Here is a 67,680-nt window from a genome sequence, read left to right as displayed (position 1 = left end):
AGAAAGATCCGTTAATCATCGACATAAATAACCCGTCTCATGAAGATATTCCGAATTATAGTTATGTCCAAGAGACATAATTGGGGGACGCTCCAATGTTAAAACCAATTCCAGAGAATAGGGAGATCTCCATGAATTACACTAGTATACATGAGACGTTGAATCGAGATTCTATTATCCTTGATTATGTGTTTGCATATTCTATTGCTCAAGGAATTATAAAACACAATTATATCAAACCTCACTCCATTGAGGAATATCAACGAAGAGCAGACTGGCCTAAATGGAAAGATGCGATCCAGGTTGAATTGGATTCACTAATAAAGAGACAGGTATTTGGGCCTATAACTCTGACACCCTCAAATATAAAGCATATTGGCCATAAATGAGTCTTTGTTAGAAAGCGTAATGAGAAAAATGAGGTCGTTAGATACAAAGCCCGCCTTGTGGCGCAAGGTTTCTCACAACGCCCTGGAATTGACTACGATGAGACATATTCTCCCGTAATGGACGTTATAACGTTCCGCTACCTTGTCAGTTTGGTAGTTTCCGAAAAACTTGACATGCAGCTTATGGATGTGGTTACAGCATATCTCTATGGGGATCTAGATTCAGATATATATATATATATATATATATATGAAGGTTCCAGATGGACTTCAATTACCCAAGTCAAGTGGCTCTAAACCACGGAGAGCGTTTTCAATAAGATTGAGACGCTCACTATATGGATTGAAACAATCCAGAAGGATATGGTATAACCGTCTAAGTGACTACTTGATTGGGAAGGGATATGTCAACAATGAAATATGCCCATGCGTGTTTATAAAGAGGACAAGTTCTGGATATGCAATTGTAGCAGTTTATGTTGATGACATGAACCTAATTGGAACTCTAGATGAGTTAAAGGAAACTGCTAAGTACTTGAAATCTGAATTTGAGATGAAAGATCTTGGGAAAACACGGTTTTGCCTCGGACTAGAACTCGAGCACCGTAGTGATGGGATTATGATCCATCAGTCAGCATATACTCAAAAATTATTAAGGCGCTTTAATGAAGATAAAGCAAAGCCTGTGAGTACTCCCATGATCAGTCGTAGTCTTGAGCCTGAAAAAGATCCGTTTCGTCCAAAGGATGAGGACGAAGACTTATTAGAGGCTGAAGTGCCCTATCTAAGTGCACTAGGCGCATTATTGTACTTAGCTCAATGCACAAGAACGGACATCTCATTCGCAGTGAACTTGTTAGCTCGACACAGTTCTGCGCCAACACGCCGCCATTGGATTGGCATAAAGACAATCTTTCGATACTGAGAGGTACGATTGATATGAGCTTGTTCTATCCCTACAGAGAGAAAAGAAATAACGGAAGTGTGGGATCAGACTCCACAAGGAAAAAAGCCACCTTCCGTGCTCCTCCTCCCTTCCATCAAAATGACAACGATGTCTTGATGGGTTTTGCTGATGCAGGGTATCTCTCTGATTCTCACAAAGGTCGCTCCCAAACGGGTTATGTCTTTACCATGGGAAGCACTGCGATATCTTGGAGGTCTATAGAGCAGACCCTTATTGCTACTTCCTCAAATCATGCAGAGATTATCGCTCTACAGGAAGCCGTGCGAGAATGCATATGGCTAAGGTCTGTAGTTAGACACATTCAAGGAACTTGTGGTTTGAAGTCTACCACAGATGAACCTACATGCATTTATGAAGATAATGCAGCTTGTATTGAGCAAATGAAGTTAGGTTTCATCAAGGGCGACAACACCAAGCATATATCGCCTGAGTTCTTTTACAATTAGCAACAACAAACACTTCTAAATATTGAAGTGAATCAAATCCGTTCAGAGGATAATGTAGCGAACTTGTTTACCAAGTCGTTACCTAAATCTACCTTCGAGAAACATGTAAAGAGCATCGGATTAAGAAAGTTATCCGAACTCTCATAATTGTAGAAATCAGGGGGAGACCTTGACATCAGGGGGAGGTATGATGTCTACATGTTCGATCTCGAAAAGTGAATAATGTGTTGGTGCTCTTTTTGCCCTTCGACCAGGATTATTTTTGTCCCACATGATTTTTGTTACTTGGCAAGATTTTTAGTAAGGCAACGATCAAAACATCATCACCGAGTTTGAGCGGCACAAGGGGGAGTGTGGAAGGATGTCGAATACTCCACATTCAGCACGTTGTGCTCTTTTTCTCCTTCGACCAAGGTTGTTTTTTCCCACAGGGTTTTTATTACTTGACAAGATTTTTGACGAGGCAACTTAGAAGCTCATAGCAGAAGCAACACTATTGACATGGAATATCCAAGGGGGAGTTTTGTAAATGATAATGACTATTCATGCAATAGGTATTGCTTAATGTATGCGATTGATAGACTAGTAATGTATGCGATTGACATACTTGTAATGTGGGATTGATTAATATAGCTATTATATATTGTCTTTTGTATACATGATGTAACCCTATATAAACCTTATGGTGAGATGAATACAATATAATTATCAAATTCTCTAAACAGGCTACAGGATACTCTCAATTTTCAAGTAATAGTGCCAATCTTTGCAAACAAAAATTATAGTTTGCAAAAAGATGGGAAATAATTGGTTAAGAACCTAGTTTAGGTGCTAGCTAGCTTCAAGAATCAAAGCAAATGGCGATATAAATAGATGGATGATTGGAGTCCATCGCTTATCTCATTTGTTTGCTGCTATAAATCAATGAGTTACAAATAGAATAAGCGATGGACCCCAACACCGACCTATTTAGCCATGAAAATTTTGAGCATCACAAAAGGTAGAGGAAGAGACTAGAGAGGAAACTCTGTTAGCCAAGAGTTTTGACATAAGTAAAAGAGACCCTTTTCTTTCGGCCACGTAAAACGGTACCATTGCATTGGACGGTTGACATTGCTTCCTTTCAATTCATGCATCTAGGACCGTTAGATGAAGGATCGACCTGTCAGATATGGGCCTCAACTTGAGCTAATCCAGGGGATACCCAACCAAATTATGGGCCTGTAGCTAAAAATTTGAGAGTGGGCTTCTTTTGTTCAGACTTATCTGATATCTACAAGCCTCACTGTCCTTACTTACAAAACCCTAAACCCTAACACAACCCACAAGTTACCCAAAACCCTCAAATATCAGCTTCGATCTGTTCCTCTATTTTCCTAGCGCCTTATTGAGAAAGAGAGAATAGGGAAGAAAAGGGTTCGATTGAAAAGTTTAACTAAACTTTTAAACGCCTGTGTTTTGAGTGCTTCATCAATGGCGCTTTACCTGCTCTGAAGTATATGGCCGGAGTACGTACTCTCTGTACCTGACTCACGGCCGGTCTCGATCAGGTTGGGCAGAGCACTGAGGCGGTTCAGGGCTCTGTTTCGGATATAAACCGATTCAGGAAGGGGGTTTAGCTTATAGCTTTTTGCACATTTGACACATCCGATGATGCCTTAAAGGCTTAAACCAATGCATCGAAGTCTCTCTAGGTAGAGAAATTAGAGCTTAATTGCCTTTAGCTTTCTGTCTTAGTTCTCTTTTTAGTGAATTTATATCTTTCATCATGTACATGTGGCTTTTGATTAGGCTAGCTGTATTCTTTGAATTCGTTTCTATTTGATCCTTGGTTTTTTGTTTTGTTTTTGACAAGATCAATTTCATTCTTAGTTGTTTGGTTAGGAACAAAGTTGCTTGTTGATTTATATTATGGAATACAGTAAGGAACTAATCCAGAATTCTTAAGAAATTATGAGACAATTCTGATCCAAGACTTGAAGTTTTAGTGATAGACTTGAAAATGAGATTATTACTTGAAATTTATTACAATTGCCCGCCTGTGCTAGGATAAACTGTGTATACGATTTCCTTTCTTTTCAATGGTTTTGAACAAAAAACATAACAGTAGACAACCTATCATCCTCATGTTGGCCTTGCCTTACTGTCTTGATACATTAATGGTTAAGGGGATGCCACCCAAGACTCAATCACATAAGGTTGTTAGTTCAATTAACTTTTGTTAATTTTGTTGGATCAACTTGAAGTGTCTGTCCTTATCAGTTCTGCTTAAATCTCAGGGGCTATGAGTTATGAACTGAGGAACTTTTTGGAACTTAACCTTCCAAAAGTTAAGGACGGTGAGTAGCTGAACCAAAGATCAGGTCTCACATTTTTTGAAGTCACCAAAATTCCTTGCCAAAGTAATCAGTCTGTTCATGAGCTGCTTTGTGGAATTCGGCCACATTTTGACAGGTTTCTCAAGCACTTAAAGGTTTTAATTACTCCAAAAATTTCCTTATAAATGTCTATTACACTGTCTTCAGCGATGTTCTAATTTTCAGTTTGTTGGTTTAAGATATAGAAAGACAAATATGATCCTTTAATTTCTGTTCTTTCAATTTGTTGTTTATTCTTCGCTTTTCTCACACTAGCTTAGCGACATAGAGACAGCTCATCGAGGTCTGGGAAATAGTTTCAGCAGAGCCGCGGTCAAGTATAATAGTACTGACAATATGGTGATTCAAGCAATCGCCACTCACGATAACCTTGATAAGGATGTCAATAGCTTATCCATGAGATTCCGGTATGAAACTGGCAATCATGCATATACAGAATTCATAACAATGTTTGACAATTGTATTTATGTCACGCCCCTGATTTTTAACACAAATAAAAATCGATATACAATCTCATAATTATATATGCGTGAACGTTTGGCCATCAATACAAAATACATAGAAACTTTTTCCCTTTTAACCTAAGTACATATTGATGCTCTGAACCCACTATGTCAATATTGACCCGCTCCATAGAGTCATATATTACAATGCTTACGAATTAAATTGTCAACAACAAAATAAAACGTAAATGCTCCTCAGAGCTAACTACATAACGGAAGTCCTTATCAACGGTAAAGTCACAAAAATGGCTTCCTACCGTAAAACTGCAATGGCGCTACCTAAGATCCTAACCTGCAGGATTAACCCCTACACCGTTTGAATAGTGTTCCGGATTGTCACACAACAAACCCGGTAAGCTTTTGCAAGCCCATATGAGTAACTCAAAACAGTTAACACAACTCACACCAGAAATAAGGAAAACAATTCATGCTTTGATTCCTTAAAACATGAAATAAATGAGAATAACTCACACTTTAATTTCCTTTCAAATCGAAATAAAAGAAAGCAACTCACACATTGTTTCCTTGTAAAACGAAACATAGAAAACAACTCACTCCTTGGTTCCTATCAATTGTACCAAAATCATACCATAGAAAACAACGCACACTTAAATTCTATCAATAAAACATAGAAAGCAACTCACTCCTTGATTTCTATCAGTTGTACCAAAATCGTACCATAGAAAGCAACTCACACCTTGATTTCTATCAAATTGTTAGTAAGGAAAACAACTTGCACCTCGTCCCCTTAAAAACCGTTAATAAGGAAGCAACTCACACCTTGTTCCCTAAAAGCACATAATGTCATGAGTTATCAATAACCAGTTCCCGTTACCCCATGAATTATCTATATGGCAGACAGATTAGAGCTCTAACTGAAACATAACCACTCGTCCGGCCAAAGACATGATTACCTGATATTCTGCCCAAGGTCATAGACCTTCGTTCCTCGGGCCGCACAGTCCCTTGGAGCAAAACATTAAAAGAGTCACACTGGACCCAAAATGTTACACAAATCGCAATGCTTTTGAAAACAATCGAAATCAACATTTCCATAATCATTGTTTTCTGAAAAGCCATAACACAAAACAATAAAAAGTATCATTTCATGCATATTGTTTTCGTACACAAATCTCAATGCTTTTCAAAACAAATCGAAATCAATCATTTGTTTTCCAAAAACCACAACCCAAAACAATAAAAAAACATCATTTCATGCATATTTATATATATGTAGCCATCCGCTCAAAAATGCCTACTAATATCAACTATAGTTTGCAGTTACTAAATAACTCTAAAAAATAAAGGTATTCCGTTCATTAATGAACCTTGTGATATTACTCACCTCAAAACTCCCGCTGCATCTTTAATACAAAACAAAGAAGCCAAACCACCCAAAATAGATGTCCAAAGAATACCTCGTCACATACCTAAGGAATTATAGCTCTGATTCAGTTAACGAATCACAATTTAATAAAGTTCGAATCCCCAAATCGAACCAAAATCTCAAGGTAACGCCAAATTTAGGCGAAACCACTTCCGAGACCTCCCAAAGTCTTCGGAACACTTCCACGATCGATGTGTCCAGACCACAAGTCGATCGGACGCTCAGATCCTCACAGATCGAATAAATTCACCGATATGAAACGGTAAAAATCATAACAAATCCATTCGAACTCCAAAATTTTCATATTATATATCGAAACACTCGTATCAACGAGTAGAATATATATAATACTAGAAACAGTCCCCTAGATGGCCAGAAAACAGCCGGAACGCCGCCACAGGAGGTGGCGCACCGCCGCCGGCCAAAACTCATTATTTCCCAAAACTCCCAACATAAAAAAGTTTCATCTAAGCATGCTTGTGAATTTTCATAACTAGCTCGAAGTCATAAAACAAGCATAAATGATCGAAAACTACCTCACAAGCTTTGAATTTTTGCTCAATCCGAGTTGAACCATGTTTCATGTGAATCGATACAAACAACCACCAAGGATCGATCAAGGAGGTTGCTTTGAGCTCAACCAAGAAGACTTGAAGCCTCACCGACGTCGGAGATTGGAGAACCGATCGGGTCCGAATACACCAAACTTCGCCGCCTTCTAGCGCCGTCAACGCCGCTAGAGGACACCACAGGGAGGAGCAGTCGGGAACGACGAACATATCTGGAAAGTTTTCGTCGCCAGAGACCGTCGGAGCTCGCCGGAAAACCCGGGTCGGGTCAGATGAAAAACTTCGGTACTGAAGGTGCAGCCGAGAGAGAAGAGAGAGAATGGGAAAATTTCCAGAAAAGGAAATAGGATTTATGATTTCAATTTTCTGGTTTTCTCTATTTATATCAAAACGGAAACTTCTTCCGATAGCCATAACTTTTTCATACAAGCTCCGATTTCTACGTTCCACATATCCACGAACTCGTATCAACACGCTCTACAACTTTCATGAAGAAAGTTTTCGGAGAATCTCAACGTATCAAAAGTCAACCTTTGCGCCACCCCTAAAGTCATATTTTCCGAATAAAAATTCGTCCGAAACACTTCCGCTCCATCCACGAGTCACAAAACCGTCCAATAACCACAATTTAGATTCCGGAAAATTCTAGGAAAATAAATACGAATTTTCGGGGTATCACAATTTATGATGAGAAATTTCTGCCAAAAGAAAAAATAGTAATAATAATTTTATATGCTTGTTCCTGCTTTTCACTTTCTCCACAGAGAACGGTACTAATGGCATTTTCCTGAACTGAGGAAGATTTTCAATGACAATTATCTCTATATGAGAGTTGCAAAATGTATAGGAGACTAGCCAACTTTATCTGAAACCAAACTTGCAGAAATAACAGAAATGATTGGAGATGATGGCAAGGCATGCAGAGAGATGCATATGTATTACTTTCATATTTGTGTTTTGAATAATTTCTTATGTTATCTATGGACTGTGCATTTTTTTTTTAGTTGAATACGTCATTCTTTAATAGATCAACAAGCAGTACAATAATGTTGCCTCTAGAGCCGTCAGAAAGAGTCATTACATAGAACACACTACAAAAGCATACCCCTAGCGTTGTGCATTGATTCTTATATGTTGAACCATACATATGAGAGAAAATGTTATTGACTGAAGCTAAGACAAACATAAAGTGGATACATTTGATTGATCTGAATAAGAAATTCAAGCTGAATCCAGAGGGTCTGTGCAGGTAACAACCTGCCGATCATTTTCGATCTTCATTCTCCGTAGCTTGAATGAAAATGAGTGCGGTGGTATGCCCTGAACCGGCTTGTCAGTGACCCGAATGAAGTTGTAGGTCCATGCCCCTAGTAGGGTTCCTATCACAGGTCCTACCACATAGACCCAAATTCCCTTGTAGTATGCACTAGCAAGTGCTGGTCCTAATGTTCTGGCTGGGTTCATGGATCCACCTGATATTGGTCTGATTATATTCACTAGGTTAGTTGTTCGGTGGGTTATAATAAGATAAATATGATGAATTTTAAGGCCGGATTTGCTTACCCAGCAAAAATTGATGTTATGCATACTGCAGAGCCAACTGCGATACCTGCTAGCTCTCCTATCTGTTGTGAACACGGAAATGTTAAAGAATAACTGAAAGTCCGTGGCAAAGAAATTAGGGAGAAAGATGCTGTACAGCTTTAGTATCTGTGGCGACGGCAGAAGTGATGAACATCATGGAAAATGTCATGACTATCTCTGTGATTAGAGCTTGAAAATCTGATCCAGAAGGTGATGTAGTTCCCACATGCTTAATGGGATGCAATAGTATAGACAGAGTAAAAGAGGCAGCTACTGATCCTGTTAGCTGTGCTGCTGCATAAATTGGTACCTGAAAGAAAATAGCGACTCGTACGTAAGCATGCACACTTCAAGCAGAACTAAAAGCGATCATTCTTTCAGAACCTTTGTAAGAGTCTTAGAGAATCCAAAAATGCAGTGTTCTGCGGCTTCTGCCTAGCCCAAAGTTAAGCTCTAATAAATCGATACCAAAATGAAAGACAATTAAATTACATTAAGTATTGTACTTGGTGTTTTTTTTTTTTTTGTCATCTTTGTTTGTGTGGAGGGAAATTATCACATATGTTCTTGATGCCCCTGGACTGACCACACAAGCACTTCTTGTGGGTGTCATGGTCTCCACTCTCCAGATGTGTGTATTGCATATATGACATTAATTGGACAGTCCACAACGTACACAAATTTAATCCAAACAAAAATTAAGAAACCAAAAAAAAATAGTACCAACCATTCATGTGAAGCATAGGGATCTCAGAATGAAAAGAAAGCTAGCTGTACCTGTTTCCATGGAAAATGCCTGACGGCAGCAAAGGCTAGAGTGACAGCCGGGTTCATGTGTGCACCGGAGATGTGCCCAACAGCATAGATCATGGCCGTTACTATGAGCCCCCCAACTATGGAAGCTCCAAGCTTTGAGACCTTGTGTTCATCGCTCGCTGCAAGAGCAGCTGAACCACATGTCACAAACACCAACAGAAACGTTGCTATAGTCTCTGCCACCACCTATGTATTGTTGAGTTTGTACGTGTTACTTTTACAGGAATAGACTAGAGATTGTAGAAAATAACTACAATCTCAAGATAAAACTACACAACTTACCTTTTTCAAAAAGCCAGGAGGGTAATGTCGTTCAAATACTGATATTGAACTTTGGGATTTTGGGTTTGCCGCCAAGTCTAACTCGTTTGTGTCATTTCTGTGTTCTGTAGGCACTTTTGTCGCCATTGCTACTCAATTGATTACAGAGAACCTGCAATATTCTGGAATGATATGATGGAAAGGAATGAAGAATACAAGTATATATACACAGTGAAGTTCCACTGTTCCAGCTACTTAGCGGGCGGCTATCTCACCAACATGGTAGTTCAGATTTCAATTTCAAACGTCTAAATTTTGGAGGGCTTCGAAAGCTGGGATTGTGTTTGATGATAGTGGCGAAATCTGTTCACATAAAAGAAAAGGTTCCAACCTTTTTGGTGGCAAAGTGGCGAGGAGTGGTCTTGGTTAGACACTTTATAAAGAAAAGAAATTGAAAGTGATAGAATAGAATGTACTTAATTAGTTCTAAATTGGTTAATTAGGTACTACTTTAATTGCTTGAAAAATATCTCGGGGTAGTCTTGCTTTGTTTAGTTTGTAATGGCTAGGGAGTATCGGTTTGCCAATGGTAGCTAGGCCAGGAAGTGATCAACTCTGGTGATGATAACTAAAACGTACTAAACAATGGTAACATAAAAACCCAACTTACCTTTTAAACTTAGGCTTTGGCTTACTAGCATACATAAACAAAACTACTCAACGTACTCTTTACTCTTGCAAAGAGAATCTTTGCCGTCAATCTTACCTGCGCATTGTCGTCATCAGTACTCCTCTTTTGGATCGATCATTAGGTCAAGTTTGAACGAGAATTAAAATGAATTGGGCATTGGCTTAAATCATGGACAGGTCAAAGATATCAATCTTATCTCCAGATCCTAGCTAGAAGAGATAAATGAGCCCATTCTTATCTCTGGCCTATCATTTATTGGTCGATCCAGCGGGCGGCTCTGCATCTCCCGCGTCTCCGCGGGACTATATGAAAATAATAAGCAAGGTAAGATTGCATGGGACCAGACTTTTTACCCACTAATTAGGCTTATGCACTCAACGCGAGGGAATCGCAAAATGGACTTAGCCAACCTAAGATGGGTGAGTTGAGTTTTACTGAAGCACTCGTGCTGCGAAAATACTCGGTTGAGCAGTGAGAAAGAAGGGTGTTTGATCAATTGTATTTTCAGAACTGTTGCGAGTATAAAAAATGGAAGATAGATTAGAACTGTATTATAACTTCGTCCAAAGAGTTACACACGCAGGAGATCCCAACTTATACATAGGCCCTATTTTTTTTTTTTTTGGTCACTTTTTGTTTCCAAAGACCTTGCTTAACCTAGAGTCTTAGACTATGAAGTCAGCAGTTTATCAGAAAAGACATCAATCATCAAACCTCGTGATCGAGGTTGTGTATAGTTAGTTCTCATACTATAAATAATAGGTGTGTAGAAAAGATCCAATGATTGTACAACACCTTTAGATCAGTAACACCTATATTTCACAAAATCCAAACAGAAAAATCTAAGTGATCAATAAGATAGGGGGATATATTAGTGAGTAATAACACGTGTTGTTCCTAGTTTGGCGGAGCAAAAGGGCTCTAGATCATGAAATTATATATATATATATATATATATATATATATAATATTAGTGAGTAATAACACGTATCGATACTAGTTTGGCGGAGTAAAAGGAAATTAGATCATATATCGATACTAGTTTGACATGATATGGATTCAATTGCTACCACGCAAATTAATTTGAAACTTAATTGCTTAATTAGTCTATATATATATATATATATATATATATATAGAGGGCTTCCACTAAGGGATCATTTTTTTTTTATCTTTTATAGGGATAGGCATTAGACCAACTTTTAGATCATATTTTCACATCTTAACCGTTCAGTTTTTAGGTCCTAATGTATAGATCACTTCTGCAAATTTTCAGCCAAATTGGTGATCGTTAAGACATCCAAAACTACAATTTACACGAACGGACCGAATCTGTCGAACCGGAACCGTTCGTGTTTATAATGGTAAATTGCAGTTTTGGATGCCTTAACGATCATCAAATTAGCTGAAAATTTGCAGAAGTGATCTATACATTAGGACCTAAAAACTGAACGGTTAAGATGTGAAAATATGATCGAAAAGTTGGTCTAATGTCTATCCCTATAAAAGACCAAAAAAAGGGATCCCTCACTAGAAGAGCCATATATATAAAGCGGACGTCCGCATTTAGCTAAAGTGCTAAAGTGCGAACGGCGACGCAGCAGCGGCGTTCCAGGCGGCGAGGGGCTTGGCAGACGGAGGCCGGAGGCATCCCAGACGGTTCTGGGCAGCGATCAAGGTCGGAGGAGGTCGAGGTTGCAGGTTCTAGGCAGCGACTCGACCTGCAACTGCAACTTTCTGGGCAGAGTTGCAACCTCGTCGCCGGATACTCCACCCGACTGCAGACCGGTCCGTCCTACCCCTGGCCTCCGTCCTCCAAGCCCCGAGCCGCCGTCGCCACCTGAAATGCCGCTGCTGCGTTGACGTCCGCACTTTAGCAATAGTGCGGACGTCCTCTTTAGAACCGCTCCGTGTGTGTATATATATATATATCATCATCATCAGCAACTTCGTAACAAGACATACCTCTTTTTTGTTTTTGGCAATCAAGACCTCTTATTCGACTCTCAGTCTCTCTGTTAATTAATTGTGTCTCCTGTGGTTAGAGCTTTGTCTCTGGCCGAGGCTAGCTCTGATCGTGATGGGTTTTCTTATTAACACGCCTATCATGCACGAGAATTCGAAGCAAGAGGACGATGAATTAGATGAAGTATAGTAGGCTCGACCCGAATTAATTATTTTCTATCTAACAATAGTCAGTGATTTTGGGTGTAGTGAGAGTTCTTTATTGTTTTGAAAAATGAAAAAGATACGTACAGTGAACTTTAAACATAGAGCTAGGAACATATATTTCGACATAAATTGAAAATCGCATCGAGTCTATATTGACTGATCTACATAGATTTTAGTTGATACAGCTGATTGATATTCTGCATATATACAGATGGACATTTCAAGCTAAATCTAGAGGGTCTTCGCAGCTGGTAACAGCCTGCCCACCATTAACATCGCTCACTTGACGAAGCTGGTGTGAAAGTGAACGCCGTGGTATTGCCTGAACCGGCTTGTCACTGACCCGAATGAAGCTGTAAGCCCATGCCCCTAGTAGTGTTCCGATCACTGGTCCTACCATGTAGATCCAAATCCCATTGTAATATGAACTAGCAAGTGCTGGTCCTATTGTCCTTGCTGGATTCATAGATCCACCTGATATTGGTCTGAGCATATTCACTCCAAACCTCTTTAATTAGTTTAGGGTTTCATATATCATTTAGGGTTAATCACATAATGACGAACAAATTAATTAAGTACTGTTAATTGGCAATGATTGCCTTTCAAAACAAAAAAATAAAGAAATAATTGGCAAATGATTGCTTACCCAGCAAAGATGGATGTTATGCATACCGCAGACCCAACGGCTATACCTGCTAGCTCTCCTATCTGTTGTCAACATTGAAATGCTAACTATAAGAATTGGAATTAGTTCATGCATGGCACTGTGGCAGACAAAATTAAGGTAAAAATTATTGTATGTGATCGAGTTAGGGCACAATTTACAGCTTTAGTATCGGTGGCGACCGCTGAAGTGATGAACATCATAGAAATTAGAAAATGTCACGATTATCTCTGTGACTACAGCTCGAAGCTCTGATCCAGAAGGTGATGTAGTGCCCACGTGCTTAATAGGGTGCAATAGTAGAGACAGAGTAAATGAGGCAGATATTGATCCTGTTAGTTGTGCTACCGCATAAATTGGCACCTGAAATGAAAAAAAAAAACAAAATGAAGCATAAATAAGTAGACACAAAGAGATGATTCACCGACAAACTCAAGTATTTAATGAACGAATCTTGAGAAATATTTTGATGGGAAGAGTACGGTAGCTTTATGACTTAAAAAGTGACGCAGAGCTTAAATTGCAACATAACTCGTGTACTGAACCTCATGCACTTGAGCACCAATCAGGTAGGTGTCGTGGCCCCGACTCCAGATGTGCATGGCCTTTACCTGGTCGATGCATCATGCATTAATATGAAAACTGCTGCAGGGGGATCTCAGAAAGCTAGGTTTACCTGTTTCCATGGAAAATGTCTAAAGGCAGCAAAAGCTAGAGTGACGGCCGGGTTCATGTGTGCCCCAGATATGTGCCCAACTGCGTAGATCATCACCGTCACTATAAGCCCTCCGGTCATGGAAGCTCCAAGCTTTGAGACTTTGCGTTCATCACTCGCTGAAAGAGCAGCTGAACCACATGTTACAAACACCAGCAGAAAGGTAGCTATCATCTCTGCCACCACCTATACACACTGACACACATAATTATGGCTCCAATATAAATGCTACATACGTTGACATGTTTTTGTTGTAGACTAAAGAAATTAAAGCTACATGTATATATTTGTTTTTTTTTTTTAGAATGGTATATATATATATATATATATAAAATTTTTTTTTTTTTTTTTTTTTGTTACAAAAAGTTTAGGTGAGAGTTTGGTTATGCTACACCACCATCGACAGGGCAAGCCTACAACCTCAACCCTGAAGGGCTTACGTGTGACACGTACCTGTCTCACAGCCCACAGGTATGGATTTTCGCAGGGGACTTACAGATCGCGAACCAACAAGGCCTGCTGGCAGCGGGGATTGAACTCGAGTGGGGGTTCCAGCACGAGGCCGCCCATGCCAACTGAGCCAAACCTCGTTGGCTAGAATGGTATATATTTGTTGTTATATCTATATAGAATGTATAATGCAAATGTATGACCATACAACCTACCTTTTTCAAAAACCCAGGTGGGTAAAATGGACCTTTTCCAACTATTGGGGTTTCCACTGAGACCAACTCTGTCGGGGCCATTTCTCGTTTCTCTAATAACCTTTAATACTTGGAATAATATTCTCTCTCTGGTGTAGATCTTAGATAACGGGAAGGAATGAAGGATATATATAGTAAATTAGCTAGTGAAGTGCGAAGGTTGCAGGTACCTCCTAGTGGGGAATTGGCCGGTGTGGACTAGGACGTTTGATACATAAAATATAAGGACTAGAAAGTGATGGGCAGAGGATTTACTTGCTAGTTTAAGATAATTATTACAGAACTTAGAGACTTTGAGTGAATTAATGAAAATTCTTGAAGGTCTTTGGTTTTTAGTTGCTGTGATAATGCATCTTAATGTTTTTTATAAAGTAGTTGGTATTAGGTATAGTATGCTAACGCTAGCTAGCAACTAGCAATTGTGACTACGATTACGCAACTAAACAAAGAATAAGTTAAACGACATACCTCACCTATATATCATCCATTGTTAGTTAGGATACGAGTCCTGAGAGTATCTTTAGTAATGCTAGCCATTTTTGAGTCAAATTTTAGCTAAAATAACTAAAAAGTCATTTTGGCTAGCCACTTTAGAAATACGTCTGTATCAGTGCTCTCTATTTTAGATAATTTTGAATTTATATTATTTTTAAAATGAAGATTAAATAGTTTAAATGTATTTATAGATTACATAAAATAACTCCAAATGAATGTTTTAAATTATAGAGAGACTCATCTCGCTCTCTATATTTAGGAGCGAGATAGCTAAAAGTTATAATTGAGAGCCACTTAGGAGTCTGGTGCAGCTACTAAAATTGATAAAAAAAAATTAAACGTGCTCTCTAAAATATCTAAGGAGCCAAAATAGAGAGTCTGCTAAAGATACTCTTACTCTTACAATTTACATGATCATTTGCCGTTCTTTCAAACAAGTTTTTGTCCATCTTGCTTTGAAATGAGATATTTGAACTTTAGATTTCATCAATATAGCTGCTAGACATGTAATTATTTGTTGAGTTTTTGTCACCACTAGGGTCAAAATTTTCTTACACCACACAAAATGATACCAAACTTTCAAAAGTGATCAAAATGATACATAAATTTTTAAAAACAAATTAACTTGATACTCAACTTTCATAAGTGATCAAAATGATAATAAAGTTTTGAAAACAAATCAACTTGATACCTCGGTTTATTTTTTCTAACTTCTTTGTTAAATCAAATGCAAAATCAAGCCCAAAAATTGAAGTGATTTGTCGTCAGAGGGCCATCAACCATCTATAACTCAATCTTCTTCTTCCATAGAATTAAAAAAATCTTCCATTCAATTTCAATTTCTACCATCGCTCGTAGAAGCAAATAAAATTTGGATATTTCCCAACTTCTAAAGAAAAAAAGAAAAATGGGAAGAGAGAGAGAGAGGTAGAGAAACAAGAAGAAGAGAATTAGCAAAGTAAAATAAAAAATAATTGAAAAACAGTTTTTGTGTAAAATAATATTATAATCCCACAAAACATCGCACCACGGGTGATCAATTTTAACAAAAAGTTACAAAAAATATACTGAGGTATCAAGTTGATTTGTTTTTAAAATTTTAGGTATCATTTTGATTACTTATGAAAGTTGGGTATCAATTAAGTTGATTTGTTTTTAAAAATTTAGGTATCATTTTGATCACTTTTGAAAGTTGAGTATCATTTTATTCAGTGCAAGAAAGTTTTAACTCTAATGGTAATAAAAACTCTTATTTGTTTATGAAAAAGATCTGATAGACTAGTGATTAGCTGGTGTTCATATTAACTAATAGTTACAGTCATTTATAGGAGGCAAAATGGGGATTGGCAGCACAAGAGACTGAAAAACCAAAGAAATTTGCAAACGAGTTTAATCAATTTGGTCGTACTATATTAGCAACTTAATGAAAACCCAGCGGGCCATTTAAATTTTCTTTCACCACGGAGACAATAGAGTATATATAGATCGGTGCCCGTCTATAAATAGGCTAAGAACCAGAGCATATTTGACAGTGCAATAAGTAGTTTTATATTTCTCAGGGGTCGCTCTATTGTCTTGTACTTTCGATACTGACTGATATTGCTCCAAACAAAAAGACAATTTTGAGGTTTCTTTAGTAGTTAACGTTGCTGATGGTAATGTTGTTAATTAGAAATAGCAAAAAACATTTTAATTGTATGGAAATGCATGTTACCGACTGACTCTTTTTTTTTTTCTTAAGGGAATGGAATCACGTTCCATTAATATAACGATCTCTCTCAATCAAGTTAGAGGAATCTGAAAAGATTCCTTTTCAGATTCTCATATTGCTACTCAATGCACAATTCAGACTGCATGAAACAGAGAGATCAATAGTAAACAAATCAAACTAAAAAAAGAAAGTAAACCTTTAAAAAAAATGTAAAAAACAAAATGTAAAACTCCTACACCTATCCAACCCTAAATTAAAACCACTGAAAAGACACCTAAGACCATTTTGGTGTACATCGCCACTCATCAACCAGCAAACAACTACAACTCGGGAAGATCAATGTGAGAGTATTTATTGAAAGAGGGAAAAAGCACAGCTACCTACCAATAGTCCAAATCCAGGCTCAATTCGGAAGATGATTACACGTATTTCTATGCGCGTAATTGCACTCTAAATACTAAAATTAAGCTAATCTTTAAGTCAATTATTATGTAGTTAATCCATTTTTATTTATTTATAGGTAATAAGTGGAGTTGCGGAAATCTTGATAAAATGAGGCGAAATTGGAGCAAAATGGATTTTTCTGACAAAATGATGAAATAGTCAGTGCGGGTCAACCATGGTCAATGCTATCAAGGAAGCTGAATCCATTCTCTATGAGAATTTGTGCGAAAGTATTTTGAAAAGATGAGAGAAAAAAATTTGAGAAGGAAACAATAATTAATTAGAAATATGTCTAATTAATTAAACAAATGTTCAATTAATTAAGATTGTTTAATTAATCCAAGTTGGCACGTGGGATGTGTAGCAGCAGAATGTGGAAATGGCAAAGGCTTGATTAATATTAATCATCTGTACCAATGATCAGGTGACACGTGTCATATCACCCACAAAGAATGCCAGCCACCCATTTATTCTATTCCTCGGACCAAAACAAATTCTATCCCGTACGGCCTCACCTACCACTCCATTACTCTCTCTCTCTCTCTCTCTCTCTCTCTCTCACCCTTCACCAAAACTAACCACTCCCATTTTTCATTTTAATTTCCATTTTTCCTTTCCTCACATTTCCACCATCAAATCCTCATCAATTTTTAAAAGGAATTTCAAGGAGCTTAAAGGGATCTCATTTATACCAAGATAGAATTGAGATTGGATATAATGAGAAGCCATAAATCAAAATTTATCATAATTACTCCATAGCAATTTGTGACTTGTTTTTGTTACTTTTCACTCCACTTCACCTTTACCTCTTTAATTGATGTATATTGTTGTTGATTTGTGGATGGGTTGTAAGTAGTCTATTTAAGAAGTTAGAGTTTGAGCCCTAGCATGGATTTAATGTAATAAATATGTTTTGATATAATGGTTTTCAATTTTGTGTTTGGCATATGTTATATTCTATAATATTTGGCTTAGATGCATCTTAGAAGCTTGATTAATTATTGAATGTGTAGATGAGCATGTCTAGAACAAATTAGATGACCTAATCACTTATCTAATTTATGGCTAGGAAACTTGTTTAGAACATAGTTAGTTACAATACCAATTTCGATTGCCGTATTGGCTAGCTTGGGAACCTTGATTCTAGGACTCTTCGATTTTTGCTGCAACTAGAGGTCCTAACAAGACTCTAAATTGTCCCAATTGAGTTTCTACGACCCTTGATCAGGAGTAGGAATATCCTTGAAGGAATCTAATGACCCATGAGCCTTGAAAAGCTTTGGGTACGGTTCTTGATGCCATTATGATTTTTTTTTTATCAAAGTAATTAATTTCATTCATCTCAAGCAAAAATGACACGGATACATACATTCCCTTACCAACTCTAGGGCAAGTTTAGAACGTGGTACGCTAGCACCGCTCATTAGACAACCAGTGCTCAATTATTTAAAGCGAGCCTATACACTATGAAAAGAAACATAGTAAATAGGCTAAATTCAGAACAAAAAACAAAACTTAAAGGGCTAAATACTGGTTACTACCCTGTGGTTTAGGTCCAAAATCAATTCAGTCCATGAACTTCTAATTTCATCAAAAACACCCCTATACTTTCAATTTTGATATAATAGGTCCAATTCGTTAATATTTTGCTATGGGTTCAACTTATAGTTGTATTATTTGATGAAAAACTTTTTATTTGATAGATTTCTAATAGTGAGACCCACTCCTAAATTGACTATGCATGCCACCTCAACACCACATCATAAAACATAGATCATATATGAGCCATGTCAACAAGTTAAATGACTCAATTATCGGAAGACTAACAGATGGATCTATTAGATCAAAATTGAAACTGTAGGGGTATTTTTGATGAAATTAGAAGTCTAGGGACTGAATTAATTTTGTACCTAAACCACAGAGTAGTAACCAGTATTTAGCCCAAACTTAAATGTTCTCCTTGCCCAAACAGTATGGCTAGGGGCAGGGAGGTTTGGCAACGTTCTTCCTCCAGGATCCTAAGTGCGAAACCCGGAAGAACTCGAGTTCATCAATTTGATCCAGAAAATGGCCCAATTCAAAAGGCAACTATTTTGGGCAACCACAGCCCATTAGACCTCAACACCCAAGATACGGGCCACCAAGGTGAGTTGGGTACAAAAATGATCTGGGCACCCAACCCACAAGCAATCTTCCCTTGTCAGTTTCGGTCACTTCCACAGCCAGCCCCGCCGCTGCATATATGGGATGCAAGCCACCCCATTTTCCAAACATCAGGCTGGAGCACCCAAATCGCACCACCCATCACTTCTTGGATGTTGCATCGCGTCTCCACCATCGCAGCCTTGAAGCCTGACGCCGTCGACCACTGGGCTTTGAATCCTCGCTCCTGCCATAAGGGAACAATTTGCATCAGCAACGTTCCCTTCCAGTTTGAACCAGTCCTCATCGACCTTGCCAGCCCATCGTCTGCTTTGAGCTGTGCTCTATTTGGTCGGATGCGACCTGGATCCTGAATGAAAACCTCCCCGGTTAGTGTACTCCAGCGCAAGATTCTGGTGGTTGTAAATCCATCCCTCTCCCCAAAGACTGTGGAGAGGAAACTTAGTTGAGAGCTCGATGAATGAAGTTTACAGTGGGTTACCGCGAGGAGGCAGCGAGAGGCGGATAGAGAGATTCCACTTGGTGATAATGTCAGCCGGCGTTGCTTAGATCTCCAGCCATGACGGCTAGGGTTTGATAGAATTAGGCAGAGAGTACGTCGCATTTTTTATATAATTTATAGATTCCTTCTTACTCCAAACAACCCTTAATCAAATGATTGATGCCATTATGAATTGAATGATCATTATCGGAATATATTTGTGCATTAAATTTGGTTAGGAGGATACCATAGTGACCTAATTTCCATATCTTGATTAGTCCCTATTATGTTAATTTTTAGTTGCAATTTTAATTTTCAATTGTCAATTTTATTTTTCGCAATCAAACTCAATTTTCACAAACCACTTTCATTGTCCATATCACTTGGTTGTGAGATTCCGCATTCACTTGTGGTTCTCTTGACCCATTTTAGGCTTGGTTGTTTCAAGCCGAGCGTGTAAATAGCTTGGTGCTATATTTTAGGTTTTATAATTGTTAGTGACTTAGTGAGCAGCACAACCAAGGATTGAAGTTAGCTTTTCAATTCCCGTGGTACGATAATTTAGGGTCCAAATATTTCCCATTTCTTTGATGACCGTGCCCTTATTGGTGCATCAATTGCATTTAAGCACCAAATCAGAAGAGAAGAAAGGATGAAAGTCAACCCAAAAGGCCCAACGGCCCATTAACCCCCTACACCAGCTCTGGCCCAAACCCAAGGGTCTCCAGGCAAGAAAACCGGATAGCTAGTCCGATTGAACCCCTCGCCACCCCCGACAAACCCAGGCAGATCCGTTTCCATCACCACCCCAGGTAGCCAAGGAAGCCTTTTCTGATTCCGATCTAAACAACCCATCAACTTGTCCTCACCTTCCGGATTGACCAAAAAAGGGACTGCTGGCATCGTAACTGCCTTTCAGCGGTCAGGTGGTCGACCTCTGTCCTCCGCCATCTTCGAAAAAACTAAGGAGAAACCTCAGGCCCTGCCTTGGAAATCAAGAACTCAGAACCTTCCCCTCAAATTCACCTCCAATCTGATCCGATCTGAAACCAAGACGGGAGCAAAGCCGCCTCCGAGCAACACAGGCTGGATCGAAACCAAACAAATACTGTCAAAGAGGCCCTAGGCCAGGATCGACGCTGAGTACCCTCATCGCGTCACCACGATCGTTGATACTCTCGCTGCCACCACGATCAATGCATAGAACCCTCCCCATGTCGCCGCCCTACCTCGCCGCTTCATGATCGCCGCCTTACCTGAGGGAAAATGCCTCCGCCAATCTAAACCTAGGTTTCAAAACTAAGGTTGCTTGGAGAAGCTCAGAGAGAAACCTCGGGCCCTGCCCTGGAAATCAAGAACTCAGAACCTTCCCCTCAAATTCACCTCCAATCCGATCCGATCCTATCTGAAACCAAGGCCGAAGCAAAGTCGCCGCCGAGCAACACAGGCTAGATCGAAACCAAACAAATACTGTCATAAAGGCCCTAGACCAGGATAGACGCTGAGAACCCTCACCGCGTCACCATGATCGCTGATACTCTCGCTGCCACCACGATCAATGTAGAGAACCCTCCCCATGTCGCCGCCCTACCTCGCCATTTCACAATCGCCGCTTGCCTGAGGGAAAGCGCCGCCGCCAATCAAAACCTAGGTTTCAAAACTAAGGTTGCTCGGAGACCTCCCCCCCCCCCCCCCCCCCCCCCCCCAAAAAAAAAAATCTTTTATGTTACCGACCATCTCCTTTATAAAAATTACAGCACAAGAGACATTACTTAACATATTATCATATTATTAGTTACGTAATCAACTTTGTTAAGTCATTTATCGCCTAATAAATATAATTCACTCCGGAAATACTGAGAATATGGTCCTCTTGCATGATTGTCCTAATGCTCAACAGGTTTGGTCAACTCTTCTCATTCCTAATACAATGCAGATTACCTTTACTTTGGGATGGAGAGATTGGATTATTGTCAATTTGATGCAAAAAAAGGTGCTTTTTTAGTAATATTCAATGGAATGTGTTCTTCATTTTCAGTTGTTGGTTCATATGGAAATGGAGGTGTAAAAGAATCTTTGAGCCATCTTTTCATATCCCTTACAATATCCCTGATGTTGTCCTGAGCTATTCTACAGATTGGAAAAATGCAACTTGTAAAACTGCAACTCAGAAAACTAAATAGATAGAGATGATCTCATGGTGTAAACCTGGCTTAGCTTTCTTTAAGCTAAATGTGAATGGTTCCAGGTCTTCTAATGGTATGATTGGTTCAGGAGGAGTGATCAAAGATGCTATGGGTGAATGGATAAGTGGATTTATGGTGAACATTGGTGCTGGTTCAGTCATTCAAGCTGAGACTTGGGGGCTCTATCATGGCCTTCAAATTGCCTCTTCTATGCATATTAATCATTTGGAGGTTGAATCTGACTCTGCTTGTTTAGTTCAGCTGCTCCAATCTGATGCTATTGATTGGCATCCTCTTGGTATTGTCCTCATGAATTGCAAGCAGTTAATGAACCAATTTGATACCTGCCAGATGAGGCATATTCACAAAAAGGGTAACATGGTTGCTGATATCCTTGCTAAAGAAAGTATTCGTCACTCTGTTGGTCTTTGTACTTTCAATTCTCCTCCCGCTCTAGTTGTTGAAGCAATCCTTGATGATATCCTGGGTGTTGCTAGACCTAGGGAAGTCGTTAACAATGGCTCAGTAGGCCTCTTTTTTTTTTTTTTTTTTTCTTTTTCTGGGCTTGTTGCCTCCATTTCACCAAAATAATAATAATAATAATAAATACATATATTTCACTTTTCAAATTTTTTTTTGCAAATGTTTTTTATAAGTTCAAAAAAGTTAACTCTACACATACTCTTTTAATTCTAACTAGCTCTTTTTATGAGACACAAATAGAAAATTTATTCCAAAAGCTCATAGAAGAATTGCTGAAGTTGCACGAAATCATAATAAAGTGTTTTTTTTTTTTTGCTTGAAATGTAAACCATCATAAGATGTACTAGATGTAGTTACATCCCTCCCTTGTGTAATTATTGATCCTATTCGATGAAAGTTTCATTCATTGTCAAAAAGACAAGAAAAGAAAGTATAAAGTTGCCATGACAACTTAGAGTAGAGTAAATGAATTTTTTGGATCGCATTTCTCAAATGTATTTTCGTTCCTCATATATTTTTGGGAAGGTAACATAGTTGCTGACATCTTGGCAAATCATGGTACCACTTTAACAAGTTTAGTTTGGCGGGATTTAAAGTCAATTGTTTCAACTTGCAGTAGTGACCGTTCAGATATTTTGTTTTCATTAGCTAAGTTTCTTTAATATATGTTGGTGTTTTATCATGGAGGTTTTGCCATTTTGGTTTTGTCCACCTTTTTTTGAGCAAAAAAAAAAAAGAATTATAAAGTTATTACAAAAAAAATAAGACCCGTAACACATCCAATTAATCTTATTCTTTTCTTTATATAAGAACAATTGATATTAAAAATGGAATTCACTCCAACCTAAATCTAGTTCACTTAGAGTGAACTAGATTGAATAGCCGATTCTAAATTACAAGATACAAAGGGATCTCAGAAAACAAAATATTTATAAAAAAAAAAAAGAAACAAAGTATTTATCTTAGGTTTTTTTTTTTTTTTTTTTTTGTGTGAAAAGAATTCTAGCTAGCTATCAAGAGCTAGACTTCTTCATAATGTATATAGCTACACTTGTTAAATCAAGACTAAAACCTTATACATGAAGATGCTATCTGAATTGGATTGGATTGGATTGGATTGAAACTTGCCATAAACATACCATCTCATCTAATTATATATCTGAAAATTCTAGATTTTATATTGTCGACCTAAATCAATTGGATGGGCTGGTTTGGAATCTCTTAATGTTGTGAGTGAAAAAATTCAAAATGAAAATGTTTATGTACCACACACACACACAAAGGCTGTCTCTATTGTGCACTCGTCGACTTGATGCAAACATTCCATGTGACGGTTTGATCAACTCGACGATGCATAATTCATAAGAACCCAACTTTCCTCTTTGGGTCTGCATGCTCAATTAGGAGGAAGAGATTCGATCAAGTCGGAGATGGTGGCTGTAAGTTTGGATGATGATTAGCAGAGAGAAAGCATGTAGATCGAAGGAGGAGGAAAATTGTGCTCTTGAATTATGAGCGGTTGAGCTGATCTAACAGCCCGTATGAAATTTCAGTTGACCAAAAAAAAAAAAAAACAGCCCGTACGGAAGTATGTATTGTGTTACACCTAGTTATTACTGAAAGATAAAATAGTTTACTGTAATCTGAGCTATAACTTAGTATTGATCCCTCTGGCCAAGTGATCTGTGATAGCTCCACTCAAGACTATCTTGAAGTACATGATTGAACCTTCGTTTTGACTTCTGAGACTTTTAGCTTTCTCTCCAAAAGATTAATGGCGTACTAGGTTAGCCACTAGTTAAGCAGCCTAGCTAGAAAATGTCATTAAATAAAACCAATTATTTAATCTTATTCCTAGAGCTCGATCAGATTAAACGTTGTTGGCGGGTCGATCATTGTGTACTAGCTGTTTGAGTCCAAAAGTAATTTTGGCAAGATCCTTTTAGGGGATTTAGCTTAGCGGGTCGATACCCGCGGTCCAAAATTAAGTCTACTTGGGTCTAGGTTATAGCTTCACCAATTCCAAGGTCCATGAGGAAAACGAGCCTTTGTTGGAGTCTAGTGGTGGAGATTGAATAGAAAACTTCAATCAATAATCCTTCTATGGCAAGGAACAGTCGAAACCCTGGGGTATAAATGCCAGGTTTCAAGGACAAAAACAAAGAACTCTTCAATCAATCAATCTCAACAATTATCAAAGCCTCTCTGGAGCAAACCTACCTGCAATCTAGTTGCAAACCAGCGAAGCAAGGGTAACACTCTCGCAACCCAGCGAAGCTAAAGTTACGGTTTAGCAAACCATGTGCTTTCTCCTACTTCTCGGTGATTGCTCTGCTTAACCTATAATGTTAAGTATCGATTTGGTGAATGCAAGAGATCACAACACAAGCCCTTATCCGTAAGGCAAGTCCTTTTCCGAAAGGCATAGGAAAGAACCTGGTAACGAGGTTGGTGCTCTCCTCGTCCACATCGTTTGAGAAGAAATCAGGTCAATGGACTCCCCAACGACTACACCCCATGGTGCTGGCACGCCTGCGCACAGTTCAAAAGAGTCTGTTTGCAGCCAGACTGGTTTTGGAGACAAACACTAGCCACGTAAGTTTGCAAATCGATCATGATTGAAACCATCCCTGGAAGATTTCTTCGTTTTGTTTGTCCCATTTGAGGCTGTCGTTCTCTCATCATACTTATGTAAGTTTTTGGTGGAACTGCTGTATCCACGCAGCTCGCACCAAATACAAATTAACTTCTTGGTGAAATATATTGATAGATACCAGGAATCACGTTGCACTTGAATAATTCATGTTATGTAAATTACCAAACAGAGATAACCGAAAATTTACATCACAGATTAAACTTCCAGAGTCAGATTTCAGCTTCCAAAAAACTAAATTAAACTTCAATGAAAGGAAAACACATGTAATTAGACACCATTCAGTCCTAAACATACTCATCGATTTTTCGAAATTTCAAAACTTTTCAATAACTTTATACCTGTAGAAGGATCGAAACGCGACCAAAGCTTGGTCCGAAAAGCATAGTCGGCCCCGAGAATCCTTACCGAAACCCTCTCCTCTTTACCATTCTCTTCGTCAACGGCGTTTAAGACGGAGTCGGCGATGCCGGGCACCAGTAGAACCGGGTCGAGATTCGGGTCTACGTAAGGCTGGGGCTTCCTGATCAGCTTCAACCAGAGCTCCTGCGATTGCACGATCTAGTCCAGAAGCATCGCCATTTCGCCCAAAATCGAACCCTAGGATAGGGGTTTCCAAGTGAACTGGGCTCAGGTTTTGGGAGTTGAAGATGATCAGGTTTTGATGGAATTAGAGAGGAGTCGTGAAGCGAGAGGGGATGAAGAAACAGAGCAAAAAAGCAATCAAGGACTGGTTTATTTGGAAGGAAGAAGAAGGTTTTTTGTCTTTTGTTAATTTGATTCTGGGTAGTCAATTCTGGTGAAATTTTTGTCTTTTTTGTTTATTTTGGAGTTTAATGTTTTTGGTGAATTGGATTTGATGGTGTGAGACTGGAGGTGGAGGCGTAGAGAATGTCCGGTGTCTTGGGATAGCCGGAGGTCAGAGTCGGAGGGGTGGCCATTGCAGAAGAGGTGGTGGTTCTCTCTTTGTGGCCTGGGCCTGGGCAGGGGCAACCCGAGTTCTTTTAGAGCTGGGAGAGAGGCAGGGACAATTTTAAAATTTTGCCTGATAGGTGGGGCCCACATGATCTGACATGGCATGCCTCGTTAGTGAGTTAACGGCTCCAATTGACGGATTATTAATGGAATGACCTATTAGATGAGATTTGATAATGCAGGGGTGTTTTTGATGAAATTGAAAGTCGAGGGACTGAATCGATGTTAAACTCAAACCACAGGGTACTAAACAGTAATTAGCCCAATTATATATGTAGATGATATGGTAATTACATGAGATCACTTGGTAGAAATTGAAAGTCTATAGAAGAAGTTGGCATCTGAGTTTGAGATGAAGAATTTGAGAGATTTGAAGTATTTCTTGGGGATTGAGTTAGTCAGGATGATAGATGGCATCTTCTTGTGTCAGAGAAAGTATGTTTTGGATCTCTTGGTAGAGACAGACATATTGGATTGTTGTCCTATCGACACTCCAATTGAACAAAATCACAAATTGGTAGAATATTTTAATAAGGTTTCAACTAACGAACCAAGATACCAGAGGTTAGTGAGACGTTTAATTTATTTGTCACACACTAGACTTCATGTTGCTTATGTAGTTAGTATTTTGAGTCATGAGTTTTTGCACAATCACAAACTGGTAGAATATTTTGATAAGGTTTCAACTGACAAACCAAGATACCAAAGGTTAGTAGGTAAATATATGTAATTAGTAGTTACCTATGATTCACTAGGCAAGTTAGGTCTGCGTGATGGTTATGCCCCAACTTGATGGGGATTGTAGACTTGTGAGTCATTAACTCATTAATAGAATTATTAGAAGATTATTAGCTAAATATATGTATTCATTAGTTGCCTTAGAAAAATAAGTTTCTTGTATTAGATTGTATTGACTTGTACTACAATTGGTGTGCAGTACAATAGGGTGGTTGTATATAATCCCTTCACATGATTGTGAATAATACAACAGAATATTCATTTTAATAAAGTAATCTGAGTTTCATATCCAAAACCAATTGACAATAGATGTAGTGACCCAAATCCTTATAAACTTATAGACAAAATTCTCATTTTTCATGTGGGATCTATAATCTCAAAATGCCCCCGCACGTATGACTAATTTTCAAGTCATACATGTGAAGAATTTATATTAGGTGATATAGAGCCTGTGTGGGCGTGATGCATTTACACGTGAGATAACTCGTACTTATACTATGATAAAGTAATTTGAGCTTCACATCTACAATCAATTGGCAATGAATGAAAATATTCAAATCCTTATAAACTGATAAACAATATCCCAATTTTTCATGTGAGATCTATAATCTCAACAAAAATCACATTACCGCCAACATTCTCATAATGTTATACTTAGCTTCTCATAACATAATAATTTTACTCTTCGAGCATTTTTTGTGAAAATTTTCACTTCTCGCTCCCCAAAGATCGGGCTGGGCATGATTCAACAGCGTCAAACTAGAAAATGCAATTAAAATTTGAAAAAGAAAAAATAAACTTTTTTCTTTCAGCTAATCTAAAAAAAGTTGTTGCAACAGTAAGCACTAGCCCTACGCCTGTGGATATACTTCACAAGTATTCCAACTTCAACAACGAAAAACATCATCGAATACTCTCCACGATTTCTTTATCTTCTTCATTTTCCTTTTCAGTTGAGCCCATCACCAACATTACGTACTCCCCAACTCTTTCTCTCTTGTCTCTGTCATTTGCGTGGTTTAATTGTCTGTGTCTGCAGAACCATATATGGAGGCTGAGAATCGTGATGGGTTCTCCTTCCTCAACACCATATATTATCATGCAAAAGAATTCGTACTAGAATTCGAAACATGACGACGACAAATTAGATGATGTAGAGGAGGCTAATGTAAACTGTGACCGCAGCAGCACTAGCAGCGGTTGCAAAACCAGCACCTCCTCCTCTTTGCATGACATGTTTCTGGGGACTCAATCCTCATCTAATTCACTTCTTGATTAATCATTATATCTCTGACTCTAATTAACCACGCTTTCCTTGTTTGTCTTTAAATAATTGGCGTCTTTGTTTAGAGTACATATTACACTTTTATTATGGTGGGTGACAGCAACAATTTTAACTTATGCTAATCAATGGATTATTAATTGCCTTGTCCGCTCTCTTGACTAGCTTTAAGCAGCGCACCTCACGCGAGACTTCCGTGACAAAGTTACATATAGAAAAATTGAGAAGATGCTTCGTACTTGGACATTCAGATCATTTTCCAAGATGGAAGCTTTTGTTTACTAATTTTTCTAAAAATGTATTTGAAAGTAGTATTTGATAAGAATTTCGTGATTTCCATTGAAGTTGCTCCAATGATGAAATCTTGTCTCGAATTTTAGAAATAAAAAATGTCACCCCATGCCACTATTAAATTTGCGACTAATTTTTTCAAAACTTATGGATATCAACTCCAACTTCCCTTGAAGTCATTTTGATACAAATGATTATCTATTAGTTCGGTGATATTTTTTTTATTTACACGTACTAGCTAGGAGGCTGAGGTTTCCGATTCCCCTGCCCAAATTAAGGAAAATAATTGCATATTAAAGAATAACCATACTCCTTTTGGTTCCAGTCTTTTATCATAAATTACAGTGCATGCATCTTATTTTATTTAAAATCTGAATGCATCTTACAAATTTTCAGGATAACTTTCCTTATTTACGTCTAATAATAATGGGGCCGGCCAAATATGTATATAAATGCAGCACATGCTTCTTTATATAATTGTGGGTCGGAGGTCTTCTCTCTTTGCTTTCAGTGTGCTGTTTTTGTGTTTTTGGTAAATCACTTGATTCATTCTGAAAGCAACATATATTGTTCTGTCCGTTTTATTTCTTTGGCCGAATGTCTAAACCAAGGTACACGTGGACCACAATTAGATTGGCACCGTCTGTGTTGCTCACGCGCTAAAAAAATATGCGTGGGTGCAGGTGGACCAAGGTCTACTGTCGTGAACACATGCAATTTTCTGCTAGCAATCTCCACGTTTAATTTAAAACCAAAACAGTATTTGAATTTTGACCCTTAACACCTTTCTTTGGCTATAAAGGCTAGCTGGCCAGATATAGACTACACGCACATCGATCGCAAGCCTCGTAATATTTTTGTCCTAGGATTGTTTTCGTCTCTGGTTCAAGTGCTCTCTCTCTCTCTCTGTCTCTCTCTCTCCGTGTGCAATGGAAGCTGAACCGCTAGATAAATCGTCACTGACCACTCCTCTTATCGTGGATGAGCGGCAATATGATGAGCCAGGATGCAATACCAAGCTAGTTGAAGAAGAACTAGAGTCCAACAATTCTCATCCTCAAAGTAAAGCCACAACATCTACTCTCAAAACCTGTTTCAATGGACTCAATGCTCTCTCAGGTTATCTATAATTCTTGTATATGTCAGTTTCTTGTATTTTAATTCATTTTTGACACGCTAGGCTACTAATTAAGCAATAAACTCTCCAACAATTCACTTATTAGTTATTACCAATTTTGTTGGAGCATTTCATGTCATGGTAATTTTATATCGAACGATTGAATGAGTTTTGGGGCATTTATGTGAACCATTTCTGATCTATGAATAATTAATGTTGCATTTTTGTACTATGTAATTGTTCATAAGTGCCAGCTTGCTCAAGCAGTAGAAAGAATTTCAAAGTCAGAATTGTTCTGTTTTCGGTTTTCAGGAGTTGGGATCCTATCAGTTCCTTATGCACTGGCAACTGGAGGGTGGTCAAGCTTAGCACTTCTGTTTTTGTTCGCTGCTGCAGCCTTTTACTCAGGCTTGTTAATCAAGAGATGTATGGATATGGATTCTAGCATAAGAACTTATCCTGAAATAGGCGAACGCGCATTTGGGAAAAAGGGAAAAATATTGATGTCAATTTTCATGAACTTAGAACTCTACTTAGTCGCAACAGGTTTCCTGATTTTGGAAGGAGATAACTTACATAACATGTTTCCAACCATTGGATTTGAAGTGGAGGGTTTTAAAATTGGTGGGAAAGAATGCTTCATAGTGATTGCTGCCTTCATTGTTCTGCCAACTGTATGGTTAGACAACTTGAGCCTTCTTTCCTATGTATCTGCTAGTGGGGTTTTGGCTTCTGCTATCATTCTGGGATCAATTTTGTGGACTGGTGCTCTTGACGGAGTTGGATTTCATCAGAAGGGGTCACCGATTAAGTGGAGTGGAATCCCTACTGCTGTCAGCTTATACGCCTTTTGTTATTGTGCTCATCCTGTGTTCCCTACCCTGTACACTTCTATGAAAAACAAAAAACAGTTCTCCAATGTAAGTAATGCTCGAATGCTCAAATTTTGTTCATACTGTTTGCATATTTGGGCTTTGAAATGCTTTGGTTCATACCGAATTTCAATCTGTTGTTTCTTTCTTGCAGGTTCTCCTTGTCTGCTTTATATTATGCACCATCTGTTATGCATCAATGGCAGTTTTTGGGTACTTAATGTTCGGGTCAACAGTTCAATCGCAGATAACTCTAAACCTCCCGACTAGCAAAATTAGCTCACAAGTCGCAATATACACCACCCTGGTCAATCCAATATCCAAATTTGCTTTGATGGTTACACCAATAATGAATGCTGCAAAAAGATGGTTTCCTGGTTACCAGAATAAAAGAGTCTTTAACATAGTAGTCAGTACCACCCTGGTAATCAGCTGTGTTATAGTAGCTTTGGCTGTACCCTTTTTCGCATATCTCATGGCACTTGTTGGAGCGTTTTTGAGTGTCACAGCTTCAATTATAATGCCATGCTTTTGCTACCTTAAGATTTCTGGCACTTATCGAAAAATAGGATGTGAGATGTTGATCATATGGGGTATAATACTACTAGGTGCTGCAGTAGTCATTTTTGGTACTTATACATCTCTGGTAGAAATAATTGGGCATCTGTAGACGGCTACTCTTATATTTGTTACTGTAGTAGTTTTCTCGCTCATTCTTGTTTCTTCTTAGGCTAGTCTATTGTAACTGACTAGCAAGTGAGTTATTATTCAAGGAAAACTTAGCTTGTTACTAGCTGAAGCAGTTAACATTTACATTGATCTGTATAATATTAAATTTCAGGATATGAAAGTCTTTGCTCAACTCGTAAAGATAGTGTTTTTGGTTAATGTCACCTCTTATGAAGCAAAAGTGTTTCATAATCAAGATTGGAAAAAAAAAAAAAAGGAAAGTCAAATTCACACTCTTCATTTTACAATCCGTATTTCCTCTGTTAGTATCTTAAGTTTTGTCTTTTTGTAGTGTATATTGTAAAAATGTGATGTTGAGATACTAAAAAATGAAACATGAAGTATGGATTGTAAAATGAGGAGTGTGAATTTCACTCCCCATAATTCTCTCTGTCCATCTTATATATGGAATTACAGGCTTGCAGCTTGCTAAACCAACTTAGTGAAGCAAATTAGTAACATATGCTCTGATCCTGTATTGGATGTAAATGAATAAGAAATTCTGTGCTAGAATAGCAGATATTGAAGTTTGAAAATGAAGGGGGAAAAAAATCAAAACTTTGCTATTCCATCATGAGATTTTGAAATGAAGGAGGTCTCATAAGTGATTTTGGACTACGTGTCAACCAACTTCATGTGCAAGCTCAATATATCTAGTATCCGATAGATATCCTCATAGTCGGATTGAGAATCATAGCCAGAAAAGAACTTATGGATGGATCCACCCAACTCAACGCTGCTCTCCCCTGCCCTCTTCTTCATCCGTTTTTCTTTCATGACCTTCCTCAAATTGGCTGCTTGGTCCCACATACCAGTTTCAGTCAAAAAGTTTGCCACCATCACAAAATTCCCACTCCTACTCGGCTCCAATTCAAGCAATTTCTCTCTAACTTTATTTCCTACCCCTAGTTCGTCATTTACATCATGAGTACTGCATGCACTAAGCAATGTTCTGCATATGATGGGATCAGGTTCAAAGGGCATGCTCTTCATGAATCTATAAGCCTCCATCAGACGGCCAGAACGCCCTAAGATATCCACCATGGCACCATAATGTATCATCATAGGTGTAATTCCATAAACATGTTCCATATCATGAAAGTATCGGTATCCATCATCCACCAGTCCAGCGTGGCTACAAGCACAGAGGACTCCGAGAAATGTGACATAATTTGGGCATATCGAAGAGTTCAACATCTTTGGGAAAAGCTCAAGCGCTTCCTTGGCAAACCCATGCTGAGCTAGGCCTAGAATCATTGCACTCCATGTCCACACATTCCGCCCCTCCATTCTATCAAAAACCAACCTGGCATAACCCAAAGCCCCAGATTTCGCATACATGTCGACAAGCGCAGTACCCAACTGACAATTCAAGACCAAGCCCCTCGCAATTACATAGGAGTGAACCCCTCGTCCTAAGCTCAAGTTCCCAAGCTCGGAACACGCATTCAACACGACCACCATCGTAGTCTCATCCGGCTCAAACCTACACTCCCTCATCTTCACAAAATACACAATCCCATCACTCAACCGCAAATTATCAACGCAAGCGGTCACAACCGCATTCCACGAAACAACGCTCCTCTCAGACATTCCATCGAACACCTTGACTGCGTCCTTGATCTTCTTGCAATCCCCATAAAAATGAACCAAATTGTTCTGAACATACAAATCACAGTCCAAACCCAACTTGAAAACATATCCATGAGCTTGCCTCCCTTCTTTCAGCGCCGGGACCATGGCGCAGGACTTGAGAAGAAAAGGGAAGGTAAGCTTGTTGGGCCTAACTCCGCGGCGGAGCATTGCGCGAAAAGCCCAGATGGCCTCTCTGGGTGAGTCACTGGAGGCGTAGCCTCGGATGAGGAAGTTCCAGGAAGACGGCGGCGAAGCATGGGAGTGGTGGAGGAGGGTTTGAGCGTAGGTGAAGTTTTTGGCGGGAGATAAAGCGCAGAAGCGGATGAGTTGGGTGAGGAGGTAGGGGTCTCTGTGGAGGCCAGAGAGTTGGATTTGGGCGTGAATTTGAGAGAAGGGTTTGAAGGAGAGGCAGAGGTTGAGGAGGAAGAGACATTGGTGCTTCTTGGAGCCAAAGTTTGAATTACAGGCTTTGGCGGGTGGGATTGGAAGCCGAACCATTCATTAGCAAAGTGGTCACACTCGCTCTCAAAATCTAGTTCAACCCTCAAAACATTTTGGCAAAATTGTGGATATCAGGCGGACTGTGGAAGAAAGCCCAAAGAATTTTGGCAAAATTGGTTTGAGATCGTTAGACCTTCGAAGAAAGCCCACAATAAAGTAGTGATGAAAATGAAAGTGTCAAGATATTATAAGATGGAGAAGATAAAAGGGTGAGGAACTTTGCCGACGAATTTTCAGCTGTGAGAAAAAAGAGGAATGATTTTTGCAAACGTATAAATAGATTTTTTAGATGATACAAACTATTATAACTGTCACGTATAAACACGTTCAAAATTCGATGAAAACAAAAACAAAAGTAAAATAATTTGCATGTGCAGCTGAAAACATTCGTTTATGTCAGGCTTTTTATTAGACAGAGTATTCTAGATTTTGTTTTTCCACTTTTCCGAACATAAAATAGGCTCGGAGTCAGCATTAATATATCCAATCTTGAGGATACCATTGTTGCGCACCTCGTTATAAATGTGACGAGATACTAAAAATTTGAGGCTTGTGGACTGAACAAATACTGATTTTCCTCCATAGATTTCTCTATCTCGCTCTTCCATCTCTCTTCTCTCTTTCTTTCTTATTCCTCTCTCAAGGATCGCGATATGGTCAGATCCATTAAGCGATACTATCTAGCGGTGGCCTATGGGTATGTCAGTCATAGATCTTCTTCAACAATTTTGGTGCTTCAATGGTTTCATAAGATCAAGTTGCCCACCTCCCTATAAATGTGACTAGATATTAAAATTTTGAGGTAAATGGACTATACAAACATTCAGGGCCGGTCCTGACATTATAGAGGTCTGAGGCGAATGATTAAAATGTGGCCTCATGAATGGTGTTCGACTGTTCAATCAATAACCAAATTTATTTTATTTAATAATAAAATTTAATTTTCATATAGTATTTCTATATTGTTTTCTTAAATTATAAGGGAAAAAATAAGTTTTTTTTTTTTATACGATAAGGGAAAAAATAAGTTAAACTCATATATATTAGTAACAAAAAAAAAGGAACTAAAGGTGATTACACCAAAAGAAATCAGAAAAAAAAAAAAAGCAAAGTGAATTATATTGAATGAGCTGAGAATCGAACCTGCATGGGGTGCCTCATAAAAACAGGCCACTAGATTCCCTACCAACTAAACTATAATGGTCAATTCAGTAACATGGCCGAAGAAAAAGTATAATCAATTATTGATGTCGATCTGTATTTATATTCAAAAAAAAAAACTGACGGAGGCCCGCTGGAGGCCGGTGGCCTGAGGCGGCTACCTCATGTAGCAACCCTCAAGGCCGGCCTTGCAAACATTAATCTCTCTCTCTCTCTCTCTCTCTCTCTCTCTCTCTCTCTCCCTCCCTCTCTCCTCCTCCTTTCCACTCTTCTTTCTCTCTCAAGGATCATGATATGGTCAGATCTATGAGGCGATACTATCTAGTGGTGGCCTATGGCTTTATAAGAGTTTGCAATTCTGGTAATTGGTAGTCTCTTAGCTAACTTATCGGATGGTTTTGAAGTTCAAAGCTATTATACTTCATTCAAAAAACTTGAGAAATGTGGCCTGCTACAATCATGTATATCCAATGTCACTTATGTATATAGCAACATTTTCTTTGATGCAACAGTATCAATTATCACCATAGATGGAAAAAATTTTAAGTACTGAATGTCAAATACTATATCTTAGATTCTTAGCTAATGGAATAGCCATGCCAATTTATATCTTCAATTTATCATAATTTCGGAAAAAAGGTTAGTGAAACATAATTTGTTCATTTCAATTTCCAACTCACTCAAGTAGCTAGGAGGACTTCGGCAAAAGCATAGGGATATAAGAGTAAAGTCCGCCAACATAATTCCGAGTTGGTCTAACCGCTCAAATAAAGCCAAACCCGGCCAGAAACGAACGAAATAGAAGCACAACCCACGCACTTCTGCATGAAATTGAAATTAGGTGGCAGAAACCTCGACTTCGCGTCGGTGTTCTACTCTGCCCTCGGCCAAATGGACCTTTAACCTTACGCAATTCACGAAGCTGGATCAGGGTCCGACTTAGCTCTGGGATATCGGAGCCTACGCCCACCACCGGCACAAACAGCATTATAAATGTGACCAGCTTCTCAACCAGTGGTCATGCAAAACACACAATAGCTCGTTGCTGAGTTCGAGAGAGAGCAAGAGGTCTGACCAGAAGAGATCTTATTCTTCTGCCTCTCTCGGTGTATAATCTTACCCTTTGCTGGCTAGTTCCTACTCTTTTGCTTTTGCCTCTTAGGTCCTTGTCTTCTCGATCGATCTTGTTCTTCATTTCTTAATCTCTGATGCTTCTCGAGCAGGTGTTATTATAATGGAGAGTTCAAGCAGTGAAAGCTTGGAGGTGTCAGTCTCCACCGTCGCCGAATCAGTCAGAGAGGAAGCTGGCAACATGCCAGAGGACGAGCGATCCTCTTCCGTCTCCTTGACGACTGTTTTGAGCCCCGAATGCCGAATCTGTCAGACGGAGGACTCCATCGACCACACGGAGGCTCCTTGCCGGTGCAATGGCACCCTAAAGGTATATATATGATATACACCGTACCACATGATACAGGTGCATGCATATAGTAGATTACTCGTATACGGGGCTCCGTGTGAATCAATATGATTTACGTTTCTTTATTTTGATATGCGCGCAGTTTGCGCACAGAGATTGTATCCAGCGATGGGTCAATTCTCGTTTCAAGGCTACTTGTGAGATCTGTAACCAGGTACATACATAACCTGCGCACAGAAAATACGTACATTAGTACTTGTTTTGGATAATACGTACCAATATTTAATTGTGTTTAATTTTGTCTGAAACGTAGCAGTATGAGGGTGGTTATAGAGTAACGGTGCCACCACCTGCAACGCCGCCGCAGCCTACGAGGAGGGAGATTGAGGAGATTAGGAGGGTGATGGAGGAGGCTGAAGGTTGCATGCAGCGGCAGCAAGAGCAGAATTATACCTCGCTCGACTTAATGCGGCAAACAATACCGTTTTAAGTCGAAGTGCTCTTTGCCGCATTGCTATCCTCGTTGTAAGCCACCCTAAATTGATTGCTTAATTAAATTCATGAAATAAATGACAAAACGAAATCTTATATATCTATACATATAATAGCTCGCGGTTTTTCTGTTTGTTGTTATAGGTTATCGGTTTTTACATTCTGAGAATCTGATCATAGCGAGTAACGTAGGCGGCGGCCTTCAGATTCGGATTGGACAGCCTTCACCTTCACCTTGGCCTCAATTATCTCCTCAATTCACCAGGGATAATAATAGTCCAGGACTCCAGGGTTAGTGTGGCCGGAGTTACATTTGCATCTCCTTTTCTCAATTAATTATCTTTTTATGAACTCACTTTTCCATCTCTCGTCTGTCTATTGTTTCAATTGCGCAGTGATTGGCGTTTTTGGGGTTGAGAACAGCATATAGTAATTAATGCTTATATATGTTGCTGTGGTCGTAAGTTGACTATTAATCTACATAATATAACACAATCCATTTTCAAAAAAAAAAATGTGCAGTTTGATTATTGTTATTCCATTAAGATTAACATCACAGTTCATCATTATGATGGTAGCTCTCTGTAAACAGGTTTTGGCTTGCAAGTTCGTGGGTGGGTAAGGACGGCCCGACAAAAATTGGTTCAGAAACAACCGTTTAGTCTTCATCTTCGATTTACTGAATCAATCCGAACAGGAGGGGATTTCGAGTCGGAGGCTGATCCTCCCCCGTCAGAATCGCAATGGCATTGCAGTTGATGGATAACTGAAGATCTGTATCTGTGTATGATCATGATGAATATGTGTAGGTTGAATTGATAGTTTTTGATATGGAGTCGGAGGCTGATCCGCATCCGTCAGAATCGCAGTGGCATTGCAGTTGATGGATAACTGAAGATCTGTATCTGTGTATGATCATGATGAATATGTGTAGGTTGTATTGATAGTTTATGTGCTGGATTGGTATGAGCAATGATGGTTGCAAAGAGCACCATGCAATTGATGCTTCAATTAAGTACTCGAATAATCGGTTCCCTCAAATGTAAATCATGCAATGTAATGTAGTGACTGATGAGTTATAGGCAAAAATATACGTCATAGTGAAACTGAAACTCGTGTATTTTGTTTGTGGATGCCTATTTTCATTGAATATACATAGTTTCATCATAATGTATAAATTTTTCACATACATTCTATTTGGTTTTCATGCTAAGTAACGACAAAATTTTACATATAATTTTTCACATTTTAAAAGTAAGATTTTTAAGTTTGTCATAATCTAGATGATGAGTGATGACATACTAACATGCACATCATCACAATTTTCCACATGCTATCACTGAGTAACGACAAAGTCATATATAATAGTGAAATTACGTATATTCTGTTTGTAGATGTCTATTTTTACTGAATATACATAGTTATACTGTAACGTATAATTTCTCCACGTGCCATTCTATTTGTATTTTTCGTATTGAACAATAACAAAATTTTACATATAATTCAGATACCGATTTTTTAAAGTTATGCGATAGAAATATGACGGATGTGATTTTATTACATGTTTTATTGATTCTGGTACTAATTTGAGGATCTTATAATTAAGTTTAAACGTGTACGTTATTTTTTTTTTTTTTTGAAACAAATAGAAGGATTTTCTTCACACGGTGAAGGAGTCATAAGTAACTTCGCCATTCGCGAAGCACCTTCCATAAGTTCATAGCCGTAAAACAAACCCAGGTAGCAAAAATACTGAGCAAAACATTTCTGAGCGCATTTTCATGTAATGGTAGTAATGTACCAGAACCAGAAAAAAAAACCATTCAATTTGCGCATCCGTTTCTAGATATGGCCTCGTGAAATAGACTCCATCTTTGTAATTTTGCAATTTAGTAACTTGCAAAATTACTAAAAAGGTGAAGGAGACAAGCCAAGACAATCCAACCTTCCAGGCTTCCATAACCGTCAAATTTAAAAACAAGGGTCCTTGACCAAAAGCCCCAAAATGAGCAAAAATTATCTCACTTACTCCAGCAACAGATTTTAATTTCCACTAACCCAATTTGAACTAAAATAACAATTTTACCATCCATCTAATTAATGAATTACATCCATATGACATCAATTTTCTCTCCTCTCTCCCTATCCCTCTGCGATCTGCAGTCTCTCTCTCTCTCTCTCTCTCTCTCTCATCCCTCTCCGATCTGCTCTCTCTCACCGCCGTCGTCATTTTCAAATTCTGCCGTCGATCTCACTAGGCTCGCAACGACGTCCCCGGAATGGTTTGGGTAGTCGCGGAGGCCAGGAGATTTCGTCGGATCCAGTTTTGGAGATCGTCTCTGAGCGCCAGTTATGGACATCATCTACGAGCGCCTCCGCCTCTGCTTCACCGCCTGCGACACCGTCAACTGCACCGACTCCCTCTTTGACAATCTCAACGCCGGCCATGGAGCCCGCAAGAAGGACCACCACCATAAAATCATCACCAGCGACTCTTCTGCTGGAGACGACGGTGCCGACCCGACCCGATCAGGGCTTAGCCTTGTTGGAATTCGGATCTTCTTGTTTGGTTCCTTATATTTGAGTCCAGTTTGGCAGGTTTGGCACAGTTTCGACTGCGACAAAAATGGAGAAGATGACATGGGTGCCCAGATCAATTTATCTGTTTTTTTTTTTTTTTCATAAAATGGTGCAGAATTCCTAGAAAGAAAGAAAAAATGAAGGAAAAAAGGTTCTATTGGGGCAATAGAAGTATGTTAAAGCGTCTATTGGGGGGCAATAGACTTTTTGAATTAATGTAATCTTCTCATTTTTTCTTTAATCAAAGTTTTATTTGTCTAAATCTAGGAAGAATAGTTCCTATTCTGGTGACTGAAAGTTCTATTGAGGGGCAATACATGGCTGATAATCGTCTATTGGGAGGCAATGCATGGCTAATAGATATCTATTGGGGGGCAATAGACCTCTATTGCCCCTTTATTGATGGGCAATAGATGTCTATTGAGGTAATAAACATTTCCCGGTGAGGTTTTCTGAAAGGTCCGATGGGAGGCCGCCGGAGAAGGGAATCCGGCGACCGGTGACCGGATTCCGGCTGCTGGTGACCGGCTCCGGCGAAGTCTCATATGGCTTCTCTCTCTCTTTCTAAGTAACAAAGGGTAAGAGTAAAATGGTATTAAAAAAGGGGTCGTGACCACTTACCCAATTTTAACCAAAAAATTGCCCACTTGCTCCACTAAGGATTTTTTGACCCCATTTACCCAATCTAACTTCTACTGACATAATTACCCTCATTTTAATCTCTCTCCTCCCCCCTCACTGATCTCTCTCTCTCTCTCTCTCTCTCTCTCTCTCTCTCCCCACATCCGCACCTCCGGTGCGACGTCGAAATTAGGATTAGCGCTTTCTCTCTCCGGTGCGGCGTCGAACTCCAGATCATGCCTGAAGCTCTCTCTCCGGTGTGGCGGTGCGGCGTCGAACTCCGAATCACGCCTGAAGCTCTCTCTCTCCACTGGCGGGGCGGCCTCGAACTCCAGATCTTGCCTGAAGCTCTCTTTTCACCTCCGGTGCCGCGTCGAACTCCGGAATCACCCTGAAGCTCCAGTCGGAACTATCAGAGTTTAACTAAGTCTAGATGCAGAGTGTCGACGGCAAGGCCGATAACAGGTTGGTGTAGACCATTGCTTTGCTTATGCTGCTCTTCGCAATTCTGTTCACTGTTTCTGCTATAGGTATCGGGCCTCACCCATCTTCAATCTATTTTGTCCATGGCAATTCCCTTCACTGCTTCTGCAATGGGTCTCGGGCCTCACCCATTGAAGTCGGAGAAGGGAGATCCGCAACCGTCAAAGTCAATGATGGGAGGAGAAGAAGAAGTGGGTGCCCATAGCATTTTCTGGGTGCCCGGACTTTTTTTTTTCCTGCATCCTGAGTTTTTTTTTTTTTTTTAATTTTTTTCGGCAGTAGACACATTATTGGCCCCCAGTAGACTTTGATATGATGGACAGGGATCACTATAGTGTGGTGTTTTGATAAGTTACCTGTTGTTTTCTGTGTATTAAAGTCAAATTATCTGTGAATCCTACAAAATGGTGCATTTTTTGTGGTCTATTGGGAGGCAGTAGAGACATTGGACTTTGTATTGGGGGCAATAATATGATTACTGGGGGGCAGTAATATGATTATAAATTGATCAATTGTGCCTGTAGTGTATTCATTTTGGTTTTGGGAGTTCATACAATTCACTGGACGGCAATAATATGATTTTTGGAAGGCAATAATATGATTACTGGGGGGCAGTAATATGATTACTGGGGGGCAATAATAGCCGGATTCCGGATTTCGGTTACCGGTTTCCGGAATCCGGTAATCGGTCGCTGGAATCCGGTTACCGTTCGCCGGAGTCCGGTCACCTGTCGCCGGAGACCGCGCCGGCCACTGGTCACCGGAGCACAGCAAGGTGGAAGGTGACTTCTCTCTCTAAGTGAGAAAGAAGGAGAGGGCAAAAAAGTCTCAAAAAAAAAAAAATTAATTGGGTGAAGGGGAAATAATCCCTTAGAGTGTTTTGGGTAAATGGGGTTAAAAAACAGTTGGTGGAGCAAGTGGGCAATTTTTAGACTAAAATCGGGTAAATGATCATTTTCCCATTAAAAAAATTAAAAACAAAAAACAAAATCTTAATAGGATATTATGGAAGACCTCCTTAGAGTGTTTTGGGTAAGAGAGAATTAAAAAAACTTAATGGGGTAAGTGGGAACAAAATTCCTAGAAATGGGGTAAATGGACAAAAACCCTAAAAAGAAACCGGGAAGCATAAAAAACAGAGCAAAAAGCAACAAATACTGAGAAAAACTATGCACTCACAGAAATTTCATGTGATGGAAGTAATGTGTCAGAAAAAAACACCCAATTTGCGCATCCGTTTCCAGATCTGGCCTGGTGAAATGGGCTTCATCTCTGTAATTTAGCATGGTTTCCGGGCAGATTCAGGCTCAAAGTCAGCTTCGGTGTGTCCCAGCCTAACCCACCTCCAGCACTCACAGTGCCATAAATGTGACGAGCTGCTAAACCCTTCGATGCAACACACAAGCTTAGCTAGATGTGAGTGTGAGTTTAAGAAAGCCTGGGAATTTTAGAGAGATCAAAGTATCGAATTCTCTGTCTAGCTAGCTTTCCATTCAGTTCATTATTCTTGAGCACATTATTCTTCCTCAAGTTCCAATTTTGTCTCATTTGATCAAATGAGCTTGGTCTTTATTAATATATTTTGTTCCTGTTTCAGATTGTTACGGTTGAACATGCATATTTAATGGAGAATTCGAGCAGGGAGGAGATTACTGATGAGTCGGACGCAGAAACCGGTTCATATGTCGGAAGGAGCAACCTAGACAAGCATGAAGAACGCAGAATCTGCTATTGTACTTTTATGATCTTCCTCCTCTTCAAGCGGCGGCGAATGCAGAATCTGCCAAGTTGAGGACTTCATGCATTGATAAAATGGAAAAATGGTATACCTTTTGTACTAAAAACTCCAGTGTGAATTCAAAACGTTTTATTTTGTATATTAGATTCTTAGTGTTCTAATCTAGTTCTAATCTATGTAATTTCTGGTTCAGGTGATTACGGTTGAACATGTATATTTAATGGAGAATTTGACATGGAGAACTTGGCTGTCTCCTCTGTTGAACAGATTGATTAGAGGAGATTAGGTGTGGTGAAATTGGGCACAGATCAGGAGCCATCATGTGCTGAAAGCAAAATCCCATGCTTAAGACTCCATCGCGACAAAGTTAGTTCCTCTTTGTTGTTCCAGCACCTTTTTTTTTTTTAATTAAAAAAAAAAGTGCAGGATCAACAAAAAGTAGCCAACTCAACAAAGTTTTAAAACCGCAGAAAACTGCTAACTCAACATCCAAAAAATCACCAAAGTTTACGCCTCTGCAGATCAATCAATGTATAGGTGAAGATCTGCATTTGTGTATGATCATTATAAATATCTGTTGGTTATATAGAGTTTGTCTTTGATGACGGCCAATTGGCCATGAGCAATGATATATGATATATGGTTGTAAATTTACCAAGAATGATAATTTAACATTGTTCCCCTAAATGGAATTAGTAGTGTAGTGAGATTATTCCTGTAATTTGTAATATATCATTACATGAACATAACCGAACTTGTGATAATCTATATACATGACAATGTCACTACTATCTTTACATCAGTTGTCCTACCTTATACCTACTAGGCTTCAATCATCTCCCTGACCGAGTTTCTATCCGGCTCTACCATAGAAGTATCAGTAAATTCAGACAGAATTGCCCTGAACTCATCTCCGGTGAGGATCTCCTTTTCTAATAGTACATCTACTAAATTATCAATGGCTTCCCGGTTATTCCTTATATGCTTCTTTGCAACTTCGTATGCACTTTCAACTATATGTCTTACTGACAAGTCAATATCCTCTGCAAGTTTTTCGGACATAGTGTTCCTTGCTAGCATCCTCAACACTACATCACTGCTTTGGGCCGCTGGGTCTGTCAATGCCCATGGTCCAATCTCGGACATGCCAAACATTGTTACCATCTGAAAAGATTAATAGGAAAGTGTTAGTTTGGTTTTAAGGATTTAGTGCCTAACTTTAGCTCTTAAATATGTTACATGTACCTGTCTTGCTATTTGTGTGACCTGCTGCAAGTCTCCTGCTGCACCGGTTGTTATTTCTGGCTCTCCAAAAATTACTTCTTCTGCTGCTCTACCTCCTAGACCTCCAACTATTCTAGCAAACAGCTGTTGCTTAGAAATAAGAGCGGGATCTTCACCCGGTAAGAACCATGTGAGACCTCGAGCTTGGCCTCGGGGAATAAGAGAGACCTTCTGCACTGGATCATGGCCTGGAGTCAATGTTCTGCAATTCATCACAAACAATACGAATACATTAGTTTTAGTACACAATGTTGAGAGTATAATGTAACACATATGAGGAACGAATGTTCTACTTACGCGCAAATGGCGTGGCCTACTTCATGGTAAGCCACAAGAGTTTTGTTCTTTCCATCAGTCATTTTGGTGCCTTCCATCCCTGCAACAATTCGATCAATCGAATCATCTATTTCTTTCATTGTTATCTTATCTTTGCCTCTCCTGCCAGCAAGAATCGCAGCTTCATTCATGAGGTTTGCAAGATCTGCACCGCTGAAGCCAGGAGTTCTCATAGCAATAATGTCAAGAGAAACACTCTTATCAAGCTTCTTGTTGCTACTATGCACCTTTAATATATCATTTCTTCCCTTAATATCTGGCAATCCAACTGTGACCTACACGACAACAAAGACAAATGTATACATCAGTTTCGTAATTCAAACACTTCAAGAAGACTTATTACATAGCTTAGAGAGCTTACTTGTCTGTCAAACCTTCCGGGCCTAAGCAAAGCAGAATCAAGAATTTCAGGGCGATTAGTAGCAGCAATAACAATTACTCCACTGTTCCCACTAAATCCATCCATTTCAGTAAGCAGCTGATTCAATGTCTGCTCCCTCTCATCATTTCCTCCACCAATTCCTGTCCCTCTTTGCCTCCCAACAGCATCAATTTCATCAATGAAAACCAAGCACGGCGAAGTCTCTTTTGCCTTGTTGAACAAGTCTCTTACTCTAGAAGCTCCTACTCCTACAAACATCTCAATGAACTCTGACCCTGACAGAGAAAAGAAAGGCACCGCTGCCTCTCCTGCAATGGCCTTACCCAGCAATGTCTTTCCGGTCCCTGGTGGCCCTACTAAAAGAACCCCTTTGGGAATTCTTGCACCAACCGCAGCAAACTTCTCTGGAGTTTTGAGAAATTCAACAATCTCTTGGAAATCTTGCTTTGCTTCATCGACCCCAGCCACATCATCAAATGTTACCCCGGTATTCGGTTCCATTTGGAATTTGGCTTTGCTCCTGTTGGTCCATAGTACAAGTATTCATGTCAAGTATTTAGTTGCGTTCATAGTCAGTAACTTATATCGAAAGTACAAAATAGGTAGGTGTATTATTCGAAATTTTTTACTAGAAGAACAGTTAAAAGCTTGGCCATAATCTCACTCTTTTTTTTTTTCCCTCAAAATGGAAAACGTATTCGAACTCGAGACTTCTTTTAACATTTTTGTTGGAGAAAAATTTCTTACACCAAAACTAAATCCTAACCGCTCAAATACCTCTTAATTACTAAATAGGATTAACAGGAATAAAGAATTGTCTACTAACTAAGCTAGAATTTAGTCAAACATCTTGAATTCTTTAAAACATTAGCATATTCATAGCTGAGAAATTTGGTAATAGGAGAGTACTATACCTTCCAAGTCCAAAAGGTAAGTTGGGGCCTCCTGGTATGTTTGGTGATGAACTCCTCAAAAGCAATATCCCAAGAAGTATCAGTGGAAAAGCAAAATTCCCCAACAAGTCCAGTACTGCAGGCCACCAATCCACTTCCCTTGGATGAGCTGCAAAGTCTATGTTCTTCTCTTCTAGTTTCCTCAGCAACTCTGGTGGCAATCCAGGTAGCTGAACTCTGACTCTCTGGAGCTTCTCTAATGTGGGGTTGAAGATCTCGGCGATCGCGACAGTTCCATTCTGATCAAACAGGTCTACCTTCCTCACTACTCCTTCATCCAAGTACTGCAAGAATCTTGAGTATGACATTCTGCTTGAAGTTGATGCAATCGGGCTCTCTGGCTTAGGCTCAGCTTTTGCAGGGTGAGAAACAGAGAGGGATCCAGGCACTATGAGTCCAAGAGTGGCAAAATTTAATAGAGATCTTCGAGTGGATTTCAAGTTTGAGTGAGACTTGTGACATGGGGTTTCTCTGTTGCTGTTGAGGTAGGTGTCCTTGGAAGTTTCCTGGGTTTTACAGACTGGAGAGAGGGAGAGAGATAGAGAGAGAGCAGGTGACATTCTTTTGCCAAAGAGTTGAGGCAGTAGTGTGAGGATTAAGCTTTGAGCAGTTGGTTTGTTTAGTGTAAGTTGTAAGCTGGTTTGGAGGGTGTGTCAAAATAGTGCTATATATGGAGAGATTGGAGGTTTCCAGCACTGCAAATGAGGTTTCCAGCAGTCCAGCACTGCAAATTTGCTTTGTCTGATCTACCTTCCATATGACTCAGGAACTGTCTAGAACTATGTCACATAGGTGATGGGACATCTACAAACTATCCTTTCTTTAAGCCACACACTTGGAAGAAATGAAATGGCACATTGGATTATGCATAATCATAGGTCAAAAGTCAAAACTCAATATCACGTTGTTCTTTGGTTTAATTTTTATGGATCGGTAGTTATAGCTCCATTTGGATCGACCACACAACTAGAACATTTCATGAATACTGTTGAAATGAATAGAGCTACTTTTGGATTGACCACCAGTAGTTAAATTTCATGAATAATTAATTAGTCTAACCGTAGTTATAATTAAAATTCTTCTTCCCCAAAAATAATTAAATAAATGATCACAATCTCCAAATACATTTTCTAAAGACATTTTGTAAGAAATTCAGCAAACAATTGATAAATAATTAGAAATAAGGTGTAGTCATATCTCTTTCCCCGTATTCAAATTGATCGATTTTAATAGATGATTGATGAAAATATGTGTACCAATAAACAGTGTGAATTCAGAACTTTTAATTACCACCAAAACTAAGTGCTCCGATGCTTTTATTCAAACAGTTAGTGTTTTATTTTTTATTTTTGAGACAGTTTCATGGCGCAAAGTGTAAGATTTCTTGGAATTTTGTTTGATATAAATAATATTTCTGGAATTAATTTGCACTTTATTTAGAAAAAGAAGGATTCTGAATGTGGTCGATCTGTGGATATATTACATCAGTTAACTAGTCAATAACCGCCGATAACCCCTCAGTTTTGAATTCAAATCCACAAACCCTCTATATATACATTCCTCAAATCCTCAGAAACGGTTCCCAAAACTATTATCTTCAATCTTCATCTCACTTTCTTCACAGTCGCAAACCCATCATCATCATCAACAACAACCCTCAAAATGGATCCGGATCAACCCCAAGACTCTGGAATCAAAATCTACAACAACGCCGTGTACGGCGACCCACCCGACCCCGAGGACCAGGCCAAGCCCAAGTCCGCCTCCTCCTCCTCCTGCATCGGCTCCAACCCCAGTAAGCCACCTTCTTCATCTCTCCCTCTCGTCCGCCTCAACCACGACCAACTCCACGGCCGCAAACGACGTGCCGTCGCCAAAGGCGTCCAGAAAACCATCTCCAAAACCTCTATGCTCGTCAACTTCCTCCCCACCGGAACCCTCCTCACTTTCGAGATGGTCCTCCCCGCCATCTACCGCAACGGTGAATGCACCACCGTCACCACCACCATGACTCACGTCCTCCTAGGGATCTGCTCCCTCTCCTGCTTCTTCTTCCACTTCACCGACAGTTTTAAAGGCGCCGATGGGAAGATGTACTACGGCTTCGTGACTCCGAAGGGGTTGGCGGTTTTCAAGCCGGGGCTGACGGTGGACGTGCCAAAGGATGAGAGGTATAGGGTGGGGCTGACGGACTTTGTTCATGCCATAATGTCGGTGATGGTGTTCACGGCGATTGCGTTTTCGGATCGGCGTGTGACGGACTGTATGTTTCCCGGGCACGAGAAGGAGATGGATGAGGTAATGGAGAGTTTCCCGCTGATGGTGGGTATTGTTTGCAGTGGTTTGTTTCTTGTGTTTCCGAATTCTCGCCATGGGATTGGCTGCATGGCCGCATGAACACTAATTAGATTGTTAATTAATTTAGTTTTTAAGTATTGAATAGGGTTTGTTTTGATTGCAATAATGTTGTATTTGTGGTAGGGTTTGAGAAGGTGTTTGTAGTGATGTTGTTGTAATTTGTTCAAACTGTTTGTTACTTCTTTTGTAACTGACCTTAGTGACGATGATGATGATCCGATTAGTTGTAATTTGTATCTGTACATGTGTCTTTTCTTTATGAGATATATGATTACTGTTAGTTATTAAGAAAAAGAAATGCACATTATTTTCTTTTAACGAATTACAAAAAGTATCGTGCATGTGGTGTAACCATATTCTTATATTAAAAAAAAGTGAGTTAAAGCCAGATTGAAGAAATGCATAAACAAGTAATAAAATTAAAACAGATCAATGGTATCCTACATATTAGTCGTTGAAAGAATTTTGTGAAACTCTCCCTTTCACTGTGTTAATGAGTGTAGAGTTGGACTCTAAATCAATTTCAGGCGTCCATGATAATTTTCCCCTTCCCAACATCATGCAAAATGTTTAAAATAAGTTAAAATTCTTAAGTGATGGAATGTGAATGAAATCAATGAATCTATACCAAAGATACCGAGATTGCATTAGGGGATAATGATATAGTGTGAAGTGACAATCATCTTTAATTACAATATGTGGTGGCGGCGTTTTTTAATAATCTTTACTTAAAAAAACTACAATCAGTACATAAAATATTGTGAAAGTTTGAGATCATACGATCTATTTTCAACCGTTTTCAAATTTTTCAAATTAACATTTTTCATCAAAATCTTTTTTTTTTCACTAAAATATCATATTCTTCTTTTATCACAAAAATGTTCCCATATAATTTTTAAACACTCTTTGAAATTTGAATCGATGAAACTCAAAAATGTGCATTAAATTTTTTTTTTTTTTTTTTTACAATTTTTCAAATTAAGAAAAAAAAACTACAAAATAAAATCGATAACTAAAAGAAAGAGACGACCCAAATGATTAAGCCCAGGAACACATCCAAGTAGCAAATCGGATACTTGGTGATCAAGAAAGGCTAATAAGAAATATATAGTTTTTCCTTTTCGGTTTATACCTATCCAAAATTTCCCAAATCTTTTCCCAAAAAGTTTTGTTTCTTCTTTGGTCGAACCCTATTTACCAAATCCCTAAATCTTTCCCCAAATTTCCCACTGGCTCTCCCTCAACTTCAAAGGAGGTCAATAATGCGCCGACTGATTTTCTGACGAGTGAAGAAACAGGTAATGCTCTACTCGATAAACCCATTATGAAATAACCCATAAAGATTGAAATTTCATTGATTTACTGGGTTTGATTTTGAATTTAATCTAGTTCAAATGCGCTCAATTTAACACAATTAGATTGCAAGTTTAAATTTTTTTGCTTCTGTAATTGCAATTTGGAGATTGATGGGTTTGTAATTGTATAAGCTTTTCTGTTATCTGAGTGAAATGGGTTTGGTGAAAGTTGTGAGCTTTAATGAAAATAAATGGGTTTGGTGAAAGTTGTGATCTTTAATGAAAATTTGTAGTAAAATAAGTTCTCATGGGATTTGGGCATAGCATATATAGTTGGGAGGTTTAATAATGAATATTTATTTTGAATGGTTCACCATCCAGGCAAATTACTAGTTGAAGTACAAGTTTGCAAAAGGTTGTGTTATATAGCATGTGCACACCAGAAGAAGAACCACAGTGCCGTGGGTGGTATTTTACGAGGCAGGAGATAGAACATTGGTCTCCATCTCGGAGGGATGGGATTAGCAAGAAGAAAGAGACAGAATTGCGCGAGTTATATTGCTCGTATCTTAAAGAGCTTGGCATGAGGCTTGAATTGTAAGTTGAGGCCATACTTGTATTGATAGTGTCTCAGGTTAGTTATGGCATTTCTGTGGTTTTTCTGACTGTATGGCTTGTTTTGGCTGGCTGACTCCAGTAGAATGGTGAAGTTGTTATTATGTCTACAAACATAGGCTACATTTTCTCTTTATAGCTTGAACGAACAAGAAAGAAACTTCCATCCTTGCTTAAGGCCTGTTCTTTCTATATCAGTTAATCAAGTTGTGTATCGATTAATCAGTTGACATAATTATCTGTCTGTTGATTATGCTATTAATAAGATTCTTTATTTGTGTCTGCGATTAGATGAGATATTTTCGGGATTCTCCATTGGTATGATTGAAATCTTTTTGCGTGCCATCAGCATCTTTATTGTTACTTTGTATGATTGTTTGAATTCCGGTTGAAGCTTCAACCTTTGTTGTCAAATTCTTATTTCTCAGAAACCTCGTCTTCCATGAGGTTTTCGCAAGACCCTTCAGATGAGTTGCCTGCAATTGTAAATTAGATAACCCAAATAAATTGTTTGCTCGTGTTACTCTCCTTTTGAGTGTCTCCATATTTATAAGAGTTACCTTTTTTTTGCATTAGAGTATTGTTTCCTAGATCCTAATTCTATTTTAAGTTGCCTTGGGGGATTATATCTCCTTTCTGTTGTTTCCCTTTTCCAATCAGATTTATGCCACTTTTCTTTAATTTCTCATATGAATCTCAGGGCATATAATAATTCTGGTAAAGGTGATCGATATTATATATCTGTTGTTTCCCTTTTAGTTGCATTAATGTTATTTCCTAGGTCGTATATACTTCTATTTTGAGTTGCCGTGGGGGAAATATGTTTCATTCCTGTTGTTTCCATTTTCCAATCAGATTCTTTAATTACTCATACAAATTTCAGGGCATATAATAATTCCTGGTAAAGGTGATCGATATTATATATCTTTCAGGCCTCAGGTGACAATAGCATGTGCAATGATGTTGTGCCACCGATTTTTCATGCGTCAATCTCATGCTAAGAATGATTGGAAGGTACAGATTTTGTGTATGAGTTTCTGAACAGTGTTAAATAATTTGCATTTATGATTTATCTAGATGTAGCAGAATATGCCATTTTCATTTAAGTACATGGTTGGCAACATTTTTCAGACAATTGCAACTGTAAGCATCTTTGTTGCTTGCAAAATACAAGATACAAGGCGCCCTCTGAATGATGTTCTTCGTGAGGCATCTGATATGCTTCACAAATCGGATGCTTCTGCATTACCATATGTCAGACGAAAAGTATGCAGACGTGCCCATTTGTATAGATCATATGCTGCCTAGTAATCATTGTTGCTTATTTTCTTCCTTCTGTATGTAGGAAGTCTTCAAGGAATTGATTTTAGTTGCAGAGATACTTCTGTTGTCCACAATTGGTTTTGATTTTGAGATGAAGCTTCCGTACATGTCACTTGTTGAAGCTTTAAGGAGATTAGATCTTTTCTCTGTCCTTGCTGAGAGGGCATGGAATTATGTTAATGATTGGTGAGGATTGTATTCTTACATTCAGAGCTTTCCGTATGCATCTTAGGTAGATTTAATGTTTGTATGGTTGCTGTTTCCATGACTGATTGTTCTCATGAATGAATGTCTAGCCTTTGCACATCATTGTGCTTGCAGTATGAGCCCAACTACATTGCAGCTGGTTCACTGTTTCTTGCTGCAGAAATAGAAAAAGTCAAACTTCCTAAAGAGGAGGGAAAAGTCTGGTGGGCGGAATTTAATGTTTCGCCGAAACAGTTACATGGTTAGTTGCAAGTCCTTTCAATTTCTTATTATTTCTGTTTCATTGTTTCTATTGAAGTCATATTCTGATTACCAATTCTCAAACCAAGGGTGGCCATTTAAGTCATGTCTTAATACAGAATCCTTACCTTGGTATGTTTTCTCATATCGTATAGTATTGGTCAGAAATAGTGCCAAATTTGAATAGATTCTTTTTAGTGCCTCCCTTGTTTTTTTATTTTTTAATACTATAAAAGGATTATAACTTCTTTGTAAACTTTTTTCAGATGTCATTCAAGAGATGGTACGTAGTTTGCAGAAGGCAAGCAGAAAACAAGCTCTATCACCCAAAAATGGTGGGAAGGGAAATCAGTCTGAAACTTTAATAAGAAGGCCAAGTGATCCTAGTAGCTCTCAATCATGTGTTTCAAGTGAAGCAGTGGTTGATTGTCATTTTAGGCACAGCACCTTGGTGGAAGAGGACAGAGGACTAGGAGAGTCTATTATGTCTTGCGGCCAAAATGTTGTAGAAGGTGAAAACTGTACCACCACGAAGGAAGCTTTGTCATGTCACACATGTGATAGTGGCAGTCCAAGTGGCAATGTTGAGGATGGTGGTGCTGAGATCAAACCTGTCAGAGGGGAACCAGATGATCAGAACGATAATGCGATTGACATTGACCGGATTAGAGATAAATTGAAGAGGCGGAGATCAGGTGGTAAAGTTTCAAATAAGAAGATGGTGGATGCCACATATGTAGAGGTAGATGCTGAAGCCTGGATAGAAAGTGAGCTTGAAGGTGGTATAGTGCTAGAAGATGCCTCCCCAGAGAAGGAACAAAAGGAGGTCTTGTAAGGTTTTGAATTTTTGAATTGGGCTTTCATGCCATTACTTGTATCACTTCCTTTGTATATCACTTTCGTTGGGAATGTGATTGTGTACTAGTTTGTAGCATCTGCTCTTTTATATGCAGTTGCTACTTGTTAAACTTAGTTCTTTTCATTTTTATCAGTAAAGGAACTTCAGTCATACTCGATCATCTCATGATCCATATTTTAGATCCAGAAAAGATGCCAACTTTTTGCCACCAAGGATCTAACTTTGTTAGACAGATTGAAATTCATCAGTGTATACTGAAGAACAGATCTTTATCCAGAAAAGTTGTTGAGCTTTACATGTAAACAAATATCATAAAACTTCACAGTTAACGCATTATCGACAAGTAAACCACGTTTTCCATCATCACTGATCTTTTCCGTTGAAAAAGCAACAACCTCTTGATTCAGTGAGAGGCTAGTAGCCATGAGTCAGAGAAAAAGGCAAAAGAGTAACTTTCAGAACCAGAATGGTTAGCAAAACGTGGCATTCGTTAATTGTTCTAACAGATCAAATTTAATAATAATCACCACACACTGAGCTGGTGGTGAGTCATTTCAGCCACCACGTTTCAAATCCCTTTGAAATTTTGACCTATAATTTCCATTTTCAGAGAGAAAATCATTGCTTTTTTATAAGGTTGGTAGTAAAATATTAGCGGCAGGCCTTGCATAGAAGCCCGGCCCACACACCCCAAAATCTCTGACAGACACTAGTGTCAGGAGTATGTGGTCAGATGACAGTACCATCCAAAACCCTCAAACTTAACTTGTTTACCCTCTCACTACTTCCGGTTAGGAAAATTTCACAAAATTGTCACTCAATTTTGACTCATTTGACACTTTGTTCACTAAAGTTTCAAATATATCACTTTAGTCACTCAACTATTACACTGTCAATCACTTAAGTCACTTTGTTAATTTTTTTTATTATAAAAAAATTATTTGAGTGACTTAAGTGATTGATAGTGTAATAATTGAGTGATTAAAATGATATATTTAAAACTTCAGTAACTAAAATATCGAATAAGTGTAATTGAGTGACTATTTGTATAATTCTCTCTCTCACATATTTTCAGCCTCATAAAACCCACCCCTCCATGATTTACACTCCTTCACCTTCTGGGGGACCCATCTCAACGACCCTTCACAGAGATTGTGCTCCTTCTTCTATGTCCATGGTTCCCCTGTCTCTAGCTTCAAGAAGTTCTCAGATTCTCAGGCATTGTTCTATTGGGCATCACTCAGCCGCCATTTCCTGAATTGGGTTTGCTTCTTTTTCCAATTTCCTCAACTGGGTCTGCTTTATTTCCCACTCAAATCATCTCACACACTCATGGCTTCCATAAAGTCTCTGCCTTTTGTGATAGAGACCAAGGCTGAGAGCTCTGTGCTGCTCCACAGCGAGAACAGTCGCCGGCTCCGATTCCCATTCTTCACTCACCGGCGGTGGAGGGCCGGTGAGGTGAGTCTGATCAGTGGTTCAGCAAGTGGGTGTTCACAAGCTGTGGGGTTGTGTAGTGGGCAGATTAGTTCTTGCACAAAAGGTCAGCTTTGGAGAGTGAAGCCTGTTAGAGCAATTCGTAAGGTCTCTGGGGAAGGTGTGGAGGACAAAGGTGAATCAGAGGATGCGCTTCAGGCCACCATTGAAAAGAGCAAGAAGGTTCTTGCTATGCAAAGAGACCTACTTCAACAGGTAATTTCTCCCATGGCTTTTTTTATTGTGTAGTAGAAATGATTCAGATGTAGAATGTTAGCTTCCCTTTTAGTAGTTTTATATTTGATGGTCTTTTTAGTGTTGGTGAGTTAAAAAGAAGAAATTTTTTGTTTTTGTACATTGCTTTGTATATAGTATTTCTGTATGTGGAGGTGTTTTTAGTGGCTAAGGAGAGTTGAAGTAAGAAACTTTGTGTTTTGTAGATTGCTGAAAGAAGGAAACTGGTATCTTCTATAACAAGTAGTACTGTAGAAGATCAAGAAGAGGTTGATTCTTTTGAACAAGAGGATTCTTTTTCGGATGTAGAAAGTTCTTCAGGTGGTGGTAATGGCACTATTGAAGAACAAAATGACAGCATTGCTTCAAGCACCTATGGTCATTCAACTGCAGAAAAGGAACTAGAAACAGTACCTTCTGCTGTTAGTAGAAGCTTTAGTGAAATTGAGAAGAAGCATGAAGAAACTGTGCCTCTTAATAAGGCTCCCTATGAGGCAGAGTCCACAAAGCATGTGAATAAGACTAGTGCCAAGTCAGAGTGGTCCGATTCTCTGCCATCTTTTATTTCAACTACTGTTGAGACGTCCTCTCTGAAAGATGAAGAAGAGCATGTAGATCTGAAAGAACCAAGTTTACAGGAGGTCAATGTTGGGGCAACGGATCCTACAATCGAAGACGTGAAGCCCCCTCCTTTGGCTGGGCCCAATGTCATGAATATCATATTGGTGGCAGCAGAATGTGCTCCGTGGTCAAAAACAGGTAAACTGGAATAAGCACATACTCTGAAGTGATATATCATTTATAGGGCAGAAAGTAGCACACATTTTTGGTTAGAAAATAAATTTTTATAAACACTCTGACCTGCACATGTACATAGAAGTACAAACAAGAATGGGGATATATGTACATTTTATTGTTTTACACTACTGAAATTTGATATGATAGTTAGAGATTTGTTCCCAAAGAGATTGGCATAGATGGGAGATGAGATGAAATGTATCCATAATGTCTATCTGTACCATCTCAGTCCATTTGGTTAGTTATTCATGCCAAAGTATAAGCTAACATGGGTCTTCAATTGGATCGTTGCTGAATGAACTTCTCGTGGGCTAATATCTAGTCTTCTGGTGATGCTCACAACCAGTATGTTAATGCTTATTTCCTTTAGTCACTAGTCATGAATACGTCATTGTCAAGTTAACTGGTTGAAGTTCAGGCTACTCACTGAACCATCAGAATTGCTATTTTTTCAATTGAAACATGATAAGGTGTTGATAGACATGCATATATTCATTTCTGTAACTAATCTTCCTAATATGTAAACTGGTTGCATAGGTAGTTTGGCTTCTATAAGGTCTCTACTCTCTAGTTACATTTACTGGATACTTAAAGAAAAAGAAAAAGGGAAATGAGGTCAATTGTTGTCAGCCATCACTAGAAAGGTACTGTGGAAAGTTGATAGCATAGACCATCACAATTTTGCCAAAGATGTCTCCATTTTTTTTTCTTTTCTTAAGATTAGCAAAAAAAAAAAAAAAAAAAAAAAAAAAAACAAGGGTACTGATAATAATAGTCTGGTCAAGCTGTTGAACCTCTTGATTAAATTTTACCACTGTGACCTGACTCTTCTGTTCTGTTTGTGTGTTTGAGCACACACTTATGCATTTTGATGATTTAGAGATTAATAATGAAGAGTCTTGTAGGTGGGCTTGGAGATGTTGCTGGAGCTTTACCAAAGGCTTTGGCTCGGCGTGGCCATAGGGTTATGGTATTGCTTTTCTCTTGAATACCATTTCAATAGGAAGTGTTACTACATCATAACATGAAACTGGTTTCCAGAATCTCCTTGGTGAGCAGTTTCAAGGAAATGAGCTCCAATTTATTGGAATTCTACGTCTGGGAACTTACAGTTAGAACATCCAGCACTTGAGTTTAATATTACCCCCTATTTGATTTACAATTCTATGGCTGTTCAGTGTTTAACCTCAATACTTTTATTTCCTAGTTTTATTAATTTTGTTAAATATTCTCTTTCTCTCTCACAGGTTGTGGCACCTCGGTATGGCAATTATGCTGAACCTCAAGATTTAGGAGTCCGGAAAGGATATAAAGTAGATGGCCAGGTATGCAGCATCTGCAGTACTTTTTTTTAATTTTTTTTATAACAAATATTCTGTCAAGTTCTGAATTACATAGCTTTTAACCGCTCATTTGTAACAAATGACTTCGCAGCATATGGAAGTAGCATACTTTCACTCCTATATTGATGGCGTAGATTTTGTCTTCATTGACTCTCCTATGTTCCGTCACATGGAGAATAATATATACGGAGGAAAGCGTGAGGTATAATATCTGTTGTCATTTTAGCTTCAATTGATTCTCAAGAGGGATAAACAATGGTTTGCCGACAATTGGAGATGATTGGTTTTCATTTGAATAATGTTGGATGATGGTGCAGGATATCTTAAAGCGGATGGTGTTATTTTGCAAGGCTGCTGTTGAGGTACATTAGTTGAATGCTCATTTGTATAGAGTCAAATAAATAAGCAAATGCTGTTTTACATTTCTCAAGCATCTAATTTGTGTGGTGGATATCAGTATCATATCAGTGCATAGAAGCAGATACAGACTTCACAGTCCAGATATGTAGACAAAAGAAAAAATCTATTTGCATAAAGCCATAGACCTTCTGTTAGCGATGACCTATTTCATGTCAGAAGCTAGAATAAATAAATGAATGAATAAAATGATGACAAGTATATTGGTGCAACCAGTTTAATAGGTCACATGCAAGTGTGCTTATAGTTTTTCCATCATTCATCGACATTTTTCTATAATTCTTAGGAAAGGAGTACAAAATGCAGCATCCACCAAGAATTTTGATTTTGTTGGTCTTGCACCTAGAAATGCTGAACATGAAATCATGAATTAACAACAAATATTAGGTCATTTCTCTTTAATATTAAAGTTGATTAAACGAAGTTTATGTCCTTTTTATCTGCTTAGATGCCATAAAGTAAATATATTTGTTGCAGGCCCCTTGGCATGTTCCCTGTGGTGGCATTTGCTATGGTGATGGAAACTTGGCTTTCATTGCAAATGACTGGCATACTGCACTGTTGCCAGTGTATTTGAAGGCGTACTATCGAGACAATGGCTTGATGTTATATACAAGGTCCATCCTTGTAATCCATAACATAGCTCACCAGGTTTGTTCCTTGCATAAAATTCATCTAAACTGAATCTTGATGTTAAATAATATTTTTGTCTCGGGAAACTTGAGCATCTGCATAGTTAGAAAGTAAACTCAAGTGGTTTCACTATCAGTTGGTTGAACAATTGTACAGGTTTATATAGAGGAGACTGCAGAATTCTTAACATGAATGTGTTAAAATGTGCTCACAAGATTGTAATTAAACTAGACCAACTTGTCTATACTTTGTGGCCAATTTAAGTTTAGGAACTTGAGTTTCCAGTCTGTACTGCATGTAAAGCATAAACATCGCTAAACGGACAATTTGCAAAGATGAGCCAAAACCACTTTGAATTGGAAAGATTATTCAAGTTTTTATTGGAGTTTTGTTTTCAAGTAAAGTCCAGAACACAATAAGCTGTTAAAAATTTTTGAATGTCATCCTAGTAAAAATAATTCTTGGGATAATCATTACTTTTGTATTTGATCCAGGGTCGTGGGCCGGTAAGTGATTTCTCCTTCATTGATCTTCCACAACACTACTTGGACCTTTTCAAATTGTATGATCCCGTTGGAGGGGAGCACTTCAATATCTTTGCTGCTGGTTTGAAGACAGCCGACCGTGTGGTTACTGTAAGTCATGGATACGCCTGGGAGGTTAAAACAGCTGAAGGTGGTTGGGGATTGCATGGGATCATAAATGAAAATCACTGGAAACTCAGCGGCATTGTTAATGGAATTGATAATAAAGACTGGAATCCACAGTATGATGTTTTCTTGAGATCAGATGGTTATACAAACTACTCCCTAGAGACACTTGAGACTGGCAAGCCTCAGTGTAAGGCAGCTTTACAGAAGGAGCTGAGTTTGCCGATCCGTGAGGATGTCCCTTTAATTGGTTTCATTGGGAGACTGGATCCCCAGAAAGGTGTAGATCTTATAGCACAGGCGATTCCGTGGATGATGGAGCAAGATGTGCAACTAGTCATGTTAGGCACTGGAAGACCTGACCTGGAACAGATGCTGAGAGAGTTTGAACATCAATACAGAGGCAAGGTCAGGGGATGGGTTGGTTTTTCTGTAGAAACAGCTCATAGAATAACTGCCGGTGTAGACATTTTGCTCATGCCATCGAGATTTGAGCCTTGTGGACTGAACCAACTATATGCCATGAACTATGGGACAGTTCCAGTCGTTCATGCTGTCGGTGGACTCAGAGATACTGTACATCCTTTCAATCCATATGAGGAGTCAGGGCTTGGGTGGACATTTGACAGCGCTGATACAGGTAAGCTCATCCATGCATTAGGTAATTGCATATATACTTATCGAGAGTACAAGCAGAGTTGGGTAGGAATCCAGAGACGAGGGATGATGCAAGACCTAAGTTGGGACAATGCTGCTCAGAAGTATGAGGAGGTTGTTGTGGCTGCAAAGTACCAATGGTGAGAGCTGTTGCTGCTTCATGGCACTCTTTGCAAGCTTTACCGAGATATGCCGGGTTTTCACCACGGTAGTTTTTACTATGTAAATATTGTTAAAAAGATTATTTGTCTTTCCTCTATTTCTATATGATTCACTGTGTTTAAATGTTAGCTCCTAAATTTTTCCGGGAGCAGTTCAGTGATTTAAAATAAAATTTAAACCCTTGGGAAATGAATTCACTTGGGTTGAAACTGAGAAATGAATTCCTTGTTATATAAAATAAAATAAAATTTAAACGCCAAGCAATTCGCCACGTGTCAGTTTCTCATAGGTTCGAAAGGCTAAAGGGGCCGACTTAAACTTTTCCCTCCTTGAATCCTCGTCTCTTTCCTTTGGCGACTATATAAAGCTCACTACTCCGAACCAAATTCAAATTCAAATCTGATAAACACACTCTCTCTCTCTGACTAGACCAAAACCCTAACCACCGCCACAACCATGTCATCGCCGGCGATTGTGCTCCTCATCCTCTTCATCCTGGTCGTCGCTGCTTCACTCCTCCTCTACTACCTCCGCCGATCACAACCTGTCCGTCACTCCGCCAACGCCCCCGTGCCGCTGCAGCACTCACAGTCTCGCCGCCGGCAAGTCTCTCCTGCACCTTCCTCCTCCGGCCTCCTCCTCCTCCTCCCGCGGTTCAAATTCTCCGACCTGAAACGCCCTGGCTCCGTCACCGTCGGCGGAGACTGCGCGATTTGCCTGGCGGAGTTCGAGCCGCAGCACCAGCTCCGCCTCCTCCCTCTCTGCCTCCATGCCTTCCACGTAGATTGCATCGACACCTGGCTCGCCGGCGAGTCGCTGATTTGTCCAGTTTGCCGCGCCGTGGTCTTCCGGTCCGACTCGGACCTCCTCCTCCAGACAGCCTCCTCCGCCGGCGGAAGCTTCCGGCTGGCGATCGGCAACGTCAGCAGCGGCCGGCGTCAGGACAATTCGAGGAGCTCGCGAACTCACTCAATTCGCGGAGGTGAATTCGAGTATGTTGTGGATGAGGAATGGGAGCTTCAACTCAGAGATGCGATTCACGACGTCGAAGGCGAGGACGGCGAGATCGTCGCCGTCGTTATCGACAGCCAACCTCCGCCGTCTACGGTGGAGTATCAAAGCTCCTGCGGCATGATTTTCACAGGGAGCAGCCGTCGTTGGACGGAGCTATCCGAGGGACTGGAAACGATTTACCGGTGGCTCTCCTGAAGTTGAGGTGAAAGAGATGACTTAAACGACAGTCGTTCCCACAATACTAAGACAACGTTTTAATCAGCGTGTTTAGAAAAACTGAAGGAGTGAAAGAAAAGGAGAAGAAAATAAGGTAGAACTGTGTTTGATAAAGCTCTAGTATTAATGTTCAATGCTATCAGCAACTAGTTGTGGTTCGTAGAAATCAGTGAAAGAAAACAAGTTAGATCAAGCAATAGTATAGTTCGTAAGATGCGACATTTTTCAATAATCAATCATTTCTTCAATTTAAATTTTTAGTTGTAAGTGACTCATGGTTGTTTATTGAACGGAGCTCAATAAAATGAGACCAAGATCAAGTATGCAGGACCATTGTGTTTTAGCTAATAGCCTAATAGTATAGACTAATGATATCTGATTAACATACTAAAATATGGTCCTTGGGAATCTATTTACAATGCAGATTCCTCGAAGAAGAAATTAGGATTTACATTGATGGGAACTCATTTCATTTGAGTTAGCGCACAGGACATGATGGGCGTATCAGAGTAACAATTGATGATAGCTCAGAAGAAGAAATGGGTAGCTTTTTCTAAGCTTCAACAAACAAGGAAGCTAGGCTTCCTACTTTCTACGAATTACATGTTAAAGAGAAAAGAAACTTTCGTTGCATTTTTCAGGGTTAAGTTTTGATCCAGTGGAATTTTCCCTCCTCATTGTTGAATGAGGTCCAGAGTATGAAAAAACCATCCAAGGCTCCATTTAAATGATTTAAGTTTTGGAAAGATTAAAGACCGTGCAGAGGTTTCACCTTCTTCTATCCCCTAATGCCTAGGCACTCTTGAATCTAAATAAATCACGACAAGGTAATGGAAAACAATCACGTAATTCATCACTAATTGCATTTCAATTGGCCTCTCCAACGTCATAAATGCCTAAAATTCAAATAACTACAGGAAAAAACAAATTAATTTATTCATTTTATCAATTGCAATACAAGGACTATCAACACTCGCCAACCAAATTAATGAAAGACATCACCAAAAAAGGAATCCTAATTGGTCTCCAAAGCATACAAATAGATCAGATGAAAGAATATTGGCAACTTTTATGTAAATGAAACTCCCCTCTCCCGTAAGAGCCCTGCAAAGCCCTTTGACAGGCAACCTTCAACTGCACACGGAGGTTTGGAGGAATTTAATGGATTGCTATGTCTAATAACTTCCATGCATTCGTCTACATGATTTCCTGGTATATCATTCGCTGGCCCGTATGACATCACCCGACTCCTCTTAAAGCTTAATGTAGGATTCAAGTCTGTACACTCTGGGAAGGAGGTAGGTGAGGACTCCATTTCATCGATATCAACATCCCCTGGTATTTTCCTCTTCAAACCAGGATAACTCTTCAAGCCTGCCAAAGAAAACACCACAACAGTACAATGAAGCGTTACATTCCATCACATATAAATCTGGCAACAGTCAAGGTAAAGGACAACGGAGCTGGTTGAAAGAATAGTGATTGAAGTACCAGGTAGAGGTTCATCATATATGCATGACCAGGATTCTGAGTCGCCACAGTTACAAAAGTTAGAATTAACAGTAGATCCCGAAAACCTGTAAGACAGAGGACACAAAGGAATTAGATGCATACATATAACAAAGTTAAGAGTTTAAATGGTTTTATCTCCTTTCCCTGGCATTTTATAATTATAACTTAAGCTATTATTCATTTAGGTGTTATCCAGCTACAATGTCCAGTCACACTCCACCCCCAACCATATGGGTAGAGAAGATGCCATTTGACCCAAATACTGTAAAGGAGTGAGAAGGATACGAGAGTCTAGTAATAGAACCTGTACATATGCTCAACAAAGTCATCTATTAAGACAGGCCAAGCTCCTGCAAAACCGTAAAAGAAAAGGTTAAAAGTTTTTCTCATACGAGGTGACATAGAACTCTCAAGGGAGTTGTCTTACAGAAGTCACATACCAAAAACCACAAATAAAAGTCAAATGCATGTGCATATAGTTTCCAGTTGCAACCACACAGACGATCCTAACCAATATCCACAGAGGCAATGCCAGAAATGATGAGGGAAGTATTTATCATATGTTTAGTTGGCCAAGATAGAAGAGACAAATTTGGAGATGCTTGTAAATCTCTAGTGAAGTAAAATGACGTTCAGAAGTTCTGACCTCACATACATATTTGACTTCGCTAAAGAACCTCAATTTTATAAAATACACATTAAATCAAGAACCAAAAACAGCTCCAGTGATTTCAAATGTAGCAAATTATAAAAGAGGATCAGTAGCCGAAACAACCAGACAAAAATTCAAAAAGTATAACCAGATGGAGAGGGGTTAAGTGAATAAGAGAAAAAAAAATAATATTGGATGGGTCCTATTTGATAGCCTCACTCACAGGACAGATTGATTCAGTAAAACAAATTCAAATACATACATTTCAAAATGTCATCTCAATCATCAGATAGAATTTAGATGATAGATACCTTCAGGATCATACCCTTCCAAATTTTCATGTACACACCGACTAAAAGCTAAAACTTGCCGCCAAGTATCTTCAGAGATGTTATGCCGCTGATTTTTCTATGAGGAAAACCAAAATTAGTTGCCTTGAAACACGCACATGAATCCGAAAGAAAGAAAAAAAGAAAGAAAGGAAGAATAATAATATTATATTTCCTGTTCCTCTATACCAAATAAAACTAAATGTCTAAATCCATGGATGCAGTGGTTGGGGATGAGAAATATGTGGCATGAGATAAACAACAGTACATACAACAGTCGCCAAATTTCAGACTTTAATTCTTTTGTAGTGGGTATAATGGTGGTGTTGGCACAACTTTTATCCTTGATTACAAAGCCACTTTAGTGATGAAACTTAGCACGTCATATTTCCAAATTAGATGGCATCAGAACAATAAATTCTTGATCTAGCCAGTGTCTTCACTAATAAAAAACATGTGCCCCACATAACAAAGACTAACAAGCATAGAGTCACAGCAATCTTAGCATGTTCGTACCTCAACAAATTCACACCATTGATTCAGCAAGCGAAACCTCCCAGCTAAGACTATTCTCCATGCAGAAATCGCCTTAGGTACGGCTGCAAATAACTCAAAGAAAGGAAAATGAATTTTCATATGGCTATTGTTGGAAATTAAGACAAGAGATTGAGAATTATTATACTGCCTGGAACAAAAAAATAAATAAAATAAAACTTACTGATACTCTTCTGACCACTTTCGCGGCATAAGAAAAACACAAACTCATAGAAGCGCGAGAATTCTGAGAAGTCTACCTGCAGAGAGAGAGAGAGAGAGAGAGAGAGAGAGAGAGGAAAAAAATTATTCTGTTTTTAATCGAACCTTCAAGTAGAAAATACACACTTTCCCCATAACATACTCACAGAATTCATTTAACAAAACAATAGCATATAAAGCACTAGTTTAGTCATTAACATGAATCTGCTTTAAAAACTTCTGGCACAGAAATCTCACCACCAAGTCAAGCTGTGACATTAGCTTGCTGATTTCATCAAAGAGTGATACCCTGTCAAAGTGAACACTCTAGGTTATCGAAATATCCAATAACCAAGGGGAAAATAAAGATGGCTCCACTTCCAAAGCCAAGTGTCAGAAACTCAGAATGTTACTTGAACAGGAAATTTCCTATACAGAATAATGCAGGACACAACGACCAGTTCATAAGGGCACTCCAAGTTATGGACAGTAGCACAACCCTGGTTTGAATATAGAAATTTCATACCTAGCACGCAGTTTTGAGTCCACCAGATTTAAGAGCTGAGTTAATGCCTCCTTTGAATATTGGACGACCAGCGATTCATTGTTTTGTCTGTAACCTTCCCCATACCCATTTCCTCTTCTGATATCTGCCATAAAACAGTCGGATATACTTGTTAAAATTCAAAACTAAAATTCTCAAAATGACTGGATAGACTGTACAGAACCAATGATTTAAACAACTTATATCTCATCAACTCGAAACTGGAACTTCAGAACAAATCTCCTAGAAACAAAACAAAAAAACAAAAATAATGGTACTTTTTGAGATTGTGAGCATGTATGGCCAAAGACCAGTCAAATTGAATTCCATTCTTCCCCAACATAGTTAAAGATAATCCAAAACTCATTCACTAATCCGCTGACAAATGCAATTAGCTAGTATAAAAAGATCATAACTTTATGCAATGAACAAATTCAATCAGCTCAGTACAGGTGACTTGTCCCAAAACGCTTAAAAACCCAAACAACTCAATCTTCTACCCAATTTTCCCCCCAATCAAATAAAGAAAAATTACCAAACCCAACTCCAAAAACAAGAACAGAGTACCCTTTGTATCGTTTCTGGGTAATCAAACACAAAGACATAAACAACCCACCAACAAAGACTGTTCAATTGTAACCCAAAGCAATCGAAGATTTAAAATTTAGAGAAACCAAGCATAAACTAGAACCAAAGATATTTAAAGATAAAAAAAAGGTTGGGAGGAATTCAAATTACCACAGTATCGGCGATAAATCTCGTATATGTCGGAAGAAGCCGAGGCCGACGGATCCATGCAGCTCCGGCGAGGTTGGTTTTCGCGGCGGAGGAGATGGGGGTGGTCTGTAAGTCTCTACAACACCACCAAACTTTAAGGTACCGACGCTTTTTCTATCTTCGTTTCTTCTTTCTTTTGTTTCTGTTGTGTTGTGAAAATGTGTTTTGTTTGAGTGTAGGACAGAAAGAGAGAAGAACCCAACAAAAAGAGAGCTCTTGGTGAACCGGATCCGGGACCGGGTTGTGGGTCTCAAGTCTCAGCCCGGTTGATGTTGGATAGGAAGCACGAGAAAATCTTTTGAAAGATCTTGGGTGACAACATTTGGTTACAGAATTTTTTGAAAGAAAAAAGTTGGTCGTCGGTGATGCCGCTTTTATTTGTGGAAAATAGCTATGGAAAGAGGGAGAATTTTTTAGACTTGTGATGGCCGTTAATTGATGACGCAACGGAGTCTGAATGTATACGAATATTTTGTGAAAAAGATAAGTTTATTCGTAATAAGTATAATTAAGAGATACAGGATGCATGGGTAGCAACATGGTGTTTGGAATTAAAAATTTTACTTATCGTCTGATTTTGTATTCTCTGTCAATATTATTCCACTCTAATTTGACCGTTAATTATTGATGTATCACAATAGCTATTCAATGCATTCAATGCATTCATTACTAATGTAACTTTCTAATCTCTTATTTCCCTTTCTCAAATATATATATATATATATATATATTCGACCGTTAATCTAGTTAAATTGTGTTAAATCATTCGACATTAACCTGACTCGTTGTTAGATCTTAGATCAAAATTTACTAAATTATATTAATTTAAAAATTTACCAAAGACGGTCCATATCGAGAATTTTGAGCAAGACCGGTGCGTCCTTACGTAACTATATAACTACAGATGCGTAATCATATTCCTACACGGAAATGATTGCCTTCTCGTTCACGATCGAATCAGGAATTAGGACTGCATTATTGTTTATATGCAGTCAATGAAATGGGTCGTGAATTAGATAACTTCTCCTAAGTCCTAAGATAGTAATCAAGAAGAGCAAGCAAAGGATATGTCTAGTTCCGAAGCAAATGACGGTGACCACATGTCCCTATGGGAGCTATTAGGCTCTTCCTCTGACCAAGGCGTGTCATTGCACAGATTTACTATCGGAGGGCGAATTTTTACTGGAGGGCTACCTGGAGTCATCAATCGGACACCTGTGTCGTGGCCGAGGGCATCCAAGGCCGCCATAGAGGCCATGCCAAATGTAACAGTGACATATGAGGAAGGAAAAGAATGCAGTATATATTTGCTTGATGGCTTGAAGGCCGGCGACGAAGCCAAGGAAATGCCTTGAAAGCACAGGTTCCACAGGGCCTGTATCAAAAAGGGGATGGCGATGAGCACTCTCTGCTCGCAGAGTCAGAAGCTAGAGGAAGAAAACAGTGATGGTGATGATGATGATGATGATATTAGGTCTATTCTTAATGGTGCTAACTATGAAATTGAAAATATCGGAGGTGAATGGGAAACAAGCACTGTCTATGATGATCGATGACGATTCAGTCGGAGATAGCTTCACCTTCACCTTCATCTTCATGTTTAGTTTTAATATTGAATAATGAAATACCTTAATTAGGAGATGCTGATGAAGAGACGGTGACATGTACTGATCGATTGAACTGAATAAGTTGCTGGCTTAATAATAACTCGCCTCTTAACACACGCTTACGCGTGTGTCAATTGGCTTTTTTTAAGTTTTAAAAAGAAAAAAAAATTGGTTTAGATAATTTCTTTCTTTCTCAAACTGCAATAAAAAAAATAAAGAGTAATACAGTTTGTGACTTTGTGGACTTGTGGTAAATAGCCGTTGGTGATCCATTGCTCACACATCTAATAAAAGTCATCCCACGTTGAGATTAACAGTTTCTTCTCTCTCTCTCTCTCTCTCCCTCCTTTTTTTTTCTCTTGTCCTCTTTTTCTATTTCATATTTTTAATTTATTGTTTTATCCATTATCTAATAAAGTTTATAGTTTTAGAGTTTTAATTAACCAAGGGCAATTGCAGGGTTTTTGTACCTTAAGTCTTATTGACTTAATTAATACTGATAACGTGCACAATGCATTGAGTTTATCCCTTTGTTTTTTCTCTGTCAACTCCTTCCTAAAATCTTTCGCTAGATTTGATCAAAAAAAGAAGAGAAAAAAACTTCGGTTAAAAATCTCACTATCAGAAATTTACTAGCTATACAAAATTAAGAACAAACATAATAATTAATCATTCTAAAAAAAAAATACATAATAAAAGTTATAAATTGGTAAATTACCTTATTGGTAGGAAAAAAAAAACCTTATGGCCTTATTAGGAAGATAATCGTATTTTAATGACCAATAAAAGTATAAGATTTAGGTAATTTTTTTTTTTTGAAAAGAAGATTTAGGTAATTTAGGTTTGCATAGTATAGATATGACTATAAAATGGCACTTCTAGCTCGCATCTTCATGAAGTAGGGCTTTGGCGGCAGGTAGCTAGAAAACGAAACCATGTCTAATTGCCAAGCATATGGTGATCGAATGTCCTCATCTGGCTATTTCTTGGACCAACGACAGAGGACAGAGAATAATCAAATACTAGATTTCCTAAGCGCGGTAGCCAATCTTGATTTTGAAGCAGCATCCCTAGCCTACGACGAGCTCATGTCTACCCAATCAGAGATCTCAGGCTCTTCCTCCTCCAAAGAATTCAGTTTCCTTGACTCTCAAGCAACACCCCAAGCGTACAGTACATGCATGCCCCAATCAGAATCTGTCGACCAATTTTGTTTTAGTTCTGGCAAGCTATCCCGTGTCCCTCCGGCAGGAGCGGAGCGCGGTAACTGCTTGAAGGTTGGTGCGGAAGCCAAGGAGATGCCTTGTGAGCGTTGGTTTCAGTTGCCCTTCATTGAAAAGTGGCTGGACAAGAGCACCTACTTCCTGCCGTTGATGTTTACTGTGCCTGTACTGGTATTGGCGATGTCGTTGTTGATCATGAAGACATGCTCGAAGACGTAGAAGATTAGACAAGATAATGTTTGTGTGGGTGCCCCGGCAACTTTGGGTCTCAAACTCAATTTTGATCATCATTTTTTAACGGGGTTTGACTATTTTTATTGTGCTTTCTTCTATTGATTTTTTCTTCGGCTGATTAATATTAAGCATCGATCAGTTAGTTTTTATATATATTACGACTATTTACTGATTAGTTGTGTTGGATAGTAAATACGCTGCTAGAATAAAAGCTCATTTGCCTAGACTAGTTTATGAAAGAAAAAAAAAATTATACCCACACTAGTTCATGAAAAAAATTTATAGATCAATTTTTTTTTTTTTTACTGAAAACAGAGACAAAATCTATCGTATCCGAAATACATGCATTGTTCTTAAGAAACATGACTACAAAAGTTTCTCCATGAGTGGAAATCAAACCTAGTGATCCAACGAAAACTAGATTCTTAGCTCTGAGCAAAGGTGCTGGGATGAAAGTAAAAAGAGCAAGGACCAAAACTAATCCTTTTATTAATGCCATGAGTGCCTCACATTAGTGAAAACAAGTGGAACGCCGTACTTGTTGGCTTGTTGGAGTGGTCTATAGCATCTCCGTCTCCTACACTGCCACCAGGATCTGCAATAACACCAACTCCAATTTTGGCATGCTTCTTTCCAAGCGAATGGGAAGAAGGCATCGCTCATGAGCATGTTTAGGGTTTAGGTCATAAAACTACATATATTCCAGATTTCCAGGCATAAAAAGATTAATTATTATATAAATATAAATCGACCATAATATGGATTTGTTGAAGGAAAACCTAATTTGTGTTTAGCCCAAACTCTAAGTTACTTGACCTAGTGGTAATAAGATTTAATTAGAATGATCTAGAATCCTAATCAATGTAGAATTACTTTCCTTATATGATTGAGATTCTATGCATTGTAATCCTCTATATAAAGAGACCCCTATTATCAATGAGAATACACAGCAAATTCCTCTCAAATTCAGTTTCTCTACAACACGTTATCAGCACGAGCCCTAACCCTAGCCCTAAAAACCAAAACTCTTCTCACCAAAACTACTGCAAGCTCCTAGCCCTTGCTAGCCATGCCGTACGCTGCCCTTGCAGCCCTTGCGCACCCGTGTGCCACCTACT

General features: G+C 38.9%; 11 protein-coding genes and 2 long non-coding RNA genes across 15 annotated transcripts; 8 read left to right on the top strand and 5 right to left on the bottom strand.

Moving 5' to 3' along the window:
• Positions 1–3,189: 3,189 nt before the first annotated feature.
• On the top strand, positions 3,190–7,539 carry LOC112189814. The gene is made up of 3 exons (XR_002932095.2): positions 3,190–3,496; positions 4,082–4,587; positions 7,404–7,539. It is a non-coding gene; the product is annotated as an uncharacterized LOC112189814 (long non-coding RNA).
• Positions 7,540–7,849: 310 nt separating this feature from the next.
• Positions 7,850–9,573, bottom strand: LOC112189812 (aquaporin NIP2-1-like). The gene is made up of 5 exons (XM_024329173.2): positions 9,322–9,573; positions 9,001–9,225; positions 8,339–8,533; positions 8,203–8,264; positions 7,850–8,122 (listed from the first exon to the last, which is right to left on the bottom strand). Exons 1-5 carry the CDS (start codon positions 9,445–9,447, stop codon positions 7,861–7,863), a joined length of 870 nt encoding a protein of 289 aa, XP_024184941.1. The 5' UTR covers positions 9,448–9,573; the 3' UTR covers positions 7,850–7,860.
• Positions 9,574–12,355: 2,782 nt separating this feature from the next.
• LOC112189912 (aquaporin NIP2-1-like) lies at positions 12,356–14,333 on the bottom strand. Its single transcript, XM_024329293.2, is given in 6 exon segments — positions 12,356–12,648; positions 12,810–12,871; positions 12,989–13,039; positions 13,041–13,190; positions 13,504–13,728; positions 14,208–14,333. Coding segments are annotated over 6 exon segments (834 nt in total). The 5' UTR covers positions 14,289–14,333; the 3' UTR covers positions 12,356–12,383.
• A 14,631-nt stretch (positions 14,334–28,964) lies between these two features.
• Positions 28,965–31,007, top strand: LOC112187024 (amino acid transporter AVT1I). The gene is made up of 3 exons (XM_024325640.2): positions 28,965–29,267; positions 29,578–30,185; positions 30,292–31,007. The coding sequence occupies exons 1-3, from the start codon at positions 29,078–29,080 to the stop codon at positions 30,805–30,807; spliced, it is 1,314 nt and encodes a 437-aa protein (XP_024181408.1). The 5' UTR covers positions 28,965–29,077; the 3' UTR covers positions 30,808–31,007.
• A 247-nt stretch (positions 31,008–31,254) lies between these two features.
• On the bottom strand, positions 31,255–33,102 carry LOC112187023 (pentatricopeptide repeat-containing protein At2g36730). Its single transcript, XM_024325639.2, has one exon. The coding sequence runs from the start codon at positions 32,997–32,999 to the stop codon at positions 31,482–31,484; it is 1,518 nt and encodes a 505-aa protein (XP_024181407.1). The 5' UTR covers positions 33,000–33,102; the 3' UTR covers positions 31,255–31,481.
• A 2,295-nt stretch (positions 33,103–35,397) lies between these two features.
• LOC112185214 lies at positions 35,398–36,505 on the top strand. Its single transcript, XM_024323418.1, has 5 exons — positions 35,398–35,604; positions 35,726–35,797; positions 35,900–36,002; positions 36,220–36,366; positions 36,471–36,505. Exons 1-5 carry the CDS (start codon positions 35,398–35,400, stop codon positions 36,503–36,505), a joined length of 564 nt encoding a protein of 187 aa, XP_024179186.1.
• Positions 36,506–41,054: 4,549 nt separating this feature from the next.
• On the top strand, positions 41,055–41,799 carry LOC121051651. The gene is made up of 3 exons (XR_005806369.1): positions 41,055–41,175; positions 41,357–41,582; positions 41,691–41,799. It is a non-coding gene; the product is annotated as an uncharacterized LOC121051651 (long non-coding RNA).
• A 372-nt stretch (positions 41,800–42,171) lies between these two features.
• Positions 42,172–45,107, bottom strand: LOC112187022 (ATP-dependent zinc metalloprotease FTSH 6, chloroplastic). Its single transcript, XM_024325638.2, has 5 exons — positions 44,414–45,107; positions 43,479–44,019; positions 43,079–43,392; positions 42,743–42,983; positions 42,172–42,661 (listed from the first exon to the last, which is right to left on the bottom strand). The coding sequence occupies exons 1-5, from the start codon at positions 45,010–45,012 to the stop codon at positions 42,320–42,322; spliced, it is 2,037 nt and encodes a 678-aa protein (XP_024181406.1). The 5' UTR covers positions 45,013–45,107; the 3' UTR covers positions 42,172–42,319.
• Positions 45,108–45,963: 856 nt separating this feature from the next.
• Positions 45,964–47,004, top strand: LOC112185213 (protein DMP8). Its single transcript, XM_024323417.2, has one exon. The coding sequence runs from the start codon at positions 46,115–46,117 to the stop codon at positions 46,847–46,849; it is 735 nt and encodes a 244-aa protein (XP_024179185.1). The 5' UTR covers positions 45,964–46,114; the 3' UTR covers positions 46,850–47,004.
• Positions 47,005–47,833: 829 nt separating this feature from the next.
• LOC112190743 (cyclin-T1-4) lies at positions 47,834–51,509 on the top strand. 3 transcript variants are annotated; one of them, XM_024330220.2, is made up of 7 exons: positions 47,834–48,108; positions 48,487–48,702; positions 49,653–49,734; positions 49,852–49,986; positions 50,066–50,229; positions 50,340–50,491; positions 50,757–51,509. In XM_024330220.2, the coding sequence occupies exons 2-7, from the start codon at positions 48,536–48,538 to the stop codon at positions 51,323–51,325; spliced, it is 1,269 nt and encodes a 422-aa protein (XP_024185988.1). In that variant the 5' UTR covers positions 47,834–48,108; positions 48,487–48,535; the 3' UTR covers positions 51,326–51,509. The 3 variants fall into 3 exon arrangements, with proteins under 3 accessions (XP_024185988.1, XP_024185989.1, XP_024185990.1); XM_024330221.2 differs by lacking the exon at positions 49,852–49,986; XM_024330222.2 differs by lacking the exon at positions 47,834–48,108 and having other exon boundaries at positions 48,569–48,702; positions 49,604–49,734.
• Positions 51,510–52,444: 935 nt separating this feature from the next.
• On the top strand, positions 52,445–57,912 carry LOC112187415 (granule-bound starch synthase 2, chloroplastic/amyloplastic). The gene is made up of 8 exons (XM_024326183.2): positions 52,445–53,041; positions 53,266–53,818; positions 54,763–54,827; positions 55,105–55,182; positions 55,292–55,402; positions 55,518–55,562; positions 56,095–56,268; positions 56,745–57,912. Exons 1-8 carry the CDS (start codon positions 52,682–52,684, stop codon positions 57,699–57,701), a joined length of 2,343 nt encoding a protein of 780 aa, XP_024181951.1. The 5' UTR covers positions 52,445–52,681; the 3' UTR covers positions 57,702–57,912.
• A 124-nt stretch (positions 57,913–58,036) lies between these two features.
• LOC112187416 (E3 ubiquitin-protein ligase ATL4) lies at positions 58,037–59,175 on the top strand. Its single transcript, XM_024326184.2, has one exon. It carries the CDS (start codon positions 58,176–58,178, stop codon positions 58,926–58,928), a length of 753 nt encoding a protein of 250 aa, XP_024181952.1. The 5' UTR covers positions 58,037–58,175; the 3' UTR covers positions 58,929–59,175.
• Positions 59,176–59,835: 660 nt separating this feature from the next.
• LOC112190397 (DCN1-like protein 2) lies at positions 59,836–63,780 on the bottom strand. Its single transcript, XM_024329828.2, has 9 exons — positions 63,460–63,780; positions 62,704–62,827; positions 62,436–62,487; positions 62,161–62,236; positions 61,959–62,041; positions 61,425–61,521; positions 60,766–60,811; positions 60,441–60,526; positions 59,836–60,323 (listed from the first exon to the last, which is right to left on the bottom strand). The coding sequence occupies exons 1-9, from the start codon at positions 63,515–63,517 to the stop codon at positions 60,019–60,021; spliced, it is 927 nt and encodes a 308-aa protein (XP_024185596.1). The 5' UTR covers positions 63,518–63,780; the 3' UTR covers positions 59,836–60,018.
• Positions 63,781–67,680: the final 3,900 nt, after the last annotated feature.

Source organism: Rosa chinensis, chromosome 2 (assembly GCF_002994745.2).
Source record: "Rosa chinensis cultivar Old Blush chromosome 2, RchiOBHm-V2, whole genome shotgun sequence".
Lineage (NCBI taxonomy): Eukaryota > Viridiplantae > Streptophyta > Magnoliopsida > Rosales > Rosaceae > Rosa > Rosa chinensis.
The sequence above is the reverse complement of the archived record's forward strand: the minus strand, read 5'-3'. Positions and strand labels throughout refer to the sequence as shown.

What these genes read in the sequence shown, in the direction of transcription:
- LOC112189812 (XM_024329173.2), bottom strand. Translation starts at nt 9,447, where the DNA reads ATGGCGACAAAAGTGCCTACAGAACACAGAAATGACACAAACGAGTTA. An exon ending in CTCCTGGCTTTTTGAAAAAG is followed by an intron (nt 9,226 to 9,321) that starts GTAAGTTGTGTA and finishes AACAATACATAG; the next exon opens with GTGGTGGCAGAGACTATAGC. An exon ending in TCGCCACAGATACTAAAGCT is followed by an intron (nt 8,265 to 8,338) that starts GTACAGCATCTT and finishes TGTTCACAACAG; the next exon opens with ATAGGAGAGCTAGCAGGTAT.
- LOC112187024 (XM_024325640.2), top strand. Translation starts at nt 29,078, where the DNA reads ATGGAAGCTGAACCGCTAGATAAATCGTCACTGACCACTCCTCTTATC. An exon ending in TGGACTCAATGCTCTCTCAG is followed by an intron (nt 29,268 to 29,577) that starts GTTATCTATAAT and finishes TTCGGTTTTCAG; the next exon opens with GAGTTGGGATCCTATCAGTT. An exon ending in ACAAAAAACAGTTCTCCAAT is followed by an intron (nt 30,186 to 30,291) that starts GTAAGTAATGCT and finishes TCTTTCTTGCAG; the next exon opens with GTTCTCCTTGTCTGCTTTAT.
- LOC112187023 (XM_024325639.2), bottom strand. Translation starts at nt 32,999, where the DNA reads ATGGTTCGGCTTCCAATCCCACCCGCCAAAGCCTGTAATTCAAACTTT.
- LOC112185214 (XM_024323418.1), top strand. Translation starts at nt 35,398, where the DNA reads ATGGAGAGTTCAAGCAGTGAAAGCTTGGAGGTGTCAGTCTCCACCGTC. An exon ending in GGTGCAATGGCACCCTAAAG is followed by an intron (nt 35,605 to 35,725) that starts GTATATATATGA and finishes ATATGCGCGCAG; the next exon opens with TTTGCGCACAGAGATTGTAT. An exon ending in TAATAGTCCAGGACTCCAGG is followed by an intron (nt 36,367 to 36,470) that starts GTTAGTGTGGCC and finishes TCAATTGCGCAG; the next exon opens with TGATTGGCGTTTTTGGGGTT.
- LOC112187022 (XM_024325638.2), bottom strand. Translation starts at nt 45,012, where the DNA reads ATGTCACCTGCTCTCTCTCTATCTCTCTCCCTCTCTCCAGTCTGTAAA. An exon ending in CCGGAAGGTTTGACAGACAA is followed by an intron (nt 43,393 to 43,478) that starts GTAAGCTCTCTA and finishes GTTGTCGTGTAG; the next exon opens with GTCACAGTTGGATTGCCAGA. An exon ending in GTAGGCCACGCCATTTGCGC is followed by an intron (nt 42,984 to 43,078) that starts GTAAGTAGAACA and finishes GATGAATTGCAG; the next exon opens with AACATTGACTCCAGGCCATG.
- LOC112185213 (XM_024323417.2), top strand. Translation starts at nt 46,115, where the DNA reads ATGGATCCGGATCAACCCCAAGACTCTGGAATCAAAATCTACAACAAC.
- LOC112190743 (XM_024330220.2), top strand. Translation starts at nt 48,536, where the DNA reads ATGTGCACACCAGAAGAAGAACCACAGTGCCGTGGGTGGTATTTTACG. An exon ending in ATGCTAAGAATGATTGGAAG is followed by an intron (nt 49,735 to 49,851) that starts GTACAGATTTTG and finishes AACATTTTTCAG; the next exon opens with ACAATTGCAACTGTAAGCAT. An exon ending in TACCATATGTCAGACGAAAA is followed by an intron (nt 49,987 to 50,065) that starts GTATGCAGACGT and finishes TTCTGTATGTAG; the next exon opens with GAAGTCTTCAAGGAATTGAT.
- LOC112187415 (XM_024326183.2), top strand. Translation starts at nt 52,682, where the DNA reads ATGGCTTCCATAAAGTCTCTGCCTTTTGTGATAGAGACCAAGGCTGAG. An exon ending in AAAGAGACCTACTTCAACAG is followed by an intron (nt 53,042 to 53,265) that starts GTAATTTCTCCC and finishes TGTGTTTTGTAG; the next exon opens with ATTGCTGAAAGAAGGAAACT. An exon ending in GATATAAAGTAGATGGCCAG is followed by an intron (nt 55,183 to 55,291) that starts GTATGCAGCATC and finishes ATGACTTCGCAG; the next exon opens with CATATGGAAGTAGCATACTT.
- LOC112187416 (XM_024326184.2), top strand. Translation starts at nt 58,176, where the DNA reads ATGTCATCGCCGGCGATTGTGCTCCTCATCCTCTTCATCCTGGTCGTC.
- LOC112190397 (XM_024329828.2), bottom strand. Translation starts at nt 63,517, where the DNA reads ATGGATCCGTCGGCCTCGGCTTCTTCCGACATATACGAGATTTATCGC. An exon ending in GATTTATCGCCGATACTGTG is followed by an intron (nt 62,828 to 63,459) that starts GTAATTTGAATT and finishes GTTTTATGGCAG; the next exon opens with ATATCAGAAGAGGAAATGGG. An exon ending in TGTCACAGCTTGACTTGGTG is followed by an intron (nt 62,237 to 62,435) that starts GTGAGATTTCTG and finishes CTCTCTCTGCAG; the next exon opens with GTAGACTTCTCAGAATTCTC.